This window comes from Ananas comosus, linkage group 21 (assembly GCF_001540865.1).
Source record: "Ananas comosus cultivar F153 linkage group 21, ASM154086v1, whole genome shotgun sequence".
Lineage (NCBI taxonomy): Eukaryota > Viridiplantae > Streptophyta > Magnoliopsida > Poales > Bromeliaceae > Ananas > Ananas comosus.
This window is the reverse complement of record NC_033641.1, coordinates 7,792,214-7,864,302: the sequence shown is the minus strand read 5'-3', so window position 1 is coordinate 7,864,302 and position 72,089 is coordinate 7,792,214. Positions and strand designations below refer to the sequence as shown.

The window sequence follows — 72,089 nt, the reverse complement described above, 5'->3', positions numbered from 1 at the left end:
TTAATCTTCGCAAGTTCAAATGATGATAAACTATACGCCGAATAGCTGTTACAGCAAATAATTTTTTTTTAATTGGAAAATGCTTTGTTTTTATTGGCAGCTAAATACGAAGTAATTAGACTTCAAATTGCATTTGCAAAACAATAATAACTAGTGTAGTGATCCGTGCGATGCGGCGGGTAGATATATTACAATCTTTTAAAATGTAAATCCTAAATTTTAGATCTTATATTTCTATAAGTTATTTTGTAAATAGTAGAATATATTTACTTTAAAAGTTTTAGCAATTTTAAAATATATTGAAAAGTATGAAGAATATTTTTTTTTCAATATTCTAATTTTTAACACTGAAGCATCAAGATAGATAAAAAACTACATTTATTTTCGAGAATTTTATATAGATGTCTTATTATATAGGTAGCAACGTATAGGTTTAATTAGAAACAACAGAAAATATATTTAGCAAATAATTACAATATATCCATTAGATTTCGCTAAGTATGGCATTAGTCTGTGTAATAATTAATCATTTTAAAAATTCTAAACCCTGATATAAACAAATCGATCAAAATTCTCAATACAATCAAATCATTATATAATGGAGACAATATGATTTGTAAATAAAAATAAATATAAAAATTTATAACATAGTAACCAAAATAATAAAAACAAATATTAAAAAAATATAGTAATTCTAAAAAAAAATTACCTTAAATTGGAAGAGTTGAATCCCACGTTATTTAAAATATACTATACGGTAAAAAAATCTAAGTAAACAAACAAAGCATCAAATTCAAATTAAAGAAGAACCTGATAAATATGGTTAATCGTTGCAAGTCGATGCGAACAATTTCTTGAGACAAAATATAATTAGTATTTAGTATATCATTTCTCATTCATCCAAAATGAATATAAGTGCAATCATTTATATAGACTATAAAATGATCTTTCATATTCTAAGATGACTTTTAATTTTCTTCTATTAATATATATGACTCTTCAAATTCCAAGCTTTTTAAATAGGAAAGTAAAAAATTCAATTAATTAAAAAATAAAAAAATATTAATGAAATTTATTAATATATATGACTCTTCATATTCCAAGCTTTTTAAATGAGAAAAGAAAAAAAATCAATTAATTAAAAAAATAAAAAATGTTAATGAAATTTATTAATATATATGACTCTTCATATTCTAAGCTTTTTAAATGAGAAAAAAAATTTAATTAATTAAAAAAATAAAAAAATATTAATAGGATCTATTAATATATATGGCTCATATTCCAAGCTTTTTAAATGAGAAAAGAAAAAATTCAATTAATTTTTAAAAAAATAATGGGACCCACACTCCCAAATTAAGAAAGTTGCATCACATTAGCTTAAGAATATAAAAATTTATAGATTTATATAGATTTAAAATAGGGAGAGAATTTATAGAAAGTTGAAAAATTATCAGGTGGGCCCCACGTCATAATGATTAAAGAGGAATCCATTCATGGAGAGTGAATATAAGGTGGGCCCCATATGCCCTAACATTAAGCTACACATGCCACGTAGACAAAAGATTAAGAGGATTAATATAGGTTTATAGGTTTATAGATAATAATAATAATAAATTCTAAAAAGAAAGTTGAGCAAAAATGCATAATGCATTATAAGAATAGACTCTGGCAAGGGCATGGACGCAATTTTCAATTTTAGAAAGGTAATAAATTTAGAAAAAGGAAAATTTTACTTGTCCACCACCACATAAGGAAATATAAATCTTACACCACCAATCCTAGAGTTAAAAAAATTCAAATAAATTTTAAATAAAAAATTAATATAATAGGTAAAAAATAATAATTTTTGAATAAAAAATATAAAATGTACACCCACTTAGAGATGTATCAGTAGCATTATTTATAGAAAAATATTAATAGTACACTCCTTATAGTGAGTGTACATCTTACATTCCCTATCTATAGATTGAGACAACCCTTTATGAGTTTTAGTGAAAAAGTAAAAGAGACATACAGTTTGTCTCAGTAAGTGTGGCGCACAGGCTCAAGTATCTGATCGACTCTTGGAACGAATCTCTTTAATGGTTTTTTTTTTTCTTTTTTTTCCGCCCTCGCGAGGCCCTCGTTGCCTCACCCCTGTAGCCTAATTCACTTTTTTAATGAATGAAGCAGGGAGCGTGCTATCTATTCTCAAAAAAAAAAAAGGTAAAAGAGAAAAAAATAACAAAACTCGATGAAAAAAATACGGCACACAAGAAGCCCTGTAGGCGTATGATTTACACCTAAAAAAAGGATGCGCGAATAGCATTACTGATAAACATAAGCGGAAATCGTACGGAGCTCACATAAACTTAAAATTAGGGTCACTTGAAAATGACAACCCAGCTTTTAAAAATTTTGATTTTACTATCGGGCAATTTAAATAGATTGATTTATCTTCTTAAAAGTAATTGCATATACTTAGTCCATCAGATATTCGTACACCATAACTCACTATTTTTTTTAAATGCATCTCAGGGCGCGTGTTTGGTTCGAAGTCGGAATCGGAATCAGAATCGAAATCGAAATAAGCTGGAATCGAAATTGGAATGATTCATTACCTAATTTTATTTGGTTCATCACCTGAATCGAAATCGAAATAAATCATTTCCGGTGTTTGATTCAGATAAATATAAAAAACATAATCAGATTATATATTAACTTTATCTTTATAATATATTAATTTAAATTCAAATTAAAAATTAAATATTAAAAATTTATATCAAAATTTTGAAATAATGTCCAAATTTTAAATCTCAAGTTCAAATTAAAATTTAAAATTTAAAATTTAATTTCTAAATTTAAACTCACATTTTAATTAAAAAAGTTGAAAAACTAAATTTAATCCGAATAAATATTCATTCCGTCCGGATTCAACTTTCAATCCGGCCTCCTAGGCGGGATTGGAAAAAGAGGTGATTAGGAGATTCCCATTCCACTCGGAAATCGGAATCGAAATGGGACTCCCGCATACCAAACACCTACAAACGGATTCGTTCCTTTCGATTCCGATTCGAGGGTAACAAAGATGTGAACCAAACACGCCCTCATTTTGTTAATTCAATCACTCAATTTTTAACTTTAAAAAAACAAGTCATTGGAGGGTAGATATCAAATAATCAACCAAAATGAACGACTAGTAAAGATACGGTGTACAAGAAATAAACGAAACTGATAGCATGCTATATTTCTCTCAAAAAAAATAAAAAATACGGTGTACAAATGTACAAATGCACCTGTATGCAAATGAACAGACTTAAATCCAAACAAATAAATGGTGAGACAGTAAAAATCAGAACTATAAAAAATTAAACTGTTTCCAAATGGCTTTTTTTTTAAAAAAAATCCAACTAGTACAATGTAAATAATATAGCCTGCTACATTTGATCACCATCTTTTTTTCCTTTTTTTCTTGGATAAGGGAGAGTCAACTTAGAAGTTGCAGCTACAGTATGAATGGCAACAACCAAACCGTGAAGTTTATGTACAATATACGTGTGTGTGTATATATATGCACAAATAATGTTGCAGGTCTAACAAAGAATGAAGAATAAGAGCTTCTTCTATTCTACAAGTGATCAGCATTAGAAGCTAAAATGATCAAAAGTGTTCGAGTGTTTATCTTTTTTGGAGCTATGCGTCAAGTTCGGCCGGCGATTACGTCGATCAAGTGCACAACGACAGCCGTGAAGAGTCCGAGGAAGCCACCCGCTACGACCTACACAATGAGAGAGGGCGCAACAAACAACAGAAAAAATGGCACATAAAGTAATGAATAGAGAACTTCCTGAAAACTAAGGCAGTCGAAGAAATTACAAATGTTGGCACTCTAAGCATGGGTTTCAGTCATATCTATAGGAATAAAAAGCCTCTTATTTGAGAATGAATAAATAAATAAATATAAATCCAAATACTGTGGTAAGTGGATATGTTTTTGAGACGGATATACTCCTGATAGCTGATAGTTTTATCTGCAAACGAGCTGTACTAACAACTAGAGTGTTATGCGCTAAACCAAGTTTTTTCTTTAACAGTTTTATAAAGTTTCAGCCCTAGTTAGGCATGTCTTTTCAAATGCGCGTGTAAAAAAGATACCATCCGACGGTTGTTTAAGGTTGCATCGTTGGTGCGGTTTTATGCGCAAGTTTGAATGACGAGGTCAAACCTGAGTAGGAGTGTGACCGAGAAGTTCACGTAGTGGCCTAGTGACAGCCAGCGGATGCTCTTCAGGGAGTTCACATACAATTTGATTCAACACCTGTGAAGAAACGGAACATTACCAAATTAAGCACCATTAAATGGGTCTGTAAAATTATGATTTTACTGACTGTAGAATGCTATAATAAAACAACTTGCAAGCCAAGCTAAAAATCAATCACATCGATTAGTTTCTGCAATTTTCTGAACCAACTGTTAAGCATATTATGAATTATCGCGAGGCATATTGGTACCGGATAAAATGGATTGAATAAAAATGGGCGGCAGCTAGAGCACGTGGGAATTCACATTTCTTTTCCGAGTATGAGTACAAATAGGTTATCAAATGGATATGATATCGTGTAACCATATTTGCTAAAAATGTCTAGACACAAATTTGACTTAGGCTGAAAACAGATTAGCACCAGAATTCAGAAGAGTATGGATACAAATAAGACTCGGAGAGATTCAAACTACTTATCCGGACCCAGAAAAGTTAGCAAGTGCAGAAATAATCCAAATTCGAATCCAGGTCAGACAGGCTTATAGGCTATTATGCTATCTGCTTTCACCCCTACTTATTTGTTCAGATAATAGAACAAATACAAAATGAGCTATTTGCCTTAATTAGCAAGTTTTATTATTTCGACTTTTGAGTTCCATACAGGTTTAAATTTGGAGGAAACATGAGAAAAATTACAAGGTTCTTCAAATTTGAGTACCAAAACTGAGTGACAAAATATCCACATACACCCTTAATTATAAACAAACCCCAGCTAAATCCATCTAAATAACACTCAATAAATTTAAAGAAGCTTAATCTAATTAAGAACAGGAATCCAGCAATTTCTTGAGACAGGCCAGTTAAATTTTCTCATGTCTACCAAATGTAATATGTAGTTACTGAGGATTTGCTGAAGCATGAGCAATCTCAAGTCTACATGTATGGCCAAGTCGATTTCCGACATGCCCAACTTTTTCTTGCAATATTTGGATGGTCATGCAACCTGCATGTTCCTGATTTCTTGTGTTCCTTGGCCTCAATTTCAATAACAAGATAGATTCACCTAGCAACATTCTGCTATACTAGTTATTATGGCTAACTTCCCGATTTGATTCTTCTAAGATAAATTAATCAATTCTTGAGGGATTTAGCCATGTTGAAAACTACGCATCGACAACACAGACAAGCCTCAACAGAGTTCCCAACTTAGAGTAGTGTTTCCTGGTCATTTGAATAGTTTTCAATTATTCTGATAACAACAGCATCAATCTTATAACCTTGAGCAAGTATTGAAAATGTAATTTATCCATTTTTTAAACATTCTGATAGCTCTTAAGTTTTCCCATTACTGTCAAGAGCACATTTACAAGAATGTGCAAGTTAGATAGTTGACAACGCAATCGGGCAAGTAGCATCTAGATTTGAGGATAGCTTGTTCTTTGCTTCTTCTAAAATTAGTCACAACTCGCCTCACAGCTTGTTCTTTGCTTTTTTTTATTGTTTAATGGGGTAAACTTTATCATGCTGTGAATTTTAGTACCTTGTAATGTATTTTCTCTGCTAAAAATCTAATTTTTCCCAACACCTTATCCACTTCACCTTCTTTGGCAAAACATCTGTTTGTAGAAATTCCCCAAAGACCCCAAATTCCCACTTCAACGCCCAATTAAGTAGCTGTATTCCTTTTATTTTGGTTCTTCCCAACAAGTCATCACTCGGAGATGGTTCAGTCAATGAACAATTCTGCTCAACCCTGCGTTCACTTGAAATTGCATTCAACAATGCTAAGGAGCACTAAAACCGGCTTGTGAATTGCTTTCAATTCATGGCAAACAATGCAAACAAGAAGTTGTTCAAAGAGATACTGAAGCTCAGGGAACTTGAGAACAGGCAAGTAATGGATGCCACTAAAATCCTATCGGTTGATCCAACCAAACTAAACAAATTTTACACAATGCACGAGCGTTACAGGAAGGAATATATATTTTCCTTATCTTATGGGCACGTGGTTACAGAGGTTGTATTATTTGACTATGGACTAGTTAGGCTTAGACTTTTTAGCTTTTTTTTTATTTCAATAAGCTTAGGCTTTTATAATATTTACTTACGTGACTGTTTGAGCTTTCACTTTTGGAGGGTATCATGATGTGAGGTAAGTTAGAACTCCATGATATGTTGATTCTATATGATGCTTTATTAACTTTGAAACTTGTAGTATTTTAGTACATGACATATTATGTTTTGTTAATTATGAAATATGTATGGTATTTTTACTATTAGGCATGTGAAATATGTGTTGGGTATTATTTTATTAATATGGCTTTATGTGATGTTCAGTTAGTTGATACTGCTTATGAATGAGTTTTCAGTTTGAAATTTATTATTTCTCATATGGTTGTATGATTATGTGAGACGGTCTTTTTTTTATTATTCTTGTATAGGTTGAAACCAATTGGGCTCTATGATCTTTTTTTAATGTATGGTCTTTTTATTTATTTCTTTTACTGCTTATTAATACAATCAAATCAAATGCAAAATATATTGGCGTATAGTTTATTAAAATGCAAGGCTAAATATGACTGCAAGAGTAATTTTGAAATAGTGTACAGTTTACTATCAGGATTACTTATCATGCTAGCTTCTCAAAGAGTCACCATTCCTAAAACTACTCTAACCTTAGCACACTTAACCCTCTTAACTTCTTGAGCCTAACCACCGCCAAAAATACTATAGCCGGGTTAAGAGGTTTAGTCTTACTATACCTTATAAATAGGACTATTCCAAATTCCAGGGATGTCACATTCTCTCCCACTTTAAACTATGACATCCTCATTAGGCTCAAGCACACTCACAAGCATTAGGCAATATAAGACTCATAAGCCTTATGATGGAGCAAACAAACCTCATTTTATTTTCGAATATAATTTTCTTTGGGTAAACTTCAAATACCCCCCCGTGATTTCATACTTTCTCACTTTAGTACCATGTGGTTTAAAGTGTATCAAGTTAGCCCCTGTGGTTTCGCACTTTCTCACTTTAGTACCCTGTGGTTTAAAGTGTATCAAGTTAGTACCCTGTGGTTTCATTTTTCTCTTTTTATTATCTATTTCACTAATTTTTTTCGTTAAATCAGTGACATAGTTAAAACTAAAGGGTACTAAAATGAATATTCGATAAACCTAGGTAGGGTATTTGAAGTTTTTGTATATATTAACGGAGGAAAAAAAAAATCAGTGACAAAGTTAAAACTAAAGGGTACTAAAGTAAATATTCGATAAACCTAGGTAAGGTATCTGAAGTTTTTTGTATATAATTTAACGAAATATTAACAGAGGAGCCGACGAAAAGAGAAAAATGAAACCATAGAGTACTAAATCGATGCACTATAAACCATAGGGTACTAAAGTGAGAAAGTGCAAAACCACAGGGTACTAAATTAATACAGTTTAAACCACAAGGTACTAAAGTAAAAAAGTGCGAAACCACAGGGGTGATATTTGAAGTTTTCCCATTTTCTTTTATTTTGTAAGTTCGTGTTTAATTCGGACTTAAATCATTTAGTTTTAGTTGATTTGGCCAACCCAAACCCTTTTCTCCAATAAACAAAGAAACAATCCCAAAAGACCTTTGGAATTCCCCCAAAAGACAGTTGGAATTCCCAAAATTGCTTCGTCTTCTATGCATGACCCTTGGGTGACCGTGTTGTGTTGAAAACGAAAGGACAATAATTTATTATAAGAAGAGTTTCAACACTATAAATACATGGTTCTTGAAGCGTTAAGGGACATTTTTAATGAATAGAAATTTCTACTCTTGCTCTTTATCCTTGGTGCTCTACTTCCCGGTAAGATCATCGACGCTTCTTCCTCGCACCGAGATCATCTTCTTCCTCAACTTGATCTTTGTCGCTTCTTCTTCGTGACAAGATCGGCTTCTACTTCTACCCCTCCTCTTCTTCCGAGTCCCTACCTCATCTTTTTCTTCCCCGTTACTGAAGTTCTACTGGTGGTGTACTGCCCTCCTCGTCGATCATGGATCCCGCGCAATCGTGTAAACTGTGCACTCTTTGTATCTCTCGTCTCCTAATATTCTATTATTCCTTTCAATCAAGCCCTCCGCTATTACCAACCATATTTGCCAAACAACCAAATCTAAAAACTTTAAGTCCAATAAAGCCGAATTTACCTTTTGAAACTATTATATATATTTTCACTTTGTTGTTATTATTTCATATATTGAAAGTTTATCATCATCTTAGTATTGCTTCAATTTGATTTTAATTTTTGTCTTGCTAAAATTTTTGCTTCCTTACTTTAATTATAGTAAAGTTCGTCGGAATCGATAAATTGAACCTAGTTTATTTCAAGAAATACCTTTAAACAAAAGCAAACTTGGAAATTCAATTTTGGCAACCTCTCGATTTGCATCACCTTAGCCGACCTTGTGAGGAGTCATGCTCCATCCATAATGATCGTCAACCGGGAAGCCGCACTCTGCCCACTGTATATGATTCTAGCTCAGCCGAGACTCATCTCACACTTGTGGCTGGTGATTGGTTCTGATAACAACTGTCATGCCCTGCTTTCCAGAGAGTCACCCATCATAGAAGTACTCTAACCTTAGCACGCTTAACCCTCTTGATCTCTTGGGCCTAACCATCGCCCAAAATACTATAGCCCGGTTAACAGGTTAGTCCTGCTATACCTTATATATAAGACTATTCCAATTCCTAGGAGGTGTCACATTACTGAGATTTATAAAACGAACAAACATAGTAACCATACATACGCAGGAATCCAATATTACATTACCGCACAAACCAAACGCAATAATAAAACAATATTTTTACTATCATTCAGAAATCTAATATACCTAATTATGTTGAAATAACCAGTAATGCTATATTACACAAACCAAACAAGCAAGGACAATGTGAATGAGATATAGTTTCCTCTAGCTATTCAATGAAATAATGTCAAAAAGTCAAGAATAATACACATCTCCAAAGGTAAAGCAAGGACCAATGATTTGACATATTATAAAGATTAAACTGGATTCTATTCATGAAACTACTGAAAAGACATTAAAGGCTTCTTAGCCTAAACATAAATAAATCATTCCTATTTATTTTGTTCTATGAGTGGTAACAGTACTATAAATAAGCTAGAACTGTTGAAATATATGATACTAGCGGACCTCTCTAACAACTGTGTTCGCGTTAGCAGATATCTAACTACAAAATCCAGCCTCTAAATAGTAACAAAAAAGATAATAGAACACAATTATTCCATAAAGTAGAAGGGAGACTTTTAAAGGCCATGATTTTTATTACAAACCTCTGCTTGCTTTCCAGCATGTAGTCGAATTCCAAAAGCATCATGCATTACCTACAAGCAATGTTCATGTAAATAACAAATAATCATCAGGAAATATATGGGTCATAGAATCTGCAATAGCAACAAAAGGACAACAGGTGGATAGAAAGATCGAAGAACACGAAAACAAAAATGAATAGATAAGCTTGATCACATTTCTACAAAAACAAAGAGAAAATAGCATGCTTACGACAGATGCTAGTATCATTGAAATAGCAAAAAGGGGGCCACCAAAGCCATCTTGGATACCAATAGCTATTGCAAGTGCTGTAACAGTCGCTGAGTGGGATGATGGCATTCCACCAGATGCAACAAATTGCTTAACATCCCAACGTTTCTCCTTGTACCTGTAAATCAAACCAAAAACAAAGATCTAATAATCACAATATTTCAAGTGAAAAACAGGCATTTGCATAATTTTGATAGAAAAAAACAACAAAGGGATAAAAAGAAGTGTTACAAACATAAAATTCGACATGTTTGGGTAGGTCTTAACTTCCTATAGAATTCAAGTTAGAATTACACTCCTTGGACAAGAAAAGGAAAACAGTTCAAGTTAGAATTACACTGCTTGGACAAGAAAAGGAAAACACTCAAAATAAGCTCTTTCAGGTAAAGATGGCAAGATTTGCATCAAGGACAAGCTAATCTTCCATGTGATGCTACATGTACCAAATGCATATCAAGTTTTGATGACTAAGAGATGGAAATGCGACTTATACACATCGCAGGAAAAAGTTCATGATCTTGTGACAGGTCAAACAAATGTCTTATACACTTAATACTTTTTTCCAATGGATTTACACTGATCTCAATAAGAGGATTCTTTACTCTGTACAAATGGTGTCGCTTACGAAAAGTGGAAATTTTGATTGACAATGCAGCGCATATCCTCAAGTCTCCTTAAGAGCCTTATTTTATGAACACTCACTTCTTTGCACCTACATCAACCCTAAACCATGGAGATGTCAGACCCTATCCCATCCTAGATCAAACTTCTGTTCCTCTGCTCCAATATCAACCATCTTCTTCTCTTTTTTAATATAGCTTTTCCCTTCTTTTACTCATTTTGATTTCAACATCATCCTTCTTAGTCTATCACTAAAGATCAAGACACATTAACTTTAACAGGATACAAATTTCTAACATCAAGAAAAATTCAGACGGAATCAAGAATATCATCTGTCTTGTCTCAAATTACCATTGAGATGCCCAAGTCCATGCTAAATCTAAAGTTTTCACTTATTTTTAAATGGAAAATGATAGCTGCTGGTCCACAAAATGTCAGTGCAGGTAACATGTCCTACACAAAATAGACACGGAGACAGCAACAAATTCAGAGAATCCATATTTGCAGAACATAACCAAACCAGAACTTACAACTCATTCTTAGTTACATCTCTAGTTTACTGAAGTGTTGCTACCATATTAAACAGTTAAATAGAAACAATTGAACAATTTTTTTCCAACTATATCTGTGACGCTCCACTTCCCAAAGAGTCACTTATCCTAAAGACTATTCTAGCCCTAACACGCTTAACTCTCTTAACCTCTTAAGCCTAGCCACAGCCAAAAATGCTATAGCCGGATTAAAAGTTTTAGCTCTATTACATTTCATATATAGGACTACTTGGGGTCTCACATTCTCTCCCCCTTTAAGCTCTGATGTCCTCGTCTGGCTCAGACTCACAAGAACCAGGCGATATGAGACTTGTCCCGCTAGCCTTAACCGACCTTATGGGGGAGCCACTCTTTACCCACAACAATCATCAGCATGAGAGCCTCATTCTCCCCGCTATAACCTAGCTCAACCGAGACTCATATCACACTTTTGACTCGTAATTAGCTCTGATACCAACGGTGACGCCCCACTTTCCAGGGGTCACCCATTCTAGGACTATTTCAGACCTAGCACGCTTAACTCTCTTAACCTCTTGAGGCTAGCCACCACCCAAAATGCTATAGTTGAATTAAGAGTTTTAGCTCTATTATATCTCATATATATACAGGACTACTTGGGGTCTCACAATATCAAACTTAACAAACATTAGTTTGCTCCTTAAGCTATCGACCTAATCCGGCCATCGAGAAACATAATAACATCACTAGATATCATCACCTCCATGTTCTCTTCTTTAACACAGTTTTTTCTTAATAATCAAACCGTGATAATTAAACTCTTAATAAACACCATTTAAGCCCCAACAACAACTCCCCAACCTAAATTACCCAAACTCAACATCAACACCTCACTTCCCAATCACCCCACCTAAGATCAAAAGCCACCACCTCCCAATCCCATCATTAAAACATCAAATTTACAACAACAAAAAAAAAAAAACCCTAACAAATCCAACAAATAGGAGCTATAAAGAGAGAGAGAGAGAGAGAGAGAGAGAGAGAGAGAGAGAGAGAGAGAGAGAGACACGTACCAGGTGGTGAAGAACTTGATGGCTTGGGCGAGGGCGAAGGCGACGACGGCGGAGATGAGTGGGTAATTGTAGAAGAGAGAGGAGGAGGAGGAGGAGGAGGAGGAGGAGGAGGAGTAAGCCCTTGCGTCGCCCATTCTCCGCAAAAGAAACCCTAAAATTCTAGGGTTCGATTGTAGAGCTCGATTAAACGTATCCTCCTCCTCGTTTTTTTCTTCTTTTTTTTTTCTTTTTTGATTTATTGTTAATATTTGTTGGGAAGGGATCGGAGGCGGGGCGGGGACGAGAAAGGTGGAGGGAGAAAAGGTTGTTTGAGGGTCGGGAACGAAATAGAATAATTAAATAAATAAAATAAAAAGAAAAGCACACCAAAATAACTCACCAAATTAATATATATATATATATATATAGTCGTGTGTTCGGGGAAATGTGTGCATGGTCCCTGTACTATTTTGATATTGCGAAAGGGTCCTCAAAATGTTCTTTTTAAAACACTTTTGAGGTAGAACATAATTAGAAGAAAAAAAACAAAGGACTAATGGCAAATCTTAGATAGTACAGGTAATTACCATACAAGCCTCACGTGCATTTTTTTCTTTATTTAATATGTGGCTATTTTGGGAAGTTAATGGGTACGGATAAGAAAAACCATGAATGAATATGCCTTGCTTGCATATACGAAAATACCCGAATATGCCTCCATAGAGTTATCATCTTCAATAATAATAGGCCAATTTGCGTAAAAAATTAACAAATTTTGAGTTTTTGCAAAAATTGGTCATCTTTTTCGACTTTACAAATTCGCACCGAATTTTCAGCAAACTGATTAAAATACCCTTATTATTTTTTCTCTCTCATCTTTCTCTCTCCTTTTTTTTTTCTAGTTCATTTTTTTTTTCTCTCGCCGAAGAAGGCAACGGAGGCAGAGGCGGAGGCGGAAACAGCCCGCCTCACCTCTCACCCTCATGCCCTCGCCCTCGCCCTCGCCCTCGCTCGCGCACCCCACCTTCCACGACTCTTTTTTTTTTCCCGCTTCGACCCTCCTGCACTGTCTCCGACAACGACATCTCTCTCGCCCTCTCTCGTCCTTCCCCACCATTCTCGTCCTCTCCCTCTCCCTCCTCCTCCGCCGCCTCCGACAACGACGCAACTTCGCCGATGCTGATGCCGTGAAGGTCGCTACGGCGCCGTAGCCTCGGAGCGGGGGTCCTTAGGGGCGTCGTCGCCGGCGCCGTGGCCGTTGGCAAAGAGGGATGACCAAAAAAAAATTATAGAAAAAAGAAGAAGAAAAAAATAAAGACCGAAAATTATAAAAAAATGAAGATGAAGATGAAATTGCACCGTTAAAATAAAATTGCATTGTTTTAAAAGAAAGTTTCACTATTATGAATATAAGTTGCACTACTTAAGATATAAACTGCACATTTTAAGATAAAAGGTACACTCTTTAAACAAAAATTGCACTCTTAGAGAAATATTTACACTATTTTTTCTCTTATTGCACTCTTTGATATGTAAACTACATCATTTAAGATAAAAGTTATACTCTTTAAATGAAAGTTACACTTTTTGAGAGATATTTACAATGTTTTTTCTCTTCTTGCACTATTTGAGATGTAAAATGTATCCTTTAAGAAATACTTACAGTGTTTCTCCTCTTGTTTCACTGTTTCTCCTCTTAAAGGGTGCAACAAAAGGAGAAACAGTGTAAAATATCTCTCAAACAATATAATAAGAAGAAAAATAGTGCAAAAAAAGAAGAAACAAATTCAAAATAGTCCATACTTCAAGTAATCAGTTGCACTTAATTTATTTGATTTAAATCAGTTGAAAGCACTTTAACTTAAAATTTAAACAAATTACTTATTTTAATAAATTTATAGTTACAAGAATTGTATAAAATATACTAACTAAATATATTAAAATAAATGATAGATTCAAAATTCAAAGTCAAAATGCCATTAACTGGTCAACTCAAATAAATTAAAACCTTATAGTAAGATCGAAATTTTGAACAATCAGAGAACAAATTCAAAATAGTCCATACTTCAGGTAAGTTCTATAAGTTTTTATCTATTTCTTATCAACTCTTATATATAGAGAGAGAGACATATAGTAAGGCTAGTATGCTTTTGGAAGTACGAAACTCTCCATACTTCCAAGTCGTTTTTGATGTTGGAACCTTCAAATCGATGATCGGCTCTGCTAAACTTGAGTATTTGAAGTACCTAGAAAATAAATTTTGCGATTTTTCAATATCATTTGCCTAGTGATTGAATGGGCTCAAAATCAACGGCTGAAAATATAAATCTTACAAATGTGATGATATGACATTAAAATTTTAAATCAAAGATGCTGATCTTGTTTTATATAATATAAAAAATGTTCTATCAAAATTTCATGTGATTTGAATATTTCTACATCGTTAAACTTACAAACGGCTCACCATGGCAACTAAAATTATTGATTTTGAGCCCCTTCGATCATTAGGCAAATGATATCGAAAAATCACAAAATTTATTTTCTATGTACTTCAAATACTCTAGATCAAGTCTAATGGAGCCGATCGTCAATTCGAAAGTCCCAATATCGAAAACGACATAGAAGCACGGAGTGTTCCGTGCTTCCAGAAGCATACCAACCCTCTCTCTCTCTCTCTCTCTCTCTCCCTCTCTCTCTCACCTTGGATTTCCACGTTTCCCCGGGCACGCCAATAGACCCGCCGTATATATAGCTCTTTAGTTGTGCCTTTCACAACTAAAAGGTTTGCGTTGGTTGATAGTCTTGGCTTTTGCCGGGAGGTTCGGTATCTTGGTTGATAAGCGGCTTTGATTGTCGCGGTATGTGATAGTATATAAAGTTTGCGACTCGGCTTATCGTGCAAACCTTGGAACGACATGCTTGTCCAGTTATTTGGTGACAGGTACGCTTGGGTCTCAACGAGACAGGTGTTTGGTGGTGCTGGGAACATCGACCTCTAGGACGGCAGCAACAAGGTCTCGTGGAGACAGGTGTTGGGCATCACCGATGGTTATTATCGCATATTGCGATTAGCAATCCTGTGCACCAAGGGATGGACTTACAAGGAACATATGTTGGTCTGATGGTGCCAGATTAAGTTATTGAGAAGACAAAACTGTCGAGCTCAATTGGTAATGTCAGCCTTGGACCTTTTGGCCAGGTAGAAAGTAAGGTCTTGAACCTAGGAGTGTCGAATACCGTAGGTAGGTTTTCGATACTAAGGGTTGACTTCGGCTCTTTGTATATCTGACCGGTGGGAGACTATGGTCTCCAAGGTGAATGTCTTTGACTCGAGTTTTGGGACAACGATACGTATTCGCTCGTGGTGAATAGGTTGACGTTGTTGGCTAGTCGAAGTGTGTCATTTCGGCTTATAAAAATGTACTCCAGACTTGTGGTGTAGTCCCGTGATCTTTCGACGTAGTTGAGTCAATTACTACTACACGGACCAAGATTGGGTGGACATAGAGTTTCTGAATGGTAAGTTATTATCTCAGATTTGGCATTTATGGGATCGGATAACCCTAGTTGCGGAACTATTTTGTCCGCAGGTTATTGGATGGTGTTAATCCTGTTGGGTTTGATCCATAGATATAAGCTAGTATATTTTTCCCGTCTTGTCCAAGTGGAACCGCAGTTCTATTCTTCCCTTCTTCAGAGGTTGATCTATCCAGATTCAAGAAAATGTGACTGACTAGTACTCACAAGTGATACCGCAGTGGTGGAGTGATATCCAAATTCGATTACGGTGGGTACGTGGTCAAGTTTCGGGGACGAAACTTCCTTTAAGAGGGGGATAATGTGAGGACTGAGATTTTTGCAGTGCAGATAAACCCTTTGTTGACGATATTTTTGTGTGTAATTTAACTACATAAACACTCGTCAAGTTTCGGGAGAAAACGAGTTAGAATAGAGATTTTACGCGATCTTTACTTTTCACTTAAAGTGAATAGTAACCCAGGTTTCCGGAGAGGCCAATGAGTAGAGATGGCTTCTAGCGCGTATCGGACTCCGTTCATAGAGATCCAATAGCTTGGTTTAATGTTCGAACTATTCTATAACCATTGGCACTGACGGATTTCAGATCTGACGCACGGCTTTCGAGAAAACTGTAGATACATGTATTCTATGTATTTGTGCGTAGTTTTGCCTTTTGGAAAGAGGATGAGTTTCCTTGCGAATCGGCGACCAAATCAGATGAAACAAAATCGTAGATTCGATGCCCCAGTCGTGCTGAACGCTGGTGCTATCCAATCGGAAATCTGAAAGACGGATCTTTGGAAATCACGAAAAGTTTGCTGAAGGGTCGAATTAGCAAAACGAAAAATCTGCGAAAAGCCTAATATTTTATGTATTGTTTTGTGTGATTTCGAACGTCGAGGTGCTTGTGTGCAAAATACATGCTCTGGCAGGGACTGGGTTGAAAGTATACAGCTTTAAAGGGCATTTCTGCAAATATACACCTTATGTATATATTTAGGTATTAGGGTTCCCACATGAAACCCTAACCCTAGTCCACCCTAGCTAACCAGCTAACCCTAGCCGTCACCAGCTCGACCCTGCCCTAGCTGTGCGCGCACACCGGCCGCCGGCAAGCACCCACGGTCGCCACAATTCCGGCATCTGCCTCCTCTCTATCACCCTCTCCATCTTGTGCCACATTCTCAGCCATAGATTTCAGGAAGTCACCCACTGGCGTTGGGCCTCTACCCCCTAGCCGAGACCGACCTCCGGCATCATCCCCGCCGGCCCCCGCCGTCCACATGTGCCCTCGGCGCCGCTTGTGGGATCCGCAGCCACCCGCGGTCAGCCCAGCCCGAACTCAGCTGAACTCGAGGCCCGCGTGCCATCGCCCCTTAGATCGGTCGCGCCGCCCTCCTGGGTCTCCGACGACCTTCCTCGCGCCGCCCCCGTCGGCCGCCGTTCGTGCTCCCTGCTGCCGCCGCTCGTGCTCCCTGCGGCCGCCGAGACCCAAAGTGGGCCGAGGCAGAGCCATCTTGGCCTCCGCGCGTCGCCGCGGCCCACCGTAGGGCGCGCTGTACTCCCTTATTCTCCGGTGACGTGCCGCCGTCACCCCGGCACTCCCCCGGCCGCCGTTGTTTCTCGAACCCGAGCCAAGCCACACGGATGCATGCTGCTCTACCGCGCCACTGGCCGCCTCCTGCTGCCGGTCAGTGCGTGCTCGGGCCCCCTCTGACCAGCTGCGACCTCCCCTTACCGGAGCGCCCGCCATCCGGCCGTCATGTGCCGTACTTTGCTCCGGTAAGTCTAGTTGTTGTTTCTGTGCACTATTTCGGGTTCCGGTCGCCTTTCCGGCAATCCGAGGACATCCCGACACTCCCGAAAGTGAGCACGATGATCCCTGATTCGTGCTGAACATCATGCTCACCTCCGTTGGGGTCAGCGATGCCCCGGTTTGCGTGCTTAACGCGGTTAGGCGCTGTACGCGCTTTTTCACTGAAGTTCGCGTCGCTTGTGCTCTCGCCATAGTGGCCGGCCATGCTCCGAAGTGTGAGCTTCGGAGCATGGCCTCTGGTACGTCAAGATCTAATAGCGGGTGTCACGGCCCGGTCAGGAAATCCTCGGTTTGCGCTAACGGGCCGTAAAACCCCGAAAATCACATAAAATGATGTGATTTTATGTAGTCGTAAGGATTTTTATGCAATTGAATACTTTGTGGTTGCTGTTGGCAGCGTGTGCGGGCAGCGGGTGACCTCTGGACTAGTTATCCAAGGCCCCAGGCCTTCTCGAAATCCAGATGTTGATTTTCGATGCGTTTTTCGGAGAAATCCGCAGATGGGACGTGTTTTCGGTTCGGAATTCTTCCGACGGTGCCTCACGATTAATTTGTGTTCACGCTGAGACTTGTTGGCTGGTCACTCATGTCGTTTCAAGGGTTCGAAAATGACGGGTGAGCGACGGTGGGTTCCGGTGTCAAATTAGACACTTCCGAAAACCCAGATCGTAACAATTATCCGACGATAATCATTTCGAGGTGAGGATGTGTGTTTGCTGCCTGGTCACACAAATAATTGTGTTTAGTAGCAGCGGGCGACTTGTGACACAAGTCGGTGAGTTCCAAGACAGTTTGTGGGTCCCGGCGGAGTCCCGGTGCGAGTTTCGGGACTTCCAGCGAGTTACGGCAATCGGTTTGGGAAACCGATTTTCGTAGGTTTACTAGTGGGGAATGTGAGATTGTGTTTCATATATGTGGGTTGGATACTAACCCGGTGAACCCTTCGTAGGTCCGGTCGACCTTCTTTCGCAGTCGAGAGATCAGTGCTACGTACGTACAGGTAGGTACTTCGATCCGAAGTCGGTACAGTGGTGCACGCTCGGTGACATCTTCTTACCCTTGTTCTCTTGTTGTTATCTTGTATATATATAGTGTTGAGCCTAGCACCCATGTTGTTCCTGTTTTGTTCTACTCGGTTATTTTCATGTCGAGTATCATGAGTAGGAGTAGAGCAGGTTTATAATTTCATGTGAGATCGGTGACCTAGCTGGTCAGTTCTTGTATCTCGTATCTGTGACCTATTCGACCGGTTTACTACTTTTGTTATCGTGACCTACTTGGTCGGTTGGACTATTTGATGACCTACACAGTCGGTATGCCCTGAGGGGCAGGATTGTTGGCTAGTTGCCGACGGTTGGCTATTGAGCATATCAGCATCGATCGCCACATAGCCACATACTCGTTCGCATTTCACGAACACCATCGGTCTGATCCACCGCGGCTAAGTATTTTTTTCCGAAAAAGTGGTTGGATGTGCCAACCCGTGAGCCCATAGGCTACCTTGGGTTATATGCAACCTGTGAGCCCATAGGCTACCTTGGGTTATATATAAGTAGAGTGGCAGTGGCACAGGCTTGAGGTCTTCCGTGCGGACCAACAGGGCAAAGTTTCTGATTGGTTATTTTGGACTTCTCGTCCGGTTGATGCATGCATATAGTAGCGGTAGTGATTCATATATACATATCTCGTTCCTTATTTATCATTGCTACTGTATTACCATTATCTGTCTATACTTGTTGTTATCCTCCATGACTGGTGAGTACCCTTCGCCCTCGTCAGCTTGCGGTACCCTCTGAGAGGGGAGATATGTGTACATGTTCTCACCCCTCAGCCCCATTACAAATGACGTTGCGGGTCCTAGTGGGACGGTTCATGAGGAGCGCACTTAGCAATCAGTAGAGCTTTCGGACCCGTCCATTTGGTTTAATTCTTAAACTCAGTTCCTTTTAATAAATGACTTAGAAAGTAATTATGGTTCAGTAATTTATGTTAATTGAATAATTGGGATTTCGTGAATAGAATAATGGATTTATGATTCTTGCAAAAATGAACATGGTTACCCCTCGTGGTAACAAGTTTTAAAGAAAAAGGATTTCCGTGTGAGAAACAGTTTTTATAAGGATTTTCTGGTTTTCCTGTTTATTAGTATTTCAAAACGAGTTTCCGGATAGGAAACATTTTAAACTGATAGAGGTGGAATTATGGATAATTGTGATGTATTGAATGTGAATGTGAATGGTGTATGGATGTGTGGATATTCATATATGGTGGTTGTATCTTGTATTGTATATCTTGTACTTGTGCGACGCCGTGCAAATATAAGGAAGACTCTGTTCGTGTGAACAGTAGACTCTCTATATTTGTGGCGGATCTGGCATACCCTGGGGGTCAGATTTTTCAAAAAGAAAAAAGAAAAAAAAAATCAAGGCACTTCCGCATTGACTTTTAAATCAAAAAGAGACCCCGGGGCGTAATAAGCAATCTCACTGGGGTACCGGTACTCCTCCCCAGGTACCGGTACTCAACACTGAAATCCTGCACTTTGCAGATTTCAGTGTCAGCTCTCCACTCACGCACTACGTCGAGTCCGTTTTGCGTCCAATTCGCACCAAAACGACTCCGACTTGTCTCGACACCCACCAGACGTGTCGACAAGCCACAGATGCTGAAGTCACACAGGCAGCTGAACCTCAGGGACACTACACTCTCTCTCTCTCTCTCTCTCTCTCTCTCTCTCTCTACGCTCCTCCTCGCAAGCCCCAGCTCCCGATGATTCCTCTCTCTCTCTCCCCTATTCTGCCGCCGGTCTCCCGCCTCTCTCATCTCTCTCTCAATAATATATATATTATATATATATAATATAAATATATAAAACTAGGGCTAATATACTATTAAATACATCAAAGTCATCGATCAAACCAAAAGTTTTTGGCCCATTGATTAATAGATGTTGTGGTTAGATGATGTGCGCCCCGAGGGTTGATGATAATGATAATAGATTATTAACGTGAAAATATCAAAAGATCTAACGGCGGAAAACTTGTACACCAATCTTGCCGTGCATAATACAGCATATACCGGACTCTATATATAATATATATATATATATACTATATATAAATATAATAATATAAGCAAGGCTCTGTGCTCCTCAGGAGCACAGGAGCCCCTGCTCCTGAGTCGTTTCGATGATGAAATCGAATCAACGATCCCCGCTTGGTTGTTGTGGTAACCTGATCTCAGCGCATTTGAAGTTAGAAAATAATTTTCGATTTTCGGGGATATCATTTACAAGTGAATCGAAATTCAAATCTAAATTTTAATCGTTTAATCTTGCCGTTGCAAGTTAACGCTGAGAAATTTCAAATCAATAAATTTGGATAAAAATATTATACTAGCTACAACCAAGATCTATATTCTAATCGAAAACTTAGGCTATACTACCTACTATTTTATAGACTTTTTATTTCAGGCGTTAAATTATTGAATTTGAATCCTTTCATTCTAGTAAATATACGAAAAAATCGCAAAATATTTTCTAGAAAACTTAAATACCTTAGATCATTTAACAGGCCGCCGATCGCGATTCAGAAAAACTCCATCACTCGAAACACCTCAGAGACGGAGGCCTCCGTGCCCCGAGACACAGCACCCGCTGCTCTATATAAATATATAATATATATATATATAAATAATATATAATATAATATATAATATATACAATACTAGTATATATTATATATAGGTATATATATATGTATATATTATAGAACTAGGCTTAAATGATACTATTAATAGCATCAAGTCATTGGTGGCTACCAAAGTTTTTGGCCATTGGATTAAAGGAGAATGTGTGGTTAGGATGATGTGGGGTTTTTTTCCCGTAGGGTTGAGTGAGTGTTGATTGACATAGTATGATTAACGGGTGAGAAATTAATCAAAATGGTAGATCTAACGGCGGAAGAAAACTGGGGTAGCACCAAGTGCTTCGTCTATTAATAGCATAGTAGCCGGACTCTATATATATATATACATATATATTATATATATATATATAGGTATATATTATAGAGCAGGGCTGCTGTGCTCTCAGGAGGCACGGAGGCCTGCGTGTCTCCTGGTCGTTTTCATGATGGAATTTTCGAATCAGTGAATGTCACCATTGGTGACGGTTCGCGCTTGCCTGGTGTCAGAGCCTATTTTATTCTACGCATTTGAAGTTTTTAGAATATTTTAGCGTTGTTCTTAATAGGCATTCCAATTATATTAGTGATCATGTAACATAAGGGCTATATGACATTGAGCATGTTGTGCGAGCATGTCATCACTTAATATTCTTAAAGGGTGTATCTTATATCAATTTCATAATCATTGTATGTGTTTAGAATTATGCTCCGATATAAACAGCTATGTCGACAACAGTATTCAAATCAGATTGAAAATTCCAGGTATAGATAGAGAAGCAGTGTGTCCTTATTCCATGGATTCCTCTACTACGCTTCACAACAATCGATATATATTTATATAGGAACTTGGACTCTGAAACCCATTTTTAATTTCCGTCTATCTATCACCACTTCTTGTATAATTTCTTATTTTCAGGCCGTTAAAAATTACTTGATTTTGTTAACCTCTTGTTCGGTATGTGTGCTGAGAGAATAGGTAGGTAGACATGTATCTGAAAAATCGCAAAAATTAACTTTTCTAGAAACTTTAAATACTGTAGATCAAGTAAAGCGGAGGGAAGAGAGCGGATCCCATCGATCAGATTTCGAAAAACATCCATCAATCTGAAGCACGCCTCATGTGAGCTGGTCTCGCCTGCGTGCGTCTCCTCTGAGAGCACGAGACAGCTCCCTATCTAGCCATGCCCCACAATGAGTTGCATTGGAATAACCTCTAAACCTAAGTGTGACTGATGCCCCCGGTCAATCATGCCCCTTATGCCACTTCTTAGTTCACATGACCACGCTATGTTGAGCCTATCATTTCAGTTCCATATATATTTGCTCTTGACCCAAGACTCTCCACAATTGGTTTACTTCACTTTCTTCCATTCCACAACAATGAATAATCACTGCTAATAATCCTACCAAGCTATAGAAGTAGAGAAAGATTGTGTAAATCAAATTAGTATTATATTATATATATAATATATAGTAATATAGTAGTATAGTATATATATATTTATATAATCCAAACTCTATCCTTTTAGGAGGCATGAGGGCCTTCATCCTCCTAAGTCGGTTTTAGATGATAAGGGAATCCGAATAAGCAAACTGTTAAGTTGAAAATAGATATTCATATAACGGTCTAGAAACTAAATTTTATACATGTAAATTGATCCGATTGAAGAAGTCGAAAACATAAAACGTAAAAAATGAATAACCTTGTGAAAATAAATTTAGTATCTTTTCAATCCCTTATGATCGAAGTTATCAAAATTATCTAAATAGTTATAAAGGAAAATTCTATCCAAAAGATTGCGTGTTTGAACGCATTAAACAATAGAAGCCCATATAGGCATCAAATATTTCATTTGTACCTTTGATTCACTACGTAAATAAATTTTAAAATTATTGAATTTAATTTTTAGATAATTTGGTAAATCTCTTAGACAAGTTTTAACCGGTTCCTATCAATTCGAGATTCTATCATTAAAAACGACTTAAGAAGATGAAGGCCCGTTCCTAGCTCATGAGACCTGATTAATATGGGATATAGTGATATATAAAATATAGTATATGTATATATAAGAGAGAAGAGAGGAGGAAGGACGAGGGAGGGGAACGGGAGAAGAAACTGAGAGAGAGAAGCAATGCCACACTGGAAGATAGAGAGAGAGGGAGAGAGTATCTATAACACCAAGCGCTTGGTGTTTTGAGAGTTTTCTGTCGTTAGATCTACCCTTGTTGACCATTTTCATCCGTTAGTCATACTATCAACCAAAAGTCCAATATATATATATATATATAACTAGGCGAATACTATTAATAGCACCAATGACTTAGTGCTATTAAGTTTTCTGCCTCTGGATTAAAAGATGTGCGGTTGATGATGTGGGCCCTAGGTTGAGTGGTGGTTAGTTGAATAGTATAATCAAACAGATGAAATGATAAAAGAGGTAAATATAACGGTAGAAAACTTGATAGCACCAATGTTCGGTGCTATCTCATAGTATCCCAGCCGGACTCTATATATATATATATATATATATTATATATTATATATATATATATATATATATATATATAATATAGGCTGGAAACTATTAATCAGCACCAAGCTATTTGTGCTATTAGGTTTTCGGCCTTGGATGAAAAAAATTTACGGTTAGAATGATGTGGCCCTCAAAGGTTGAGTGAGTTATTTGTTTAATCGTATAATCTAACGGGTAAAATAGTCAAAGGCGTTAAATCTAACAGTGAAAAACTTGATACACCAAAAACTGATAGCACCAAACACTTGATGTTATCGATAGTATCCTAGCCGGATTATATATATATATATAGTATATGTAGAGAGAGGAGAGAGAGAGAGAGAAGAGAGAGGAAGAGAGAGAAGAGAAGTGAGCTAGAATGGCTATCGATAGTAAATGAGCTCCGTTGCCACCCATTTGTTTCGATGATAGAGCCTTCAATCGACGATCGATACCGTTGAACATGATTATACCACTTGAAGTGTTTAGAAATTAAATTTTCAAATCTTTTTGACATCATTTGACTAATGATTCAAAGAGTTTCAAAATTTGTAATTTTCAATGGTCGATATGATGCGTTTTTCTGTGTTTAACGCGTAAAGATATCAAAATTATTAATTTTTGTTAGAAAATTCTTTAAACTATTTTAAACAAGATCTATACTCTTGATCTTGATTACAAGACTGCCTATCATCATTTTTAAAGAATTTCATTTTTAGCCGTTTATTTTTGTGTCCACTCGATAGATAAGAGAACAATATTGAAAATATATAAAATTTTGATTTCTAAACACTTCAAGTGGTATAGATCATGTTCAATGGTGCCGATCATCGATTTGGAGACTCCATCATCGAAACAAATGGATGGGCAACGGAGCCCGTTTGTTATCGATAGTATTCTAGCTCAACTTCTCTCTCTCTCTCTTCTCTCTCTCTCTTCTCTCTCTCTCTCTCTCTCTCTATATATATTATATATATATATATATAGTAGGACTTGTGTGCTATTAGGAGCACGGAGGCCTCGTGAGCACGGAGCCTCCGTGCTCCTAAGTCGTTTTCGATGATGGGACTTTCAAATCGACGATCGGCTCCGTTAGACTTGATCTAACGTATTTGAACTTATCTAGAAAATATTTTTTGCGAGTTTTTCGATATCATTTACCTAGTGATCGAAAGAATTCAAAATCAACGGTTGAAAAAAAAATCTCACAAAAGGTTATGATGTAACACTAAAATTTTCAATCAAGAGATATTGATCTTGTTATAAATAGTTATAAAAATTTTTCTATCAAAATTTCATCTGATTTGAATACTTCTACACCGTTAAACTTGCAAACGACATATATCAACCATTAAAAATTACTGATTTTGATCCTTCGATTTTACTAGGTAAATGATATCGAAAATCGCAAAAATTATTTCTAAATAGTTCAAATACGCTAGATCAAGTCTACAAAGCGATCGTCAATTCGGAAAGTCTATCATCGGAAAACGGCTTAGGAGCACGGAGGCTCGTGCTCCTAATTAGCACCTAAAGACACTACTATATATAATATATAGTCTATAATCTATGTATATATTATTATAGTATATATATATATATATATACTACTTATAAAAGCGTGAGTTTTGAAATTTTTTCCTTTCCAAAAATACCTCTATCTTTTCTACTAATATTTTTATATCCAGTAATTTGCAACCATTCGTTTCAAATAATTTTTCAAATAATAATTTATTCTTAAATATAGATCTTAAATTTTTACCATTAGATCTCATCCAACGGTTAAAAATAAAAGTATCTGTCACTTTTCTTGACAAAAATACCCGTCGCGTTTTACAAATATCTACGCATTTTCTCAAACGTAATTCCCGTCGTAACTTAAAATATCCGTTATATCATATCTACAGGTTCCTTAAAAATTTTGTTTCTCACACATGTTTTCTCTTAAAATATCCGTTATCTCCTATTTACGTGTTTTTCAAATATTTTCTTTCTCACACGTAATACTTGGGCCAATCATGTAAAATATTACTAAAAAGATTTAATACCCACCTAAGCAAAACTAAATTATTAATTAAATATAATTTTATATTTTTAAATTTTTTTTAGTAAAATATTCAAAAGTAATACCCGCCAAAATATCTTATGCATTTCTCAAATATTGAACATATCTTAATACACTCGCATATAATATCTACATATCTTTGCATATAATATCTACACTATCCAATCTTTATTTCATCATAATATTTATTCATACACAGAATATATTTTTTTAAAGACATATTTTTTTTAGTAACATCTTTTTTATTTTCACCTATATTTTTCTCAAATATTTTTCATATGTCCCCATCGCTAGCACCAGTACATCGTAGCATATTGTTATCGTCAACGCCAGCACATTGTCACTTTCGCCACCTTCGTCATAATTAGAGAGGTATTTTGATCTCACCTGAAATTTTTTTATTTTTTTAATGTGCATTTATACTATTTTAGCATATTTTTTTGATATTTTTTTTATTTTTATATATACGTTTATCAAATATAAAGTATATATAGTGTATAAAACATGCAAAAACTTTTCAAAATATGAGCGATAGGATTCAAAATTCTTCTAAAATTGTATTACTATTTTTACGATCTTTTTCAAATCAATTTGTGTATATATATATTTTTGAGGGTGTAAAAAATATTTAAATCTTTCTCCAAATTAAGTCCAATTAATTTGAACAGTAATAATTGGGGAATAGTAGTATAGTTAGTCTATATTTCAATTTCATTAATAACTTTAAATGAATATATATTTTTTAAAAAAAATTATTTGATATTTTCAAATAAGTCTTACGTGCATTGAACGTGCATATGACTAGTATATATATATAGAGAGAGAGAGAGAGAGAGAAAGAGAGAGAGAATTGAACTCCTATACTTTTAAAAGTACAAAGTCATTGGTGCTTGTAGGTTTGTAACCCTTGGATTAAGAGGTGTGTGGTTAGGATGATAATGGTCCCCTAGAATTGAGTGGGTGATTGGTTGAGTCCCCTAGTATAATTTAACAAGTGGAAATAATCAAAAAGATAAATCTAACAGTGGAAAAGTTACAAGTACCAAGTGCTTGGTGTTTTTACAAGCACCATAGCCGGACTATATATATATATCTCGAGAGAGAGAGAGAGAGTTCGGCTGGGATGCTATCGATAGCACTAAGCGTTTGGTACTATCAAGTTTTTCGCCGTTAGATTTAATCCTTTGATTATTTTCATCCGTTAGATTATATTATTAAACCAATAACTCATTCAACCCTAGAGGGCCCACATAATCCTAATCGTATATTTTTTCATCCAAGGGCTGAAAACCTAATAGCACCAATAGCTTGGTGCTATTCATAGTATTTCAGCCTAGGTCTATATATATATTCAAATAGTTCGAAAATAAAGGAATTTGTTTACTTTTATAAAGGACATATAATTACGCCCAATAATAAAACTGAATAGGGATTTGTAGTTTTGTTTAAAATTCTTAGTGGATGATAAGTTAGAAATATGGTAGCTCCGTAGTTTATGTGCAGCTTTTAAGGTTGTGTTGGGTGGCAACCAACTTTTTAACTGGTAGCTAGAGGGTGTTGTTTAGTTCCTCTGAAAATTGTGAAAAATAATGAGAAAAAAATTTCATAAATATTTTTTTTTTAGTTTTTCATTTGTTTGATTCTAAAGAAATTTGGTTTTTTGAATAGCTTCTTTTCAAATTTTATGAAAAACTAAGCTTTTTATTTTTTCTAAAGAATTCAGAAAACGTAAATATTAATTTGCCATAAAATTTAGAAAATAAATTTTTGAAAAATCTAGTTTTTCTTCTTTTACCAAACGATAAGAACTGAAAAAAAAAATATTTTTTATGAAAAACATTTTTCTTGGAAAAAAAATTTTCCACGCTTTTCTGAGAAAACAAACACCCCCTTAAGAAGAGAAGAGAACTTATATTAAAAATTTTTAAATTTATCCCTCAATATACAAAGTATTCTTCTCAAACTCAATCTCATTAATAAACCATAAAGTGAAAAGGAATATTTGAGAGAATCTTTCAAAATATTCCCAAAGGGTTATCTTGGGGTTGCCTTCCACAAAGGCGTCGTTTTGGTGCCACTTGTCACGGACAAAATGTTTCCCGCTGACTTCTCCTTGACAGTGGCCCAAATCTGCTAGCGAAACAGGTTGAAAATGGGTTGAATCGGGTTGTCAAGGAGATCCAAACCCAACCCGCTATGGAGAGATGAAGGGTTTTGTAACCTCTCCCATCAATGATGAAATCTCAAGAGTTATGAAACTCTCATAAGTTATGGGGTGACTTTTGGGCTTATGGCTCATTATGAGGGAGAGTTAATGTGTCTCATAATGAGAGAGTTAGTGTGTGTCTAGGTTCATTGTATCTAGGAGCCTATAAGTAGTAGGGTTTGGTTAAGGCCAAAACACACAAAAGATATTGTGTTTGTAGATTGTAATTCTCTTTTTCTAAGTAGTGGAGTACTTAGTTTTTTTTGAGTGAACATCTGCCTCTCTCTCTGTCATTCCCTTTGCATACTTAGTCGTAGGACGCGAAGGTCCAGGCTAGCAACAGGGACGAAGGCTTGCCCATCTTCGAGCAAGAAGGTGGGCGCCGCACAGGCTTTGCGAATAGAAACGCTAAGGCCGTGACACACTGCTCTCCCAAAATTAAAAGAATAATGAAAATTATTTGGTACCCTTAGTGCATCATATACTTATAAATATTTAATTTAAATTTTTTAGGGTTTAGATTTTTTTGATTTAGCATTTAAACTTTTAGAACTTATAATTTAAGATTTTAGAAATTTATTTTATTTTTTTATTTTAATTTTCTAGTGCATCATCTTAAAATCCTGAATTCTAAAATCATAAACCCGAATACCCTAAATTCTACACTCTAAACCCTAAATCCCAAAAATCTAAAAAAATTAAGGCCAATTTGCATAAAAAATCCATTAGTTTTGAGATTTTGTAAAAATAGACCATTATTTTGGATTTTTGCATATTCGGTCCGGATTTTCAGAAAACTGACAAAAACACTCTTATTTATTTCTTTCTCTTCTTTTTTCTTCTCTCGAGGGCGGCAGAGGCAAAGGCCCGCCTTCGCCTCTACCCTGCGCGCCCTCGCCAGCGCCCGCACAACCCCGCCCTCCTCGCCTACAACCCTGTTGACGCTGCGCTCACTACCGCCCTCACTACCGCCCTCGAGGATGCCCTGCCTCGCCTCCGCCCTCCAGGTCCTTGCTCGCGCCCCCTCACCCCTCACCCTCCTCGCCTCCGACTCCGCCGAGGCCACGCCGTGACCCTCTATTTTTTTTCTCTCCAACTCTCTACCGCCTCCGGAGTCCTCTGCGACGGTAATGAGGACGGCACCATGTCCTCTTCCTCCGCCTTCGCCTTCCATCTCCATTGCAGCAAATTTTTCACCCATCAAACCCACTTCTGAAAACCCAGCGTCCTCACCACCATCGCCAACGACGAAGAGGAAGCGCTTCTCAGCACCGAGAAGTGCGCCAGCGAGGGAGGAGGCACGCGGCCCACTGCTCCTATCTGGGGCCAGCGACGAGCGAGGTGGAGATGGAGAAAAGTGCGACGATGCTGGAGAAGAGACCGGTGGAAGTGGAGGCGGCGTCCCAGAGGGCACCGTAGCATCTCTAGTCAAGCACTTTTGTTTGATTAAAACAACAAAAAAAAAAATTTAACTAAAGGCCAAAAACTAGAGAATAATGAAGAAGTAGAGAAGAAGGAAGAAAAAGATGAAATTGCATTGTTAAGATGAAGTTGCACTGTTTTAGAAGAACATTACACTGTTATAGACATAATTGAAAAATCAATGTCTTACTCCATAGATTCGAAAGAACAATAGCCTGACAAATATTTGGGGTTGCACTGTTATAACAATGCAACATTTTTCTAAAACAGTGCAACTTCATCTTGACAGTACAATTTCATCTCCTTCTTCTTTCTTCTCTACTTTTTCTTCCTTGTACTATAGTTTTTGATCTTTAGTTAATTTTTTTTTATTTTAACCAAACAAAAGTACTTGACCAGAGATGATGCAGTAGAGGTGGAGGTGGAAATAGAGGGTGAGGGCGAGGGCAAGAAAAAGTTAGCGTAGAAAAAATAGGAAAAAATAAAAGGGAAGGAGAAGGAAGAGGAAGAAAAACAATATAACTATCTCCCAAAAAGTGGAACTTTCTTTAAAGAGTATAACTTTCATCTTCAAGGATACAGTTTATATCTCAAAGAATACAACTTATGTCTATAACAATACAACGTTCTTCTAAAACGGTATAACTTCATCTTAACAATGCAATTTTATCTTTTTCTTCCTTCTTTTCTAGTTATTCTTCTTTATTCTCTAGTTTTTGGCCTTTAGTTAAATTTTTTTTTCTCTTAACCAAACAAAAGTTCTTGACCAGAGATGCTACGGTGCCCTCTGGGACGCCGCCTCCACTTCTATCGGTCTCTTCTCCAGCATCGTCGCACTTTTCTCCATCTCCACCTCGCTCGTTTCAGTGGTGTTTCTGATCTTTCTACAATTAATAGCAGTTGGATTTGCCCTATTCCTAAAAAACTGATTGCCTCGACGGCTAAAGATCTTCGCCCTATTAGCCTTGTCCACAGCATGGCGAAGATCATCTCGAAAGTGCTGGCTTGTCGTCTTCAATCTTTCATGAACATGCTGATCAATCCGTTCCAGACCGCCTTCATCAAAGGGCGCCACATTCTTGATAACTTCTACTATGCTCATATCCTCATCCATCATCTCCATGTCTCTAAAACTTCGGTGGCCGTTTTCAAGATTGACTTCGAACGTGCGTTCGATCATATCAACTGGAGTTTCCTATTTGAGCTTCTCACCGCGAGGGGCTTTAGTGATAAGTGGATAAGATGGATTTCAGATTTGCTAAGTTCGACCTCTTCGACTGTACTGCTTAATGGAACCCCAAGTAGATCTTTTAACTGCAAAAGAGGACTTAGACAGGGCGACCATCTTTCCCCGCTTCTTTTTGTACTCTCCGTTGATATGCTTTTCAGATTATTAGAGAGAGCGATTTGTTCGGAGTCTATACCTGCAGTCAACATAGGAGAGGTCCAAATTCACTCTCTGCAATTTGCGGATGACGTCCTTCTTTTCTTTGATGGATCCTACAGATCAGCCACTGTCATCAAAAACATTCTTGCAGCCTTCTCCGAAAGCTCGGGCCTCAACATCAACTTCGGCAAAAGTGCTCTTTATCCGATCAACCTCTCTTCGGAACAGGCATTTTCCCTCTCCAATATCTTTACATGTCCCGTGCATCAATTCCCCTTTTCATATCTGGGACTTTCGCTCTCCCCCAAGTCTCTCCGTCATGTCGACTATCTGCCGCTTATTGAGAAGATCGACAACCGCTTGGCTGGTTGGAAAATTTCCACCCTTTCTAGAGGTGGCCGCCTGATCCTGCTAAACTCGGTTCTTTCTTCTTTACCGACTTATTTCTGCTCCGCTTTTGCTCTACCTGCCTGGGTCATAAAAGAGATTGACAAGGTTCGTCGAGGTTTCTTTTGGAAAGGAAAACACAATATCAACGTGTTTCACTGCCTTGCAAGATAGGAGCATGTTTGCCGCCCCAAGAGGGTAGAGGGAATCGGGATCACAAATCTTAAGGTTGCAAACTCAGCTCTAATCATGAAGGGACTTTGAAAATTTTATACGGCTCAAACCTTACCTTGGGTGCAATTGCTGAAGCAGAAACATTATAAAAGATGTTTGGCAGTTGCTGCTACCTCACAGCCTTCCGGATGTTGCCCTCTCTGGAGAGACTTACATAGACTCACCGCCCCGTTCCTCACCTCGGTTGACTTTACCCTGGGCGATGGCAAAGACATACCTTTTTGGACTGTGAGATAGGGCGGGGATGTAGCACTTCGAAACCGCTTCCCTATCTTATATGCGGCCTCTACTAATAAGAAAGTCATTGTTTTCACCTGGATTCGACGCTTCGCTTCGAAGATCAACCTGGGATTCAATTGTCCCAGATGTCTGGAGGAACATTCTAAACTCCAACAGCTAGCTGTGCTGTCCAGCAGCATTAGTCCTCTCAGCTGGCACTCAGGATGTACTTACTTGGAGATGGAATAGCTCTGGTAGGTTTTCGGTAAAAAGTGCCGCCAACTTTCTTATGTACGATGGTATCAACAACACCATCCTCCATTTCTTGTGGAAACTCAAGGTACCTCTAAGAGTTAAATTATTCTTTTGGCTCGCTTCGCAAAACAAGATTTTGACGGGTGATAATTTAGCTAAACGGGGCTTGCAAGGACCGACGATTTGTGTGCTCTGTTTTAAAGAAGCTGAGACAATACAACACATTCTACTACATTGTATCTATGCAAGATCGGTTTGGAACTGGTTGAATAGCAGAACCTCATCTACTCTTGTTTGGAATTCCATACCATCCAAAGGTATTGCAACACATTGGTGTCGCCTGAGGAGGAATGAGCCAGGAGAAAACATTACCTACTTTGATCTCACTTTTGCAGCAATATGCTGGGAACTTTGGAAGGAGAGAAACAGGCGAATTTTCGACAATCGGCTAGTTCGAAGCGACATCGTGGGCAGATGTATTATAGAAACTGTTCATTTTTTGGAAAAGTGTTTTAGGAAGCTCAACTTCATAGGTGTTTTGTGTTCTCCTTCAATTGCTTTTGTGTGCCTCCACAAGTGTGGTGTGAGGCAGATGCATTATTGAAACTATTCTTTTCTGGAGATGTGTTCTAGGAAGCACAGCTTCATAGGTGTCTTGTGCTTCTTTTTCTTTTGCTTTTGCGAACCCCCACAAGTGTGGCTTTTCGCTTCACTCTCGATCTGATCCTGTTGTATCCAAATAGGGTTCATCCCTGTTTAATCAAAAAAGTTTTTGGCCTTTAGTTATTTTTTTATTTTAAGTAAACAAAAGTGCTTGATCAGGGATGCTCCCGTGCACCCCTCACCCTCCTCGCCTCCAACTCCGTTGAGGCCGCACTCATCGCCGCCCTCCGGGACGCCGCTTCCACTTCCGTTTCCGCTTCCGTCGCCGCCCTCTTCTCTAGCGTCATCGCGCTCTCCTCCGTCTCCAGCTTACCCGTCATCAGCCCCAAGTGGACACGATGGGCCGCATGCCCCTTCCCTTGCCAGTGAGTTTCTCAACGCCGAGAAATACTTCCTCTTCGTCGACGGCGATGGTGAGGACGGCGGATTCCCAAAAGTGGGTTTGGTGGATAAAAAATCTACTATAGTAGAAATGGAGGGCAAAGGCGAAAAAAGAGGACATGGTGTCGTCCTTGTTACCGTTGTAGAAAGTCACAAAAACAGTGGAGAAGGGTCGGAGAAAAAAAAAAGAAAAAGAAAAAAGAGCACAACATGGCCTAGGTAGGATCGGAGGCGAGGAGGGCGGGGGGTGCATAGGCAGAGGCGAGGGCGCACAAGGCAAAGACGAGACGACACAGGATGCCTCCACCTCTGCCGCCCTCTTCAGAGAGAATAAAAAAAAAGAGAACGAGAGGAAAAAAAGAGAGAAAGAAATAAGAATATTTTAGTTAATTATTTAAAAATTCGGATCAAATCTGTAAAATTTAAAATGATGACCTACTTTTACAAAATTTCAAAACTAATAAATTTTTTATGCAAATTGACCAAAAAAAATAAAAATAAAAAATTTATAAATATGTGATGCATCCGATGTAAGTGCACGGAATGCACCCCGTGGCACCCACTGCTAGGTGTCCTGCGGCGCCCACCAGCAGACAACCCCAAATGGATATCCTATCCTTTGCCTCCCCTGCGAGCAAACAGAAAAAATAAAATAAAATAAGAAAGAAAATAAAAAATTACAAAAACACGCAGGAAAGCTCCTAATTTTCAACATCCACTCTCACCGTTAGGCAAAATATCTATATCTATTAACACGAAGAGGAAAAGTCACAAGTATCTATTCTTATTTCTTTCTCACTGAATTCATTCAATTTGGAATGCCTTCACCTTTATTAGGATTAACTTTCTTGATCCATTGTCTTAAAAAGAAAAGTTGCTTCATGTGTATAAAGTATATTGGACGAAACAGAAATTATATGAAAAACATTTTCTTCAACGATTTAACCTATCATTCATACTACTTTAAGATTCGAGTACTGTATGTGATGAATAATTAATTAGACAGTCTCAGTATGAGAAGGGCCTCTCTACATATGACCTTTTTTTGTCAAAGTTGCTTAAATCATTATGAAAAAACAAAAATAATTATTAGATGCTCTTAAGGTGATGTAACAAGTATAATGATCCCAACTACTGTTTGCACCAAATAAGTGAATGATTTAGCTGTGTATTATTTTGTATTCGCAGAATCAATCTTATTATTTAATAACATCAAAATTTGTTATTTCTACTGTCTAAATAATCGAGCAAAAAAATATATATAAATATATATTTGTGATTAGTATCTGCACAAATAATAATCGAATGCTTTCATCGTTAATAAGGAAATTGGAAAAAATGCCCTATCACAAAAGAATATCAACAAAAAATTATTAGTCCTGAGAGTAAGTGGCAAAAGACTTAATAATTAGTACCCGAGACCCAAGTTCGAATCCTAGTTGATTCTCATTTCTGGCTAAGTTTATTTCTAAATGAAATAAACGAAATGGGTAGCGTGCTACCTATCTCTCAAAAAAAAAAAAAAAAAATTATAAGTCATACCTATGGCAAGTGAACTGCAAACTTAATAAAAATAAAAAGTTTGAACCCCTAACAAGAATTTAAGAGTTGAAAGCATAATTTCCAACTAATCACATATGATTCTTAAGTTACAATATATGACTTTGATATTTCACCCCACATTTTGGTGCAATTCTAGAAACACATATCCCCTTCAATTAATTTTGGGTAAACTTCAAATTGCCCTCCTTTGGTATAGCGCAGTTTCACTCTACCCCGTGATTCAAAAAGTTATACTTTGCCCATCACTAAAAATAGCTCATTTTCACTCCGTCATTCTGTGGTTCAAAAAGTTACAGTTAACCATTCTGTGGTTAGACCTGACAATCTCTACCCGTACCCACGAATACCCGCAAGTTATCTGCAAATTTCCGCATATGGGTACTAGTTTTTTCTATCCAAAAAAGTATGAATAAAATAGATGGGTATGATTCGAATACACATCAATTTTCGAGCAACGCTGTTATCCGCTATATTCAAAAGAGTCTGAGGTTGAATCATAGGAATATAATTTGAATAAGAATGGAAACAAGACAAGATGAGGCAATTATCATGAGATAGGTATTTGCCATAAACGTTATGATCTGACAGAAATACATCACAAAATGATCAAAATGAGGGATTTACTTCGGTTGTTACAACAAGCGTGTTACCTGACTAATGCTGCCTACAGTAGTTCTGACAGGTTAGTACAAAATGGTGCCAAATCCCAAATGTAACATCTCGAATATAAACAACAAGCAGCAAACATAATTTATCAGAGTAATCGAAATAAAGGTGTGCTAGAACCAAGAAGATGAAACTGGAATTGACTCACAAAGAGCAATTAAGGACCTTCAAAGGAACTACTGTTGCAAAAGGCAAAGGATTGAATACAGTGAGCAATTACGGTTACCAGTCGACAAAGTGTTCTTTTGTGAATGTAAAACAAATGATCAAGATGAAAAGAATGCCAAAGTTCAGAATAGAAATGGTTGTTGTAAAAACTGCAAAGGAAAAGTTTGCCATAACTGAAAAATGTTGGCCCTATAATGGATCTTATTGACTATTGATAAATAGGAGTTAGAGAGTGGGACAAAACTTCAGCTTTTCATTATGCTAAAAATGGTTAGTACTTACATTTATTCTCCACCTTTCTTAACGAAGTTCATAAGCTCAACCTTCGCAGCTTCCATGACAACTGGAAAATCAATCTCCACATAACGTCCCCTGTTGAATGATCTTAAGTTTGTTACTTCAACAAAAAGGGAAAAAAGAAAATTTTACTGTTGCCAAGTGGACTTTATTTCAAGACTAAGCAATCAAGCAATTGAAAGAAAAAAAAAAAGAGTTGACAGATAAATATATAGCATGATTAACGAAATCAAAGTTGCACAGGCACTAAAAGTTAATACTTTAAGAGTACCAGAAATGACTTTTGGACCAAGTCAAAGAGGGAAAAGCCGGGCTAGAGATGCCATGCATGATCCTTGCAACAGCTCTTGGGGTGAACTTTGAAAAGGAATTACTTTGTAGAAACACCTATTGCATTAAATTGAGAACAATTGAAGTGACACTAAAGAAGTTTTAACTTAACAAGAAGAATTAGTAATGTGGCTTACCTTAATATCTGCGCGCAAATATGGGCTGAAAGAATTAAGAACAATGAATAAGTCTCGTGCAACGCAAAAAATAAGAAAAATTCAGGAATAAAAAGGTTGGCAAACAAAATGTCAGGAGCTTTTGCTATGGGAGGAAGCCAAATAAGCCTCTAGGTCCAAAGCAGATGCTCCTATTTGAAGCTTCTACTCCTGCTGCAATGCACAGCTGATGTGGGGAGGAGCAGAGGGGTGATTTGAGAAGTTGTTATTCCTTCAGAAAGAGCTATACTCATAACTCAAACAGTGCTCCTGCAGAAGCTCCAGCCATCCCAGCTAGGGCATTACTCTAGATCATAATTATAAGTGTTTAGTATGACTTAACACCCAAAACATACAAAAGATTATAACCTGCTTCCAGAGTTATTAGTATGAAAATCATCATCTAAGATGTTATGTGTCTGGCAGAAGTAGTCCATGATCTTTCTCTGGATGCAAGGTGTGTGGTGGGAACCAGAGCACCCATGAATTCTTTTACACTCGCTTGCAGCAACGGAGGTAACACTGAACATTGCATCTAATTTTTGGACCTGTTCAAATATCTCGTTAGGAGCTTCAGTAGAAAACAGTTGTGAATATAAATTGCTCAAATAGTCCCATCATTAATTACAAATAAATGAACAATTCCAGCAAAGAGGTTAAAGCACAAAATATCACCGTAAATAGGTTGTAGTTAAACACTAAAACTTGAGTAAAGAAAAAAGTATGTCCATGAATATGTCCGCAAGCAAGTTCTCATGTACTATAGAAGCATTTAGAAGATTAATTATGAGAATAGTTGATCACCTTTGATTTCTCAACTTCAGATAACCACTTTGTCAGATTGCCTGAAAGGGCACAAAGATCATCTGGCTTCTTCACAATCATGAAGGAGAAGGCCGGATCTTTCAACTCATACGTTATTTCCCCTAAAGACTGAAATTGTAAAGGAATTTATAAATTGAAAAGAAAAACACCATTGCAGCAATCAATCAAAGCCAGACGAAGGGAAAAAAAAAACACTACTGTCACGGATTAACAGGGAGTACAAAGGACAATACAGGCAGTTTAAATTTAATATCCAAAATGAATGGCATCTACATATTTTTCCTGACCTAAAGTAGGAATCATGCTTTTGTATGAAGAACCAAGTGCCTTGATTTTAGAAAGGCATCACAGCCAACCATTTTCTCAGATAATGCCTGAGTGTATTGTCATATAAAAGATTTAACTGAAATCTGAATGTTTTGTAGATCTTTCGATGAAGAATTCATCTTCATGCTAAAATATACTTTGCACGGCCAACAGCATTCAGACACAACAACAGAAAAGCAACCAACTTAATAAATCAGCTTGCTATCTTCCAACCTTCAGGTCATGCAGCTGATTCAGCACTTCAGAAGTGTCTGTTCTTAGGCTATTTGCTACTGCTGGTATGTCAAACACATAATTACCATCTTTCATCCCCATCTTGCAACTGCGATGAAAGAATGCAGCATCAGCAGATCGTAAAACGCAATACTAAATATCCACGAAAATGACTGCAGAAAATTGAATAAGATATAGGACACATACTTTTTTAGAATTGATGCAACTACAAGGTTCTTCTCAGAAAGCAATGTCGGGGATGTCTGCAACAGTGTAAAATAACACATCAAGAGCAGGAACAAAGTTACACTAAATTGTCAAGTTGCATATGAGGGAATGTCGTAACAGGAGACATCAAAATATGAAACCAACAAATTAAAAGGGGAAGGTCTCAATTATGCTCATATAATTCATGCCGAATGATTCAAAGGAATGTAGTAGTAATGGTCAAATTGAACTAGAATTTAGTGGCAACAGCTAAAGTGTTTTAATTTAAGGTTAAAAATAGCCAAATCAGCATGTCATATCATACGTTGTACGTTTCATGTTAGTTTGAACTTAAAGGAAGTGCACACTTCACACTGAAGTGGACTGCAATGTCCTCAACTTGCAGCAAACAAACAGCCCCTCAGCGAGAGGTGTAACTAACCCTGGAAAGTCTTATGACATCTCATCTGAGAATGACAAGTGGATGAGCACAGCCACAGCATGACATAATTACTGCATCAGCTAGGTCATTTGCCATAACAAGACAAGTCTCTCTTACATGCTGCAACATCAACCCTCGTGATGGCCAAGACTGCCACTCTGCTTGCAAAATGATGTGCAATAAACCCAGCTTTGAGTGTGTTGGCAGAACTCGGCACACCATGCTTCCGTAGAATGCAATACTAAAAGTACAACACCTACCAAGATAAGGGATAGCTGTGTTTATGTTCTTTCCTCACTCACCAAACAACTTTCTCAACCACAAAAAAGCCATTTCTGTGGTCCAAAAGAGACATAGTCAAATAAAATCTCCATGAGGACACTTCAAAGCATGAATGAGAAAGATTGTGGCTACAAGAGAACAAAGGCACATAAGGAAGCATAAATTTCTCCTTGCACTAGAAATCTCAGCAGTTCAACTAGTAATAAAAGCAATAATCATCAACTTTCTCCCAACTGTGGAGCATCAAATTTAAGGTGAGAATAAAGAGAAGGTTAAAAAATGAAGAAAGTCTCTTCCAAAAATGTTTAACAAGAGCATAGAATCAAGATTAACTGACTTGGTTAGATACTCATCCTAGAAAGCCAATATTTAACAAAGAGAAGAAAGCAGCAAATAATACATGTTATAAATATATAATTGGGTATATGTTTAATCTACAGAGATAATTAACAAGGAACTATCTAGAAACCTTGTGAAAGTACATTGTACATGTAACATTGAGCTGCGGAAGCAAGCAAAGGTATTGCTGATCACCTATTTCCAGCAGTGTAAGGATTGTTGAAAGCACCTGCAATCAACAAGAATCAGAAGCTACAAAACTTAGTAAAGAGACTTCAAGAAACAACTATAAATGGTGAGAAAGACCCCAAAATTATAAAATTATCAATTTATCATACAAAAAAAAAAAAAAAAAAAAAAAAAACTAGTCGGGGCCTTCAAGAAAGCATAGTATAGAAGGATTAACCTCCAAATGTCTTAGAGTTACAAAGAAAACCAAGAAAATGTTCTCACTTGGGAATGACAAAAAACTAATGGAAAATCTTAGTAAGTTATCACACAACATTTTTTTATCAAGGATTTTCTTGAGCCCTAAACATATAATCCGTAAGAGCCAAGCCTATGGATCAATTGTCATTTCAAATGATTAAGTTACATCGAGTTATAGTTTGTATAAGTAAAAGAGAAAGATGTAATTGATGCCCAGAGAGTCAAGAAAGGTATCAGAAGAGCAAGAAAATCAAGGATTAGAATAACATTCAAAGGATCAACATGTACAGGAAATTACAAATGTAAGAAAAGGAAACCTCTTCTTTAATATCAAACTTCCGAGCTGTAGATTCTTTTACCAATGAGCAAATTCCCCCAGTTGAGTGTACATCACTTGAGAAAATTTGGCAGAGAAATTTGCTTATTGCATATTCATCTACACCATCACTGCAAAATATTACTCTGTCAAGGTGGCTTAAACTTATAGCATGAGAAAAGGCATGAAATGGACTAGCCAAAAAGCTATTTACCTGTACAAAAGACTTCGAATCTTACTATAAGTTGTTTTATCAAGGAGTAGGTGGCAATAAGATAGTCTGCCATCCCTTCCAGCTCGTCCAGTTTCCTAAAGAGGCCATCATTTAAATGTTTGAGCAAGAGAAAGAAGGCAAGGAGTCTCACAACTCATATCAAATGAAGAAAATACAATGGCCACCTGAACATATTCTTCCAAGCTTTCCGGCAAGCTGTAGTGAATTACCTTTTGAAAAAAAAAAAAAAAAGTAATAAAGAGATCAAAAGTCACTTTCAAGATTACAGCAACATAAGGAAATTGTGAAAAACATAGAACGCACTGAATAATTCTCCTTGGTAGAAGACAATTCCAAAATTAAGATTGAATTAGGCATTAATAAGGTTTCTTTTCATACCCCTTCGACATCACCCTTATCAAGACCCATGCCAAATGCCACAGTTGCTACAATCTTTCACCAAAGAAACAGACGCATTACCAAACCACGATAACTAATAACCAAAATAAAATGTTTGACGAATGCAAATAAGCATATTACCGCTCTAATTTTGTTCGAGCAGAAGAGCCCCTGTATGCTGCTCCTATTCTTTGCAGGAATGCCACTGTGGTAAGCCTAAAGAGCAACCCAAAAGCTTTATCAATAAACTTAACAAAAATAAAGATGGTAAATTAACATGTCTGTTCTGTAAAGGGGATATAAATATGCTAACCTTGGCAGGGATATTATTATCGCAGAGATACTTGCAGACAATGTCTGTTTCAGCCTGCCCAAATCAAATCAAATTAGATATAGAACAGAAGTTGCACATAATCATCATTTTCAGAATTCAGAGTTAATAGTTGATCATCTCTCGCACAAAGAAGTTAGTCTAGTACAGAATACTTAATATTAACATTTCCGTGTTCATATGAAACATTAACCATTTAAAGGAATGCATAAAACATTGTCAGCTGTTAAATCACTTGAGCAGAGAATATTTCAACATTTTTACCTTGTTAAACTAAGCATGCATTATGATATGATAATTACTTTGGTACTACATGCTTTTGGAAGGCATCATCATGGTGCAAAGGGAGAGAAGGGTTGCAGTACTCAAGAATCAAGAGTAATTTTGTTCAGTAGCAAAAGATAAAACTATCAGTTGAAGATACTACTATAGCACTTTATCTACTGATCTGATGGCCTTTGAAGGGATCAAGTTATTAAGTATTACTACCCTCTGAATTAATGAAACCCTTCCTAATGGCGAGGCTGCTTAAACAAATTTATAGCCAATCACTACTAAGCGGACTGGTAAAAGAACAACATTACTGCAGTTTAGACTCTTTACAAAATCTTATATGACCTACTTAAGGATTTCCATGATCAGAAGCTTCACAGTTGTGGGAGGAAAATGAGTATAGCCCTGATCAAACAAGGGAATAGGAATTTGTTTCTTTGTTGTTGGAAATTTCATTAAAGCTCTACCAGTAAGATTCTCTCTAAATGAACTCCAAGTTACATAAATAAATTGCACCGCTTCCAAACTCCAATACAAAAAAATTCTACCGATTCCATCTTTTAAATCAGGAAGGCCAAGCCATCACCTAGCCAGGTCAAAATATGCCTGGTTTTGTTCATATGTAGTACGAAAAAGATTTCAAAAAAGCTCAAAAAATAAAATCAAAGTTATAGCATTACCTGGAACTTGCAATACACAATAATGCTTCGCATACCAACATAAGGAGAAGACGTCAACAATAGTATTAAATCCTTCAATCTGCATGGTTTAAATTGTTTGGAGTGTAAGTTCAATGATCAAGCTATGTTATCATTGCTCGACCAAGCTACCACCAAAGTTAGGATATAATACTTGCCTATTATCACTCAAGCTTACAAAGAGCTGTAAGTTTTCCCTTATATGGCATTTCTGGATAAGATTAGTAGGTGCAATCTCTAAAGCACGCATGATGTCCTCTAGAGTTTTAGTAGTTGCAGTTGCTGTCATTGCAAGGAGACATTCAACATTAAGCTTCCGTCGAAGCAGTGACGCTCTCAGCCTCAAATATGAAGGTCTAAAGTTATGAGACCTGATAATAAGCTTGAGCCACTAGTTTAGCAAATAACCCAATACAAACTGAAATGAAAATATAATATAAGTACATTTGGAGAGAAAAAAAAAACAAAAAAACAAAAAAAAAAAACAAATAACACAATGAAAAAAAATGTTATAGAACAGCCAAGGAGCAAAGGCATGACTAATTATTCACTATTGGGAGTCCAAGGGTCAGAATGAAGCTATTTATATATATACACACTCTATATACTGTACATAGAACTCACCATTCAGAAATGCAATGAGCTTCATCAATCACTACAAGCGATATAGGCAAGACATCATTGAATATTGAGAGAAACTCTGCATTTAGAAATCTCTCCGGGGAAACAAAAAGCACCTGGTCCATAAAAAAGATGTCAGCAACTCACCAGTAGTTATCTATTTATCTTATAAGCCTAACATAAGGCAAGAAGATTGACGTTCACGTCAGAACCTATACGCTGTGCTCATCAAAGCCGTAAGCTTATGAACATAGAGGAGCATATAATTATAAATTATTCTCTCTTTGGAAGTATATAAAATGATAGCAATACATTCTTTTGCGATCAAAATAGCTGATCGCAACATAAGCTTTGCTTACTCTTTTTTTATTGTTGCTACTTTCTCTTGCAATTCTCCTAAAAGATTGCACTATACAACACCACCTTTAATAAAACTTTTGGAAGAGAAATTGCAGACCTTGATTTCGCCTCCACGAAGCCGGTGCAAGGTTGCAAAAGACTCTTCACTTGTCTGAAATAGGAGAAACGGATCAAAAAAGTGTGAATCCATTGCAACTGCCAGCAATCTTATGCATTCTATTACAGAAAAAGCAAAAAGGCTCGCTCGATTACCTGATTGCTGGAAAGCAGACCGCCCGATAAAACGGGAGGCAGTTTCTTTAGTTGATCCGCCATCAAGGCCAATAAAGGACTCACTACCAATGTCAATCCGGGTAGAATAAGAGCAGGCAGCTGCAAACAAGAAAAACAAAGAAAGGACTCAAAATTACAATAGTCTTCCTAAAGGCAAGGTATAATTAGTAGCTTCTTAGGTTTTTCAGTAAGACAGTAAAGATATAAAAGTGCACATTCTTCGGAAAATAGAACTCATCAATAGAAACAAATAACAATTAGCCCCGACACCCAATCCGATCAAATCAAGCTGAGTACTTTTACAGATACCCCAGAATCACAGGCCGCTAATGTGCTGGCATGCTTGATCTAGAGGGCTTTAATTGGTTCATACACACAATTCAAGGCACGCATGGGGACCGTGGTGAGCACATCAAAGGCAATTCCCATTCAAGTTTTGCTAACAACCAAGCTTAGAACCACAATGTTTGGATGGTTTTCCTCGCAAGGAGCTGAGTATTTTACCTGATAACAGAGCGACTTCCCAGCGCCAGTCGGTAGTACCAGCATAGTCGACTCCCTGCGAATCACCTTCTTGATTGCCTCCAACTGCCCCTCGCGGAACGAATCATACCGATGAGTCAGCTTCAGCAAATTCGTAAGATTCCCATCGGACGGGTCCTCTCGAGCCGCTATAACAGCCTCATCGAGCAACTCACTTCTATATTTCGACTTCTTGCTATCGTTCGAAAATGCATCCGAATCCAAATTACCTTCCCCGTCATCATCGGAAGCCCCAACCTTAGCTCCCGAATCCTTCGCCTTCTTTCTCCATCTCCGATATCGCGAGTACGTCGAATGCTTTCCCCTACCACTCTTGTAGGTGTGTCGACGCCCATACCCGTTGATATTCAGCCGAACGAAGTTACCCTCGCCTTGGCATTTCGGCCGCTGCCTCGGCGGCTCCGCCACAGGAAGGTCTACAACAATCGAATTAGGGTGGATTCTTTTGAGCTTCGCCGCCGGCCTACTCCGATCCGTATCAAAAGCTTGTCCTTGTAAACCAACACAAGTAGGGTGAATTGTTTTCAGCTTCGAATGAAGCCCAACAATCTCCGCCGGCCTGTTACGATCGTCCGCGCCGTCGGTGTTGCGATTCTCGAAGTCGGAGGGATCGAAGGAAGGCCTCCGGGATCGAACGAGGCGGGAGAAGGAGGCGGCTGCGGCGGGGGCGGTAGGGCGGTGGAGGTTGACGGAGAGGCGGTGGGGGTTCGAGAGGTCGGCGGAGGGGAAGGGCGACGGAGAGGAGGACGAGGTCTTAGCGTTTGATTCGGGTTTTGGCTTGGGGTTGGGTTTGGGGTTGGATTTGGATCTGGGGGCGGAGGGAGCGGTAGAAACCCTAGATTTGGGATGAGGAGGAGGAGGAGCGGAGTGACGGGGAGGGGTGGCGGAGACGTAGGAGGCGCCGGAGTCCGAGTCGGAGTCGGAGTCGGAGACGAAGGAGGAGCCGGAGACGGTCTCCATTAATGGGGGATGAATGATGGAGGAGGAGATGATGAAGACGAAGAAGATCGTCGGCGGGAAAGAGAGCCGTTACAATCAAATTTTTCCCGCCGTTCTGATCGAATTTTCCCGCCAACTGAAGGGGCGTTGTTAGATTTGGCGTAAAACAAATACTTTTTGAAAATAATAATTATAAAAATAGAGCTCTAACATATGTTATATTAAATTTCTGAAAAAATAAATAATATAAACGGTGAATGATTCACCGCTTTTATGACTTCTATTAGAACTTCTCTATCTTTATTATTTTTCCGATTCTTATTCTTTCATCTTGAGCCATTCACCGTTTTCCTTCTTCTTAAAAAATTTGACGAATGCGGTGAATCATTTAGCACTTTCACATATTTTTTTTCTTCACCCACCATGCTGGTACCCACATGACAAAATAAAGACTAAATTTACAAATAAAATTTTAATGGATCCAATTTTGGAATAAAATTTTTGAAGAAGCCTAGTGTACTAAAATTTCCAAATATATATATATTTTGAAGAATTAGGCTGCTATACTATTAATAGTACCAATCTTTTAGTGCTATTAGATTTTCGGCCCTTAGACGCAGGAATGTGCGGTTAGAATGATGGTGATAATTGGTTAGGATAATAGTGGTCCTCTAGAGTTGAGTGGGTGGCTAATTGAATCGTATGATCTAATTAGTAGAAATGATCAAAGGTGTAGATTTAACAGTAAAAAACTCGATAGCACAAAGCGATTGATACTATCAATAGTATAATAGCCGGACTCATATTTTCGATATGAAAAATAATTTTTCGCTTGATTGATTCAACGCAATATTATTTTCTCGTTGAGGAAAAATTGAAGTTGTTGTTTTATGTTGTTTTTGGTCAGAAAACGAAAACTCAAACTGTATAAATTTTTTTTCATTAATTTATTTTCCACCGAAGCAAACAAATATGGATTTTTTTCTTTCAACTAAGCAAATGTTGATAAAATCACTTTTTTTTTTCCTATAAACCAAACACTATAAAATATAAAAAAAAATTTCCACCAAAATAGTTTTTTCATGAAAATTTATTTTTCATGATTTATGTTGAATCAAACTGAACCTACGAATTGTTTTTTGTTTTTTTTTTTATTCCTCAGAGGTTCTTTTTGTGCTTTTGGAAAAGTCACCTACATCAGCTTTTATTTCAGCACAAAAATCAAAAGACTATCTGAACTCTCACTCCAATACAGAAATGGATTTTTTTTTTAACTTTGGAGAGTTGAGTTCGCAAAACACTTAAAATTTCAAACATTCCCTCCTCTATTTTTTTTGCTTCTATCTTGAATTGTTTTTTATTTTTTTGTTTTTTTTTAGAGAAAGGTAGCATGCTATCCGCTTCGTTTATTTCATTTAGAAATAAACTTAGCTGGAAATGTGAATCAACTAGGATTCAAACTTGGGTCTCGGATACCAACTATCAAGTCCTTTTGCCACTTGCGCCAGGGACAGTGGGTTTGAATTGTTTTTTGTTATATTATAATTTTTAAAGGACATTATCCAATTGTCATTTTTATTTCCTAATTTTGTACATTTTTTAAATATAGAATAGAACGAAGCCTTTATTTTGGCTCTTATAAATTATAATATGTATCTACTAAGGTTGTTGACAGGTACTTTTTTATTGGGGTTATGTGATTCAGATCAAATGCTGCACCAAGCTACATGTGTATATATATATAACATATACACAACTTTAAAGGAAAAAAAAAAAAGAAGAAAAAAGAGAGAGAAGTGTATGAAAGAAAGTTCTGCAGAGCATTTTGAAATAAAACATTGGCTTTATTTATTTAATTTATATCTCTGAATTAAAAAATAATTGGCAAACTAACCGTTCTTTTATTATGTAGGAGCCGTGATGGAATTTTCTCTTAACGTGATAAAGCCTTTCTAATTTTCTACAAAAGCGATGAATTATTCATTATCTTTCTCTTTTATTATTTTTTTTTATTTTCCATATAATCCTATACAACTATAAAAAAATTTTAACAAATCACATACAATGTTAACAACAAAAAAAGTTCTTAATAATCTATCTATACAATTCTAGCAATCAAACAAAAATTCTAATAATCCACTTACAATCATAACAACCTCATTTTTTTTTTTTTTATTTCTCACATATAATCCTAAAAATCATATAAAAATTTCAACAAATCATATACAATCTTAACAACGTAAAAAATCTTAATAAACAATTTTTAAGAATAAAGTAAATGATTCACCACTTTTGTAAAAAATTAGGAAGACGGTGAATCGTTTGCAGCCCGCCTTTAAGAGAAAATTCCACTGCGCCTCCTACACTATAAAAAAAAGGTTATTTAGCCAAATATTTTTTTAATAGGATCATTTAGCCAATTATAATATTTTATAGGATTATTGGAAAAAAAGTCCTCTCTCTCTCTCCAGTTCCTCACACTATCATTCATACAGCATCATACACTTCATAATAGGAGGTATTCTGGTCAGTGCAAACACTTCACAAGCAAGTAATAGCACTTCAACAAAAATTCACAAACCAGTGGTAACACTCAACAACAATTTACGAACAACAATCACAAATTAGTAACACTTCGAGAAAAGTTTTGGTGACTGACAGGATCAGCTAAATGCTTCACAGCCTCTCCACAGAGCAGTCAGCAAACAACTCTGCAAAACCTGGGAGCAATGCGTCGAACAAAACATTACACCTAAATCAGTTTTCTAACCTTGAAAGTACGAGCTCCGGCCAAAAGCTTATGCTTCACATTCGGAAAACTGCTAGAAAAAGCTGTCACTGCTTCTTTGAACAACTTGGCAAACAAAACTATCGAAACTCCAGCAATAGCCAAACAGGCACTCAGAGACATTTAAAAGTGCCCAAAATCAAATTTGTGCATACAGGAGTGGTGGTGGTGGTGGTGGTGGTGGTGGTGATGGTGATGACAACCCCTCTCCATTACCCAGAGAAAAAGATAAAAGAAAAACAGAATACAAAGACTACTATATTAGAGTACACTTTGCACACTCATGCAAACCACTTGAAAAAATTGGAAGCTTAAATTACAACCGTAAAGCCATTAATGAGCAACAGCTTAACAAAGAAAAAGAAAAAGAATTTACAAAAGAATATAAGCTCAAGACGCACTCCGTGTCCTCTGAACAAAACAATAGCATCAGCACAGCATGAACTGCTCCAAAAGATGAACTGTGGCATAAATCTTTACGATAAATCGGAGCTTGGAACGAATTTATTATTCCTTGCTGAAAATTCTAAGCCTCATTATCCAAGAAGATCATGCATTAAAAAAAAAGACTCCTTAACTCATTAACTGGCTCCTACATAATCGTACAGTTGCATTTGGATTCAAGCTTTGGGGGCTTCATACTATCGACAGTCTTCGGAACTTCAGCAGCAGCTGTAATTGTCGAGCTCTTTATATTCTCTGCCAACTCTTTCAATGGAGATTTGCAATCAGCTTCCGACTTTTTCTGTTTAACTTTTCGTGTATTCGTCGCTCGTTTATTCGATGCTTTTCGAAGATCCCTTATGCCGGAAGTGGAATTTCCTACAATAGTGACTGTTGGACGAGGAGCCTCAGGCAGCGGCAACTCCTTTTCTATTGCAATACCTGCAGCTTTGTAGGCCAGATCATGAACAATAGAACTACAGAATAGTACGATATCAGTTGCTTCTTCTAATGTGAAGCTTCTCTGCATTTCTCTCCTTGGCTCCTCGATAATAGCACTCACCTCTTCTGTAGAGGGAAGAATGTTAGAAAGTGATAATTTACCTTCAAAACATACCAGTAAGAAATTATACGGCAAAAAGTAAAAAAGCCGATTGCATCTCTTTTCAGTATCTGGACTATATACTTTTCACAACCTGGAGACTCTGGAGAGCCAACTCTCACTGAAAGCTACACTCATTCACTTTAGATTGATTAGTCTATTCATAGGAAATGTTAGTGTAACCATTGCATTTACCATTCATTGGATTTTGAGTCCCGTACACATAATGATCTTGGGAAACTACACACAAGCACACCCACACCCACATAACTGCATTGATGTGGTACAGAGTCACTACCAACATACCAGATTTCAAGAATCATAAGCACGATAGATTGTTTCCATGCAGATTAACAGTGTGAAGCATTCAATCGCCACCTACACTTCATTTGAGAGACACACCAACCAACAAGAAGTTAAGGAACATCGTCACAATTATGGATCACCAAATTAAATTCCATTGAGTCAGTTGTTAAATCTTGTCCTCCACCATGTTCTTGCACGACCTCAGTTATTTCAATCATTAAATTTCTCCACCCATTGCCTGCACATATTTTTGACCCCCTACCCCTCATAAATCAACTTGAACTACTTGTTTATTAAATATAATAGCCATGTTCTCACACAAGGATAAAAGCATCACTCTCGCATGTTCTCCATACCCTACCCCTCAAAGACATAAAGGTCACTCCCACTATCCTTAACCAGTTTCTCTCCTAGGCTCTTATCTCTTTAATATTCTTCAATCTAATCAACTAGCCGAAACGAATTCATCACAGCCAACTATTTCTATAAGTCTATAGGGCATCAAATTCATCCAAAGCACCTTGTTTACTTTACAGCACTTCCCACAAAATGGATTTAGCTGTTAACATCCCTTTTTCATTTTAGAATGGCCATGCACGTGCTTATTAGAAGGTCAACAATGAGCAAAAGAGAACAAGGAGGATTACCCATATAATTTGGGCAGTATGATTATAAAAGGTTTTAATTGACTATACGAGCAGAAAACTCATAAATAGAGGAAATTTACGAACATTAGAGAATGGCCAACATAAACGAAGATTAGCAATGGTAAAAGTACATTAAAAAAAAAATCCAATTTCACACATGTTTCCATCAGTGTATCATACCATTTGCCACATTTCCGAAAAATCATCAACTTTTAGACAACATAGGATGATCAAAACAACCAGTAGAACCACCATCATATGGATCAATAAACCTCACATCTTTCTAAAACTGATTCTCTTTAGTGGGCTATATTAAGGGATACAATATGTTGCACAACAGAATGGATTACAAAGAATAAGGGAAAAAACTGATATTTGTAGTACCAACTTTTCACCACAAGAGACAAGCTATACAACTATTAAATCAATAATTTTCTTAATGTAACATTGTTTGATCTAGCTCATTATTTTATCAAGTAATCATAAGAGTTGAACTACAGGTAATGATTACCAAAATACATGAATCTAAAGAGTAAATGAAAATTTGTTCATGTTTACCAGGATAAAATTGAACCAGATCAACATCAACCTTAAAAGACTGATTTAGAACGTACTCACCAATAGACAATCTGAAGATATGTCATGAAAATACTCATGTTTTCTTGAACCTTCTGTCAATTTTCTACTCAATTTATCATACTTAACTAGGGCTCAACATTGGTCCCTTCACATAAAAATAATAGAGAAGAACAAATTTAACAGAGATATGGTAACGAGTCCAGGAATATCTCTATTTGTAAAGTTCAGTATCTCACACTAACAGAGAATGAATTAGTTGAGACGGAAATACGCCATGTAAAGGTGGTGTGAAGATCAATGACTGTTGATTTTGAAATCAGAATCTACGAGTAGATCAACAAAGTATGACTTATAAATATGGTATCAATAGCAAGAACCAACTGTGCTGCATCTTTCTCCTAAATGACATTGGATGCACATGCATTGGCAAGCTATTCTGTTTCTCCTTTTTTATCTTTGTTATAACAAGTTGTCCAACAAAGCAACATTATTCTACTCATTATTTTGCTACACCAATGCATAATATTAATTACTGTGATGTGCTAATGCCAATTTGCCAAAACATGAAAATGCCACCTGCCTCTTGCATCAGGCTCATGTAAGTGTTGGCGATTAATTACTAGTAGTGTCGAATACTGCTACATTTTTTTCTTATTCCTTCTAAACAAATAATACAATTACTTAAGAGTCCCACCTATTAGGGATAGGTCAATATCATTTACCCAGATTCACTTCCTATTTTCCTGAATTCAACAATATTGGAATGACCGTTTGGAGGCAACATATACAGCAGAGCTAAGCAACGAAAGAACTGTACAACAATTGCTGGGTAAAGAGAAAAAGTATGCACATGACAAAATACCATACCATTGGCATGATGAGGAAGTTCTGCTATTTCAGCTTCCCTTGCAAATGCCAAAACATCCTGGTCAGCTGTTACTGAATTGTGATCTCCATGCAAGGCATCCACAATACTTAAAACATCCAAGGCCTCATGCTCAATCTGTTGGTCTTCCAAACTAATTTGGTCATTGTGCTGTTCTAGAATGACAACAGAAGTGCAATGGGTGGTAGCATCAGAGACCTCATCTTTGCCTTCAGTATTTATCATATGATTTTCCTCAGGTAAAGTAGATTCCGGCATATTACTTGGTAGCTCAATATATGAATTACTCATTGTGCCATCTTGGTAGAGATCTTTATTTGCAGTCCTGCATGAATTGCAATCTTCAGTAACTAAATTGTCTGCAGTTGGTTGCCTACATATTTGTGAAGCACCCAAATCCATGCAACTATTTGCACAGACAGATGTATCTTCATCATCAACAGCTTGCTCAACTGACAAGAATTTTGTACCATCGTGTTCTTCATTTCTTGGCAATGTTGTTTTTGGGACCTTATTTTCCTCATTGTCAACCAAGCAACCAAAATCCTCACTACTTACATGTTCAGGGTGAGGTGGAGCAGGAGAGGTGTTGATTGACAATTCTGAGCCTGAACCAGTAGCTTGATAACTTAAATGATCAGTCATTCCCTTGTCGATTTCAACTCTCCTGTCACTCAAATTGCGCTGAATGCATGCCCCTGTTTGTCTAGATGAACCGAGATCAACAGAAGAAGAAGCTGAAGAGCTGTCCCGTCCAATGCTGCGTTTCATGGCAGTTGTGTTATCCCGTGCATATGAAGGCTCAGAACACGAAATATTTGTAGAAGCAAAGGCCCTTCCTTGAACAACAGGCCACTTACTGCTGCTCGACCTTTGCAATAGTAGTGATATGCCTGTGGCTTCAGGATTATCAATCTTGAGATTTGAATGAATATTTGGTCCAGCTTCTGGTAGCTTATCGCTGCCGTCAGGCTCATTAGCAATAACCTCGCTCTGACTATTAGTTTCCAAATCAAAATGGCTTTCTAGACTTTCATTTTCAACATGGCTGACCAAATTCTGTTCCAAAAGGTCTTCCGCCTTATTCATCACCATTTCAGTTGGATTACTGCTTCGCAATTCTTGATTATCAAGCATACCTTCACTCCTATCCTTTATCAACAAGTCAGGGATTTTGGTTTTAAGCTGAATTGCATCACACAAATGCTCTTGTACGGTTGAAATTTCCAATTGAGATGTTTCATTACGAGTAACAAGTAAAATGACTCCAGGATCTGCAGCTAATGTTCCACCCCTTTCAGCACATTCTTGACAAACATTTGTATTGGCATTGGCATCCACTTCCATGATCTGAAACTCTAATCCACATCTAATGCAAGTCACCATTCTTCCACAACAGTCAACTTCAGAAACACCGTCAGCAGCATATGGAGATTGGGAAGCAGATTCAATAACTGCCTGATCAGCGTCACCTGTTGATTTTGTTAGATTTTGGGGATCTATTCTTTTTGAGTTGTCTTCCTCAGAGATTTCAATGCCACTTTTAAGCTTTTCTGACGAATGATTGTGATTTGTAACTTCATTTAACTCGTCGACCCTGTCAAAAACAAATATTTCCTCTTGAATATCAGAACCCTCTCTGCCTTTTTCCCATTCACCAGCTAGATCATTCTGTTCATGGTCACTGTCCTCTGTATAAGGAGCAACACTAGTGCCATGCTCAGAGCTCGCATTACTGCTAGTTGTTAGTGAGGAGTTCCTAGAGAACATAGGCCGGTGCATGCTATTCGTTTTCCCGGTCAAAAATGAGGTGGTGGGAACACTCGATAGAAGTGGTCTGAACATATTTTGAGGAGCTCTCTTTTGATCCTACGCGAAAAGAAAAATGACATTTGATGTAGGTAGTTTACTAAGAAAAAGGTGCTTGGTAATTACCAAAGGGCACAAACGACAATAGGAAATGCACATTTACAAAATCACAGATGCAATGAAATGCATTTTTCTAATGACTGCCATATATTCTATAGAAAAGAGGAGAAAGAGGAAATTACAATTGTGATACTTCAAATGGCAAAAGAGATATCTGCAGCATCTCATTTTACAACCAAAATTCATCAATCATAACTACTCATGTAGCATGACAATACGGATTCTGCCATAGTAATATACTATCCAATCTACAATCTTTCATAGAACACTAAAAAGTTTCATTCACTCTCCAGATTAATATAAGTAATAAAGATAAGCATCGTCTTAGTAAAGGAAAGATACAACCCCTTTAGCTATTTCAATTAGATAAAAAAATAGATAATGAAAATGAAGCAATGAAAAAAATGGAATATGATAACCCCCTCCTAGGAATGTTAAAATAGAAAAAATAAACTGACATTATATTAGGAGTGTTCTGGCCTCTGAGAGCACCTTTGTTTTAATTCTTCCCGTAACACTAGGATATATGAAACTTAAGAAATGATAAATTGATTGACAAAATATATGACAGTTTGGAATGAGATGACACCAAACTCTATGGACAGTAAGTAGCGATTTAGAGAATGGCAAAAATAAATGCGTCTGATAATATGTTGTGCTATTTTTAGGTGCAAGATAGGATGGCTCTCTGGATGCAGCTGTTAAAAGATAAAAGAGAGAAAGAGAGAGATAGGATGGCTCTCTAATTGCAGCTGTTAAAAGATAAAAGAGAGAGAGAGAGAGAGAGAGAGAGAGAGAGAGAGAGAGAGAGAGAGAGAGCTGATACAACTGTTAAATTATATGAAACAGCTGTTTATCTCCAACAGCTTTGAGCTAGTAAAGAACGGTGTTTTTTTAATATGCATATTCAACGCTCTCCCTCACGTCTGGGTTAAAACTATTTTGATAGGCCCAAGATATGGACTTAAATCAAATGGGAGAAAATTAATAATGTTAGGAGCCTGACAGGACACGAACTTAGGATCTCCTACTCTGATATCATGTTAAATTATATAAACAATCATTTATCTCCAATAGCTTAAGCTAGCAGAGAACAGTACTTTTAATATTTATATTCAACAACTACAATCGAATGGTGATAGTACAAAAGAAGGTTTGTGGCTGTACAGCTAACACCATCATGCAAGTTTAATGGAGTCATTAAAGCCAATGATATTACATAAAAATATGGGATAACAACCCACTACAATAAATGCTAGTCCTCAAAAAAAAGGCAGACTAGGAATAATACGTTTCTGTTAATCAACTGCAAGTAAAGAGAAGTCAATCTATATAGGGAAAGCATTCTACAGCTTATTAGAAATGTTACATTGGATATTTGTAAGTCGTTAATAGAAGCCTTACCATTTGTCGGATTGCAGAATCGAAAGACCTTTTGGGGGCAGAACATGCAGAAGGATATCTGTATGGTTTCTTCGATGCCATTGTTCTGCTGTTCATTGCTAATTCACTCTTCCTTGTGGTAGGGTTGCTGGAGAACCCTATACTTACTGAGAGCATAGAGTCTGCATCATCATCTCCAGAAGACGTTACAGAAGCCTTACCAGACAAGCTGAAAAGGTCTCGTTCATGACTACGTGATGAGCTCGCACTTCTAGATGGAGTTGGTGACATTGACTGCCTTCTATATTTAGAATATGAATCACCTCCAGCAGTGGATGCAGGCGACACACCTCTAGAACGCGACACTGACCGATCTGATAAAGAAGTTCGAAGGTTTGGTGGTGTTTCTGAGGAAAAACCAGGAAGACTTGTTTGCCATCCTCGTAGTTTTGGAGAAGCGGAATTCCCACGACTAGCTTTTACAGGCGAGACTCCCCTTTTTCCAGATGAAAATGGTTGGCTGCTTGAAATACTGTTCATTCTCCGAAGTGTGGGAGTTGAGGACCTTGTTGGGGGAGTTGACAGCTTAGCTGGAGGAGGGGAAGGCCTTCGTGACGGTGTTGATGACCGTAAAGCTGGAGGCGGGCTTGAGCGAGAAGCTGAAGAGGGTCTCGACTGTACTACACTACTACTAGAGCGTGGAGATGGGCTTAGTCTATGTGGACTGGCACTGCCTCTACTCGTCCTAGGGGTCCGTGTATTCTCTAACTGCAAATAAAATAGAAGGGCATTATTTGTAGAGACTCTCAACAACTTGGAAAAAGAAGAATAAATGGCATGAAAATGGACACTTACCGTGGATGACCTTGAGATAGATATAGGTTGACTCTGTGGCCTGCCCCTAGGGGCCATACTAAGCCTTTGAGGTTCTTCATCATCCAATGAAGGGAAAAGTGGAGTATCAGGAGGAGTTAATAGCCTGTTATGCAGCAATAATCAGACTCTTTATCTAAACAAATTCTTGATATAACTAGCACATTTAAAGAACAATAAATAAAGGGTAAACTTCAAATACCACCCTTGTGGTTTTGTGCTTTCTCACTTTAGTACCCTATGGTTTTATTTTTCTCTTTCTGTTAGCACCTCCGTTAACTCTCCGTTAAATCACTTTAGTATCCCGTGATTTACCAAATTTTTACTTTAGTACCCTGTGGTTTTAACTTTGTCACTGATTTAATGAAAAAATTAACAGAGGGGATAACGGAAAGAAAAAAAACGAAACCACAGGGTACTATAGTGATACATTTTAAACCACAGGGTACTGAAGTGAGTAAGTGTGAAACCACAGGGGTGGTATTTGACGTTTTTCCATAAATAAAAATACAAGTAACTAGCCTGTTAAACCATTCAAATGCAATAAAGGACTTGTAAACTATATTCATCATAACTTTAGTGTTGAACCAGTCAAACTTATGCAACACTTTACCGGTTTCAAGCATCATATGAACTACAAAGTAAGCAAAGGAAAAGCAGTAATGATGAAGAAAACTCACCAATCATAGTCATTTTTATCACCATCTACATTGAGGAGATCACTGCTCTCTCCTTTAGCTGGAACGGTGGTGACTGGCTTATAATCTGAAAAGTATCTCAATTTTGCTGAAACACAACGATCACAAATGCAAATGTAATTAGGCTGAAGTAAGCTATTAGATTCTGCAGCAAAAGGTAAAGCATGACGGCAAAATCATTGACAACATAGAGGGCAGTGACGGAAATTACATATTGAGTCCTCAAAATCATCCGAAGTATGAAGCAAGAAGTTATCCATCTCTCTGTTCTGCATTTCTGCGAACAATAGGAGGTCATCATCTTTGGCTTTTAGAGGCAAACTGCTCTCGAAGCTCCGCCCCCTCTTGTGCGCAGACTCTGCTCTATGCTCCCTCCCAGGAGATATCCTCAATGCGGGCGATGGCGGCATCTCTCCTAAATCCAATCCTAGCACCTAAAAGTAATCTGCAACATGTAAATTGAACAGTAAAACATTTAATTCGTCGCTCAAGATCAAGATAACTTCCAGCGATTCATGCTAAGATTAGCAAATTGCTACATTGTAACAATTGCCCCAAAAATACTTAAAAAAAACAAGTAAAAAATTTCAATTTGGACAGAGAAAATTTACGAAAATTTGAACTTGAAAGTTCTCACTAAATTTAAAGATAATTAAAGATATAATTAGCTAAAATGGGAGATTGCACTGTTTCTCGTGATCTACTACGCTAAACAACCCAATGTGCTCAACAATCACCAGAAACAACCAGTAAACCAAACAAAATCAGCAAATTCGCTACCAGTTTGAACCATAACATCCCAATTAACTTCTAATTCCACTCACCGCTCATTAAATTCCCATTCCACGCCCCGGGATCCGCGAGGGATCGCCGGATCGGGCTCGTTTCTTTCGATCTGGGGGGAGGGGTAGACGGAGAGCGAGATCGAGCCGCGACGAGAGGGATCGGATCAAACCCTAGGCTCCGGGGAGGGGAGGGTTCGAGGGTTTCGAAGCATTTGGGGGAAGCGAGTGGGGATTTCGCAAGGGGAGATCGTTAGGGTATCCCTTTCGAAGTGCTTTTGCTAAGAGCTTACGCTTCCTCTGAGAAAGAGAAAAAAAAAAAAAAACAAAAGCTTCTCATTTATCTCTCTCTCTTTCTCTCACAGTAGAGCTCACAGCTTGGCTTTGCTAACGTGAGAGTGGTTTTTTTTTTCTTTTTTTCTTTTTTTTTTCTTTTTTTATTTTCGTTTTCTGCTTTTAATTTGGGTAAAAAATGTAGGGAGACCCCTCAAGTATTGTTGATTCAGAAATTGACACGTCAATATTTTCCTTTTTTGATTTAGGGTGTGTTTGGATCGGTGAAAAACTGATCCGAAAATACGCGTGGTCTACGAGGTTCATTTCATCTTATGGACCGCATGAGAGGGAGTCCACGGTGGACTGTGAATTCCTCTCTCTCTTATAAATTATGTTATTATATAATATTTTATTTATAAATATACAGAAATTTATTTATAGTATTAAATATATACTATTATATATTATATTACATTTCTATTTTATAATATATGTTAAATATATTTTATTTATAAATATTAATTATAATAATAATATTTGTACTATTATAATTATTATATATTAATAATATATAATATGTAAAATATGACAAAATATATATTATTACAACTTTTCCTTTTTTTCCTTTCAACCAAACAACCGAAATAGAAAACTATTTTTTTTCCTACAAACTAAACACTAAAAAGTATAAAATTTGTTTTCCTTGAAAAAAAAATTTCATAGTTTTACATGGAATCAAACACACATTTACTTACAAGTTACAACAACTCAGCTAGTTTGATTTGGGGATAAAGCGGGATAATATAAATTATCCCCACTATTTCGTCAAACGGAATATTTTTTGGCAAGAATATTTTAGTCCGGTCAAATTTTGCTATTTCAAGTTATCCCAAAATAGCTTGGGATATACTATTTTACCTTTTTGGCGGAATAGTGCTATTGCAAGGTTTAATTCCAAGTTTTATTAAGATTATAAATTAAATTACAGCTAAATTATATACAGTAATATCTTATATAGTATAATAATTTTTTTATTGTAAAATTATTAAGGCCAATTTGCATAAAAAATCTACAAGTTTTTAGCTTTTGCAAAACTGGGTCACCTTTTTCAGTTTTGCAGATTCGGACCGAATTTTTTGCCATCGGACGAAAATACCCTTATTCCTTTTCTTTCTCTCTCTTTTTTTCCCTTCTCCATTTTTTTCTTCCGCCTTCTCCTTCTCCACAACGCCCTCCCCTTCCCCCACCAATCATGGCCCTTCCCAAAACGCCCATCCCTAAACTCCTCTCTCTCCTCCTCCTCCTCCCCTTCCTCTTCTCTCCCATCTCCTCCTCTTCTTCGTCCTCCTCCCCCTCCTATTCCGATCTCACCCCCGACAAGTTCTGCGTCGCACTCCTAGGGCTCACCCTTGGTCTCGCCTTCGCGGCGGCGGGGATCGCCCCGTGTTCTGGAACCTTACGAGGAGGCGGAGCTGCTTGTATGCGAGCGCGACCTCGGCGGCGGCAGCAGCGGCGCGGAGGTACTCGCGGTCGAGGACGGCCTCGTAGAAGACGAAGGCCTCGGCGAGGTAGGAGGAGTCACTGGTGCGGCGGTACTAGCCGCAGTAGAGCTGGGCGATGCGGGACGCGATCTCTCCCACCTCAAGATTGCCGTCCGAGTCCTACTCTCCGGCGAGGGAGATGAGAGCGTCCAAAAAATATAATTTTTTAATGTGTAAAAAATGGTGTAATGATGTAAAAAGAAAGAATGAAGAGGAAGAGGAGGAGAAGAAAAAATTGTACAATTTTGGACGAAATGATGCAAAATTGAGCAAAATGGTGCAAATTTGTGCAATTCTCATTAAAATTGGCCCAAATTTTCGCCCAATTTTGCACCATTTTACCCAATTTTACACCATTTAGGTGAAATTTACATTATTTTTTTTCTTTTTCTTCCTCCAATTTACACTATTTTTTTTTCTTCCTCTTCTTTCTCCTTCTTTCTCCTCCTCCTCCCTGAAGCCCTACCAAGAAGGTGGGATGCATGCCCCTGGCGGCAGCAGCAGCGGAGCGTGGTGCGGCGGAGCAGAGAAGGTGGGATGCGGCAGCAGCAACGGCGCGGGTGGCGGCAGTGGCTCAGATGGCGGCCGCAGCATCATGTGGGATGCGGGCCCCTGGCGGCGGCGGCAGCTGAGTGCGGCGCGACGGAGCGAAGAAGGTGGGATGTGGCAGCGGCAACGGCGCGGGTGGCGGCAGCGGGGCGGGTGGAGGGGTCGGGGGGAGATCCGGGCGTGGTGGGGTCGGATGGAGAGGAGGAGGAAGGAGGGGAGCCGGGGCTGGTAGTAGAGGTAGGCGAACGCGAGCGGGAGCGCGGCGGCGGGTATGCAGCAGAGGGCGCAGCGGCGGGTAGCGGAAGAAAAAAAATAGCGAAGGAAGAAAAAAAGAAGAGAGAGAAAAAAAGAAGAGAGAAAAAAAAGGAATAAGGGTATTTTCGTCCGATGGTGAAAAATCCGTTCCGAATCTGTAAAATTGAAAAATATGGCCTAGTTTTGAAAAAGCTCAAAATTTGTGAATTTTTTATGCAAAATGGCCAATTATTAATTGTACTAGATTAATGCATATTATTTATATTTAAATATTATAATAAATTATTGTAATAAATTATATTTAAATATTATAATAAATTATTTTTATTAAATTTAAGTTTAAGTAGAATTTGAAAAAAATATTTTTATTAAATCATAATTTATAGTAAATTATTTTTATTAAATGTTACAATAAAATATTTTTATAAATTATTTTTACAATAAAATATTTCTATAACAAGTTATTTTTATTAAATTATATTTTATATCAAATTTTACCGTCATTTTTTTTTCATTATCGTCAATATTAAGATTATTTCCAACAAATAATAAGAGATTTAATTATTTAATAGGTTAAATTTTATAGGGATAAGTTGATCGATCACTATATTTAGGAAGTAACAAGATCCACTTACTTATATCAAAACAAACAATGGAACTTAAGATACTAATTTCACCAGCATCAAGTTACACCAAAATAAATAAAAAAAGTGATTGAATTAAACTTTCAGACTGTATGAGTTATATTAAAACAAACAACAAAAATATAACTATACTTCAAACAAAAACTCAAATACTACTGCACTTGAGTTATGTTTGATCTTAAAATTTCTCAATTCAAATGCTTCCTACTATCTAATGAAGCATTTAGCTCTATCACATTAGAGACTTTAATTAGTTAGTATTGCTATTAGGGTAAGTACAGCATCTTTGATGGAATTTGAAAGGTCACAATAACATGCTAATTTATGGAGTTATAACTCTTGCATGTTAAAGATCAGTTTCAACTTTGACATCTCTCTCTCCCTCCTTACTTAGAAATTATTGCTTGCAATTGGTGTGTAAAGTTCTCCTAATACATTGAACCTCTAAAACTCTATAATTGCGCTATCAAAAATCAAAATCTAACTCATCTATTGTGTTCTATAACATGTAAAAATAGTTATACGTCAAAAATTGTGAATTGCATGTTAACACTAATTTTCTAGGGATCATGCAATAGTTCTTTCTTTCCTATTATATTTGGTAAAAATTTATAGTACTTATCAGAAGTTCGCTTGTTCCAGTTTGATTTACTAATTCAAGCTTTTAAAATTTTGATTTCGGTTTTCATTATTTTTAATTTACCTAATTGAAGCCATTTAATATTTCTTCTAATATAAAATTTAGGCCAATTGTTTATTTTAATAGAATTATAATTGCATGAATTACTCGAGATGTGCTAATGAAGCCTATAAAGTAAATGACACATCCAAATTTTAAAGTGTAAGAGTTCTCAAATGAATCAAATTAAATAAATTAAAAGATTAGATCGTAAATTAATTTGGATTAAAGTAGATTGTAATTCAGGTAAGTTCAAACATTTTACCTTATTTTTTTCATACTATTTGATGATTTGGTAAGATTTTTTTTCAAATTACGTAATTTTTATCGATAGATCTTTAGTTCATGCACATCGCGTATATCAAATTAATTTTTTATTTTAATATATAAATTATCAAATAATAAATACAGTGCATGCTGGGGTGTAAGTCTATATCCTCTCCTTGGTTCTCATTTTCAACATGAAGTGCCACATCTTACCATGTAATCTGTTTGTACTGCTTACAACTGCAAAAGTTACAACTGCAAAGTTATGACAATTTTTGAAATCTTATTCTTATTTTGGAAAAATTGTATCACTAGTTTTTGAAGTACTATTGCTTAAGTTTTATTTTGGTTCTGGAATTGTTAAGTTTGATTTGTAACTTTAAATTATAGCCTAGAGCATTTATACGTTCATACTTCATATATATTTTATCACATATTTAAAATTTCAATCATACTATTGCAGCATTGTTTTTAATTTCTTTTTTTTTTTGAGAAAAGGTAGCATGCTACCGCTTCATTCATTTAGGGGATGAACTTGGCTACAAGGTAAGGCAGCCAAGGCCTCGGGAAAAAGGAAGAAGGAAAACACACTAAACTAAGCTAAGAAAAGAAAAAAATGGAAAAGGATAAAATACAGAAACATTAAGTCTAACCACGGGTGCAGCAACTACGCCACAAGTCTATGAGGGTTCTAATCTCTGCCAACAGGTACCCCAGCGGCCGTTTAGTCTTCTCGAAAATTCTTCTGCTCCTTTCCAGCCAGAGGGTCCACCAAGTAGCGGCAATAATCGCTAACTCTTTACCCCCCTGTGCTCCTCCGATGCTGTCGCTCCCCTCCCAGATCCCCTTGACAGTAGCACAGTTACATACAAAACGTTTGTTAGGTAAAAGACTCTCCAACAGAGGTTTGACCCCATCGCACACTGCAAACAGGTGATCCACCGTCTCCAATTCCTCCAAACAATATACACATCGGTCATCCCCGCTCCAGCCCCTTCTCTGAAGATTGTCCACTTTTAGAACTTTATTTTTCAATACTAACCACACGAAAATCTTGACTTTAAGGGGAGTTCGTATCTTCCATAGCCGGTGGAAGCGATTAACAGTGACGCCACCATCGCGTAAAAAACAGTAAGCAGATTTGACCGAAAAAAGTCCGGCACTTGACCAGCGCCATACTAAACTATCTTGTCCAGTATCAAGGCACCACCCAGATAACAACTCCTTAAACCCCTCTACTTGTACATAGTAGGAATGACAAGTAGGGATGAACCCCGACAAAATCCTACTCCACAACCACCCATTGTCCCCCCCACACTCCATAGCTTTGAGTTTCTTGCCAGAGATTCTTTCAAAGATGCTTGGGAAGATTGTTAGTAAGGAAGCTTCGTCGCACCAAATATCCGTCCAGAGACTTACCAATCGCCCATCCCCAATCTTGAACGACATCCCGCACTTAAAAATACTCCTTGTGGTGAGCACGCTCCGCCACCAAAAAGAGTAAGGTCTGAAGGATCGGCCTTCCGCGAGCGGTTTCCTACGGGTGTAATAAATATTACTAACCAGAACACCCCACAGGTGATATTTATCCGTGAAGTATCTCCACCACCATTTTGTCAAAAGTGCCATGTTCATATCATCTAAATACTTGACTCCGAGACCGCCCTCCATTTTACTTCTACACACCACTTTCCACTGTACGAGACAGTGGCCCCCTGCAACTATAGATCCCCCTCTCCAGAAAAAAGCTCTCCGCAAAGCTTCTAGTCGGTGCAGTACCCACTTGGGTGCTTTGAACACCGAAAAATAATACAGAGGTAGGTTCGAAAGTACCGAGTTCACAAGAACCAGTCTACCACCTAAGGAAAGAAGTTTCGCTTGCCACCATTCAATCCGTTTCTCCATCTTCTCGATAATTAGTTGTCAATCTTCTTTAGCCAGACGTTTAACTGTTAGAGGTAACCCCAAATAACGTAGAGGCAGTGAACCGAATTTACATCCCAGGATACCCGCTAGTCTACTACCGAGCTGAGCGTTATCTCCCATGTAGAATAGCTCTGATTTATTTCGATTTATCTTCAACCCTGACGCCCATTCAAAAATTTGCCACATAAAGAGGAGGTTTCTCGCATGTTTTTTCCTATCCTCGCAAAAAAATATGGTATCGTCTGCGTATTGTAAAATAGCGATCTTGGTATCTTCAGTTGGGCCTACTCCTTTCAGCATTCCGTTGGTATCTTCAGTTGGGCCTACTCCTCTCGCATTGTTTTTAATTTCAAAATTGGATCATGGAGAGATGAGGACTAAAATGAAACATTCATGAAAGTTTGGGTTTCCCAAATGTGAAGTTTAAGATTGTGAAGACCAAAATAAAATTTAACTACAATTTTGTGTGTGTGTGAGTGTGTCATTGTGCGTGTGAGAGAGAGAGAGAGACAGAGAAGTTTGGTAGGAACAAAAGGGATTAAAATTGAATTAAGATGAACTCAACAAATGTCCCTACCTTAAACAAAATTGCTTAACCTTAATCTCCATTGGACTCTTTAAGGATCCCACAATTTAATATCCTATTCCAACTTTGTTTTATTTTTCCCCTAATGATGTTCACATGATTTACTATTATCATAATGTAAGCATATAAATTAAAAAGGATAAAAATCATTTGCTTAGAAATTCATAATTAATACATTGAAGAGAGTTGTGCTTCTCATTTGAAAGTCAAACGACAGAACTTTTAAAGCCAAACATTTGCAGTACAGACAAAAAAAAAAAAAAAAAAAGTTGGGCAAATTCATATTAAAAGAAAGAAAGGACAAAACTTCAAAAACAATGCACTAATAATTATAAGAAATTTACTATCTTATAGTTGTATTAGTTTTTTCCTAAGGATCTAGAAATCAAAAATAAAATTATAAAATCAATAAAAATATCTGACCTCGTTTGGTATCGTTGTCCTTATTTTACTTTCGTAAACACTAATTATATATAATTTAATATTCAGAAAGAAGAGTTTTTTTTTCGTTATTCCTGTTGGTTTGCATGTAATACACTCCGATCGAGCAATGGATGACAACTTTTTACAAAATATTTAAAAGTAAAAAAAAATATTTTTGAATTTTAATTTTTTATTGTCAAATAAATATTTTAGATGCGAGGTTGACAAGTGATCTATCATTTCCTCCTACACTATTTTATATAGAAATTCTTTTTGAAAAATGAAAAAGGCCAACGATGCTAAAGGACGCCTAATGCTGGAATTATGCAACCGTAGGAATATTGGATCAAGAATAAATGAAGCGGTAGCATGCTATCTTTCTCTAAAAAAAAAAAAAGAATACTGAATCAAGATGAAGCCATGTCAAAGTCGATATCATAGAGAAAAGCCAAAGAAAACAAGTTACTGGATGTTCAGGTTCCAGAACTTGGTGAAGGAATTTCGAAACCTAAAAGTGTGAACTTTGGACTAAGATTGGAATTTCGAAATTTGGTTGAGAAATTCTAGAACCCGAAATATGTAACGACCCTGAGGTTGAGGTTTCGCAATTTGACAGCAAATTTCAAAATTCGACATCTTGCAAAGTGTCACGTTCCTTGAGATTAAGGATGATCAAAATGTATTTTTTTTTAAAAGGATTTTTTAGTTGAGATCGACACTAGAAGTGAATCGAAAACTTAGATGAACAACAAAAATCGATATCTACTATAATTGGGGTTTTATGTTTTAAACTTTTTTAATCCTCATTTTTTATTTTTAGAGCTTCATTGTACAAATCCTAATTGAGAGAAAAATAGGGAAGAACCCCAAAGCGAGAGATTCTCCTATCCAAATTACTCCTTGTATTTATTGTGCCGTGGATTAATCGAAAAATGTATTGAGTAGTTCTTGGCCATGGATGTAAGTCGACACACTATTGGCCGAACTACATAAATTTCTTATATCCTCTGTTCTTTACTGCTTTGTTCGTCATCGTACTTGTCTTCTCGATCGTTTTCGTCTGTTTTCGTCTATATAAGATCCATATTTTGTTGTGCTCATATATCGCAGAGGTTAGAGATGTGCTCAGAAACCCCTAACAGGTTTTATCAATGGTTTCTTCTAGATTTTCCAAAAAAATATTTTCAAGTTTTAAATTGTACAGGAGTCATCCTCACCCCATGCATAATGTTTGAACACTCAAACAACTAAATGATGAGTTTGACATTCTCACTATAAAAAATGGTCCCTATAAATTTTTAATTTTTTAATTAATATTATCCAACCAAGAAAAAGGTTAAGAGGTAGTGTGACCAATCAATTTTGGACCACTATCAACATTGGTTTAGTTGCCATTAAAAAGGCTAGGCTGTCTCAAACAAGTAGATATGTTACGAATGATATATGACTTATCAACATAAAGTTAGATACGAAACAATTTTGAGATTCAAGAAAGAATCTACTAAAACATAACAATAAGATTAGTCACTCAACTTATAGCGAAGTTTCATTTAGATTATCAAATATATATTGAAATTTTATTCTACTAGTTGAGTGTACGTACAAATACACGTAATAATAATTTTAATTTATTTTAAATTAATATAAATTTGTACATCATATTTATTCAAAAATTTATAATAAAAATTATATTTTATAAATTACTATGTTATATTTTATTAGAAAATATCTGTAATTTGTTTGAGATATTTTTTAACAAATTAATCTTTAAAATTTAAGATTTAATTTTGATACACTGTAATTAAAATTTTTAATTGTTAATTCAAATTTGATATCCAAAATTTAATTTAATTCATGGTTTATACTCAAATTTTATAATTTTAATTTTAATGTAAAATAGATTGATAAGAATGCTAATTTTTTAACAGATTGATCAGTTATAAAATAGATGAATACGAATGCATTTCTTAACGGGTTGATAATAACCGTTCATTTTTATTTGAGATATTAATAGGAATGCTATTTTTTAAAAGATTGATTGTAGTATTCCGGAGGTTTGAATATGATTGACTACAGTATTAGTGACTGGTCGACACATCTGGTGAGTGTCGGACTGAGTCGGAGTCGTTTCTGCACGAAATGAATGCAGAAATGGACTTGGCGCACTCAAAGGAGCAAAAACTGAAGTTTTGCCAGTTTAGGGCGCCCAGAACAGGGTTTGGGTCGCCCAGAACTTGAGTGCTGAACTGAGCAGAACTGGAAGCCAATTCAGATTCTAGTTTCAGGCGTCCAGAAGTAGGTCCGAAAGTTCACCTTGTGAGTATCGTTTGTGCTGATACGTGGTTGGTGGTAGGTGAGGTCCGCCGGACCAGGATATGGGCGTAGCAGACTGCGGGCGAAGGAACCGAAGAGGAGTATTTGTGCAGCCTGGAGGTTTCGGATACCAGCACATGGTTCCGGGCGCCCGAAATCACCCGTTTCTGCAGGAACAGCAGGTTTGAGTTCTTTATTTCTTGAGGTTTATCTAACCATTCTAACTCCCTATAAATAGCTAGAGTTCGACCCCAGTGAACTCTTTTCATCCCTCCTTCACAGAGAACCCATAATTTGCATTCCAACACCTCTAAATTCTCCAATTACTCTAAATTCCTCAATTGAAGCTTTAAGGACTGCAGTTTAGCAGATTTTCAGCAGCGACCTTCGGTGTTTTGGCTCGTGTGCGACGTAGGAAGGTCGGATTGCTGTGAAACTTGGTTTGGTGGATTCTGGACTTCAAGAGAAATTCATGGAGCCCTTTTTAACAGAATTTGGTTGAGGTTAGCTTGGTCAATTTGGCTTTTCACTGTGCTGTTGGTGTTTTTGGACTGAATCTGTGAATTTTGGATTTTTCTTGGATAAATTCCTGGAGGGAGCTGGAGTTGCGACCTGAGCCTAGTGTGCTATCATCCTCCACTGGTTTTGGAACCTTACTTCACCAGATTTGAAGATTGGAAGGTGAAGTTGACATTGAGGTGGAAGCTACCTTATGCTTAAGTGCAAAATTTTGGTTTTTGATAGAAATTGATGCTTTTGGTGTTTAGATATTTGGAGTAGCTTTGTTGCTAGATCTCGGTGATCTCGACTGACCTTGACAGGGTTTCTAGAGGGTCGGACTGTCGCTGAGCTTGTGTTGAGGTGGGATAATATTATGCTTACCGTATTTCGCGGAATTGCTCCTAAGTTTAGTGTTGTCGACATGTATTTTTTATTTTGAACAGCATGTTTCATTGCTCAATTCATTGATTGGTTGTGTTTCTAAAATCTGAATTGGAGCTTAAAATATTAGTTAAATAATACATGTTGGACTTGTATTTGACTTAGGAGAAAACTGTCGATTCTACACCGTCATATATTAAAACAATCAGATTTAGCTCTAGGAGCCATAGTTTGTTTGTATCATCGCAGTTGTGGGCGGTGGATACCCAGGATAGTGTAGAATATATTTACGCTCGTGCTAGGATGCCGAGCTTATTTTAACATCAAGTTTAGGCTGTTCCAGACTGTCGAGTGCCGTTGAGGTTGACGGTGGACCTAGATTGCTGTTTTTGCAGCTGATTGTGCTGAGAGTACGTGAGTTTGATTGTTAGACCCTGTTGACTTAACTATTGCCTGTGAGAGCCTGATTAAGCTCGACAGAGACACGTTTGCATACTCGGTTGGGTAGCGCCCACGAGTGCCACTCCGGAGTCGGGCTTAGTGCTGTTGCGTTGGTGTCGATGTGTCCTGATTGGACTTGCTCTCCACGGACTGCTTAGTGTGAAGGTAGCTGTATAGTTTCGACAGGCGGGACGGGTGTATTCACAGTCCCTAGGACCTGTGTTCACAGTCCCTAGTGAGATTGGGTCAGAGATCGCATTATTCTACAGATAGTAGTGTCGGATCATGATAGTATAGTGGCATATAGCTGTAGATTTGTTCCAGCTTCCTTTGTTATCTTTGAGCATACCTTCTGTAGACTTAGTGGGTGAGCCGTTGATGTCGGTAGCAGTACCCACTGAGGACTACTTCTTTTTGCAATAGTTTTCACGCCCAGTTGTGAATCTTTTGCAGAGCCTTCGGTTGAGGCTGCTGCTACTGCTGATACTGATCGTGGTAAGGGAGTTGCGAGCTAGAGCCCTTCCAGACGAGTCACTGAGCTAGAGGAGTACCAGCTACAGGTAGTTGTAGTTTTTGGTTCTTTACATACTATTGTTGTATTTCGCTGGAGCGAGTGATTTTGAGCACCTGGATGTTATGTATGTATTTAACCACTGTTATTGTATATGATTTAATTCTTTCTAGCAGCTCTATTCTACTAGTTGTAGTGTTGTTTGATTCGGGTTCATGTACAGCTTCGCTTCGTATACAGGGAAAATTCCTATGTATACGGCGGGTCTGTTAGTGTGCCCGGGGAAACGAGAAATCTGGGGCGTGACATTGATCATAACCATTTGTTCTTATATGAGATATTTTTTTAACAAATTGATCATAACCATTTGTAGGGAATAATTTTTTATTCCTTTTTTGATTCCGTCTGTCATTGCAAGAATTCCTATACACTTTTATATATAATATAAATAGATACTTGCCCCTTATGTCACCTAAAACTCATTTCGGAGCAATTACAAATATTCTAGGCATCACAGACACATACGGGATACGAAAGATGACACGACTCAGACATGACGACTTAACAGTTTTTGAAAATTTAAGATACGGACACGGCACGGACACCACTAATAAAATGTAATATTATTGATATATATTTATTATATATAAAGTATTAATTTTGTTAAAATATTTTTATATTTATCATGCGGATGAAAATTAATAAAATTTTTATTAATGGTTCCTATATTTTCAGAAAAGAAATTCTCTATCAAATGTAATTTATTATCCAAAAAACGATATGCATTTATCAAAAAAATAAAATATTTATCATTTTTCATTATATATGCATAAGAGAAAGTAAAATGGCCAATTTGCATAAAAAATCCACTAGTTTTGGACTTTTGCAAAATCGGGCCACCTTTTTCGTTTTTGCAGATTCGGTCCACTTTTTCAGCAAACTGACCAAAATATCCTTATTACTTTTTCTCTCTCCTCTTTCTCTCTCCTCTTCTTTTCTCTCGTTCATTTTTTTTTCTCTCGCTGAAGAAAGCAACGGAAGCAGAGGCGGAGGCGGAAACGACCCGCCTCGCCTCTCACCATCATGCCCTCGCCCTTGCCCTCGCTTGCGCACCCCCCACATTCCTCGCCTTAGACCCCACCGAGGCCGCGCAACGACTCTTTTTTTTTTTTTCTCTCCGACTCTCCTCCACCGTCTCCGACAACGACGCCTCTCTCGCCCTTCTCTGCCCTTCTTGTCCTCTCCCTCTCCCTCCTCCTCTGCCGCCTCCAACGACAACGCATCTTCGCTGACGCCGACACCGTGAAGGTCGCTGCGGCGCTGCAGCCTCGGAACAGGGGGTCTTTAGCGGCGTCGTCGCCGACGCTGTGGCCATTGGCAGAGAGGGGTGATAAAAAAAAATTATAGAAGAAACAAGAAAAAAAAATAAAGATAAAAAGTTATAGAAAAAGAAAGATGAATATGAAATTGCACCGTTAAAAAAAATTATACAGTTTTAAAAAAACGTTGCACTATTATGGATATAAGTTGTACTACTTAAGATGTAAACTGCAGTTTTAAGATAAAAATTACACTTTTTAAACAAAAATTACACTTTTTGAGAGATATTTACACTGTTTCTCCTTTTATTACACTCTTTCAGATATAAACTGTATACATTAAGATGAAAATTACACTCTTTAAGAGATATTTACACGGTTTCTCCTTTTGTTGCACTCTTTGAGATGTAAACTGTACCCCTTTAAGAGATATTTATACTGTTTCTCCTCTTGTTGCACTGTTTCTTCTCTTGTTGCACTGTTTCTCCTCTTGTTATATTATTTTTTCTCTTAATGGGTGCAGTTTAAAAGGAAAAATAGTGTAAAAAGAGGAGAAATAGTGCAACAAGAGGAGAAACAGTGCAATAAGAGGAGAAATAATATAAATATCTCTTAAATGGATGCGGTTTACATTTCAAAGAGTGCAAGAAGAAGAGAAACAGTGTAAATATCTCTCAAAAAGTGCAACTTTGGTTTAAAGAGTGTAACTTTCATCTTAATAGATGCAGTTTACATCTGAAAAAGTGCAATAAGAGGAGAAACAGTATAAATATCTCCCAAAGAGTATAATTTTGGTTTAAAGAGTGTAATTTTTATTTTAAAGCTGCAATTTACATCTTAATAGTGCAACGTTCTGCAATTTATTTTAACAGTGCAATTTCATCTTCATCTTTCTTTTTCTATAATTTTTTATCTTTATTTTTTTTCTTATTTCTTCTATAATTTTTTTTAGTCACCCCTCTCTGCCAGCGCCGGCGACAACGCCTTTAAGAACCCCTACTCCGAGGCTGCAGCACCGCAGCGACCTCCACGGTGTCGGCGTCGACCAAGATGCGTCGTCGTCGAAGGCGGCAGAGAAGGAGGGAGAGGGAGAGGACGAAAAGGGCGGGAAAGGACAAGAGAAGTGTCGTCGTCGTCGGAGATGGTGGAGGAGAGTCGGAGAGGAAAAAAAAAAGTTGCGGCGCGGCCTCGGTGGGGTCGGAGGTGAGGAAGGTGTGGGGGTGCGCGGGCGAGGGCGAGGGCGAGGGCGAGAGCATGAGGGTGAGAGGCGAGGCGGGCCGTTTCCGCTTCCGCCTTTGCCTCCGCCGCCTCTTCGGTGAGAGAAAAAAAAAATGAACGAGAGATAAAAAAAAGGAGAGAGAAAGAGGAGAGAGAAAAAGTAATAAGAGTATTTTGGTTAGGCGGCTGAAAAAGCGGACCGAATCTGCAAAAACGAAAAAAGGTGGCTCGATTTTGCAAAAGCCCAAAACTAGTGGATTTTTTATGCAAATTGGCCAATAAAAAAATATATGTTTTTCAATGAGATGCGCTATGAACTTACATCGAACGTGCGTCCATAAGATATCTGTGTCGGATACGAATTTGACATAGACATGCACGTATTTGACACGGGCACACGAGGTTTACAAAAGTGTTCTTGATACATAGAAAATATTTAACCTATATCTAATGGTCCAAAATAACTAGTTAACTGATTCAACACCTACATTCCAAGACTATCGAGATTCAATTACTACGTTGCTTTCAAAAGGTAGCTTGTTGTGAAAATGATAGGAACATTCTTAATTAGCAATCATCATTTTTCCAACAAATCTAATTCTCAAAAAAAAAAAAGAAAAAGAAAAAGAAAACAAAAAGCATAGAAAATAGAAAATAGAAAATCCTTCATTATTGTGACACCCCAATAGTCCCACATCGGATGGGAATGGAGTTGTCATTGGGTTTATAAGAGATTTAGACACTAGTATTAATAATTGGGCTTAAGCATTTTGGGCCGGTTGTTGGGCCCAACGAGTTATTATTGCTAGTGGGCTGGGTCGTTACATTTGGTATCAGAGCCGGTTCACCAGCTGGACATGTGTGGCGAGTCTCGGCTGAGCCAGGGTCTAGATGACGGGCTAGCGAGACGAGTCTCACATCGCCTGGTGATCTTGGGCTGTGTGTGTGATTGGACTGACGAGGACGTCAGGGCCTTAACGGGGGGAGTCTGTGACACCCGAATAGTCCCACATCGGATGGGAATGGGGTTGTCATTGGGTTTATAAGAGACTTAGACACTAGTAATAATAACTGGGCTTAAGCATTTTGGGCCGGTTGTTGGGCCCAACGAGTTATTGTTGCTAGTGGGCTGGGTCGTTATAATTATTTCGCAATTTTGTATAGTATGAATCGAATGCCTTTGAAGGCCTTGTTTGGATTTCAAAATAAGTTATTATAGGATAATTTATTCGGTATAAGAATTTTCAAATATGATCATAAGTAGAAAGTTTGATTTTTTACTTCTTGAAAGTCTTGCTATCTATGATTTGGTAGGATAGCATATTTCACGTATGAGATAATTTATCTTATTCTGAAAAATAGTACTTTATTCTAAATATTTGATCACACTCCTCATTGTGTAAATATATAAATTTTGTAAGTAAATCTAGAGAATATATCGAACAAAATAATAAGTCTAATAGCAGAAGTGGGACTTGTAAGAATATCTTAGAAAATCACTGCATGTTGAACAACATCTAATCCTATGTTTAATACAAAGAGATGACAACAACTAATGGACTAGTGGTTGTTACCTGAATTGTCGCCATAGAGGTTGAGGGTTTGATCTCATTTTGTGCAAAACAGTAGTAGTTAAGTTTACGTGCAAATATACATAATAATTATTTTAATAGTTACCTCAAATTAATATAATTTTGCGCCTCATATTTATTCAAAAATTTAAAATAAAAATTTAAATTTAAAAAACTAAATTTATTTATTATATTCTAGTAAAAAGTATCTATTATATTCTAACTCAAATTTAAATAGTTGTTGCCAACAATAATTATATAGTTGTATTTTTAATCTTATAAAATTTGAGTTTGGATGATGAATTAGATTTAATTTTGGATATCAAATTTAAATTAATATTAAAAATTTTTAATTTAAGTGGATCAAAATTAAATTTTAAAATTTGAATTAGAGGTACCTTTATTTTAAAACACATACTTAAATTTTGAGTTTGTTAAAATTCAAAAATATGCAAAAATATTGAATATATAGTTAAAATTTAAGTCTGAATTTAATATAAAATAAAAATTTTAAATTAAATAAGATTAAAAATAAATATATATTTGAAATTAAATTCAAATTTGATTGTTGATTGCAATCAATAAAAAGTAAATATAACAACTAAATATAAAGTAGATAAAATTGAGATAATCTAAAAATATTCACCTAAAAAGAAAATATATGAAATATCTCTAAGATTTATCGTTTACAGACAAAAAAAGAATTAAAGATTTGTTTTGTTACGTTACTTATCCTAATCCTACGTAAGAAAAAAAAAGAAGAACTAAAAGTTTGTTTTATTT

At 37.0% G+C, this 72,089-nt stretch overlaps 4 protein-coding genes across 4 annotated transcripts in view; 1 reads left to right on the top strand and 3 right to left on the bottom strand.

Annotated features, from left to right (window-relative positions):
* LOC109726333 (malate synthase, glyoxysomal) overlaps nt 1-160 on the top strand; it is a 5,393-nt gene extending 5,233 nt beyond the window's left edge. Inside the window, exon 4 of the mRNA XM_020255870.1 lies at nt 1-160. This exon is cut by the window's left edge and continues 864 nt beyond it. The gene's annotated coding sequence lies outside the window, so the exon portion shown is untranslated.
* Nucleotides 3,354-12,399, bottom strand: LOC109726884 (uncharacterized membrane protein YuiD-like). Its single transcript, XM_020256723.1, has 5 exons — nt 12,048-12,399; nt 9,806-9,962; nt 9,577-9,627; nt 4,205-4,297; nt 3,354-3,757 (listed from the first exon to the last, which is right to left on the bottom strand). Exons 1-5 carry the CDS (start codon nt 12,179-12,181, stop codon nt 3,680-3,682), a joined length of 513 nt encoding a protein of 170 aa, XP_020112312.1. The 5' UTR covers nt 12,182-12,399; the 3' UTR covers nt 3,354-3,679.
* Nucleotides 33,224-44,010, bottom strand: LOC109726331 (ATP-dependent DNA helicase Q-like 5). Its single transcript, XM_020255869.1, has 21 exons — nt 43,012-44,010; nt 42,487-42,606; nt 42,332-42,385; nt 41,878-41,990; nt 41,412-41,624; nt 41,236-41,314; nt 40,265-40,318; nt 40,093-40,167; nt 39,952-40,005; nt 39,738-39,782; nt 39,553-39,647; nt 39,340-39,469; nt 38,724-38,822; nt 37,531-37,586; nt 37,324-37,432; nt 36,763-36,891; nt 36,328-36,506; nt 35,941-35,965; nt 35,745-35,860; nt 35,459-35,548; nt 33,224-33,407 (listed from the first exon to the last, which is right to left on the bottom strand). Exons 1-20 carry the CDS (start codon nt 44,008-44,010, stop codon nt 35,461-35,463), a joined length of 2,832 nt encoding a protein of 943 aa, XP_020111458.1. The 3' UTR covers nt 33,224-33,407; nt 35,459-35,460.
* On the bottom strand, nt 46,900-56,284 carry LOC109726382. Its single transcript, XM_020255933.1, has 7 exons — nt 55,948-56,284; nt 55,335-55,568; nt 55,106-55,211; nt 54,408-54,531; nt 53,574-54,320; nt 50,222-52,109; nt 46,900-47,788 (listed from the first exon to the last, which is right to left on the bottom strand). Exons 2-7 carry the CDS (start codon nt 55,531-55,533, stop codon nt 47,370-47,372), a joined length of 3,483 nt encoding a protein of 1,160 aa, XP_020111522.1. The 5' UTR covers nt 55,534-55,568; nt 55,948-56,284; the 3' UTR covers nt 46,900-47,369.

Excerpts from the sequence above, each read along its gene's own strand:
- LOC109726884 (XM_020256723.1), bottom strand. The coding sequence starts at position 12,181 with ATGGGCGACGCAAGGGCTTACTCCTCCTCCTCCTCCTCCTCCTCCTCC. Across the intron at positions 9,963-12,047 it reads ATCAAGTTCTTCACCACCTG|GTACAAGGAGAAACGTTGGG; the intron begins GTACGTGTCTCT and ends TTTGATTTACAG. Across the intron at positions 3,758-4,204 it reads TCGGTCACACTCCTACTCAG|GTCGTAGCGGGTGGCTTCCT; the intron begins GTTTGACCTCGT and ends CTCATTGTGTAG.
- LOC109726331 (XM_020255869.1), bottom strand. The coding sequence starts at position 44,010 with ATGGAGACCGTCTCCGGCTCCTCCTTCGTCTCCGACTCCGACTCCGAC. Across the intron at positions 38,823-39,339 it reads AGTTTGATATTAAAGAAGAG|GTGCTTTCAACAATCCTTAC; the intron begins GTTTCCTTTTCT and ends TGTTGATTGCAG. Across the intron at positions 35,966-36,327 it reads ACTAATAACTCTGGAAGCAG|CCCATATTTGCGCGCAGATA; the intron begins GTTATAATCTTT and ends TAATTCTTTCAG.
- LOC109726382 (XM_020255933.1), bottom strand. The coding sequence starts at position 55,533 with ATGCCGCCATCGCCCGCATTGAGGATATCTCCTGGGAGGGAGCATAGA. Across the intron at positions 55,212-55,334 it reads TGATTTTGAGGACTCAATAT|CAAAATTGAGATACTTTTCA; the intron begins GTAATTTCCGTC and ends GTTGTGTTTCAG. Across the intron at positions 54,321-54,407 it reads CTATCTCAAGGTCATCCACG|TTAGAGAATACACGGACCCC; the intron begins GTAAGTGTCCAT and ends TTTTATTTGCAG.